Source organism: Balaenoptera physalus (assembly GCF_965194825.1).
Source record: "Balaenoptera physalus genome assembly, chromosome: 19".
Classification (NCBI taxonomy): Eukaryota; Metazoa; Chordata; class Mammalia; order Artiodactyla; family Balaenopteridae; genus Balaenoptera; species Balaenoptera physalus.
This window is the reverse complement of record NC_138900.1, coordinates 2,008,399-2,080,487: the sequence shown is the minus strand read 5'-3', so window position 1 is coordinate 2,080,487 and position 72,089 is coordinate 2,008,399. Positions and strand designations below refer to the sequence as shown.

Below are 72,089 nucleotides of genomic sequence, written 5' to 3'. Positions count from 1 at the left end.
CGTTCCTCAAGGGGCCCCACCGCGCGCACCGTCGGGTCTCAGGGGCTCCTAGGCAGCAGCTCCTGCGCCCCATTGCCGCGAACGCACCCGCACATCCCCGAGGAGACTCTGCAGCGCGATCCCGCGCCGCCCTGGCCCCAAACTGTCCCCGCCCTGATGACAGGGACCCTTCAGAGCTGTGGCCTTGGGACTGACCTCCCGACCTCGGTTCTGGCTGGGCCGCTGGGCAGGAGCGGGCGGGCTTGCTCAGTGCTTGTCCTTGGCGCCCGAGCAGCGCTGGTTCCAGAGATGCCCGAGGAGGCGGTGGATAAACTTGCGCGAATGAATGGGAATGAGTTGCTCAGCGACACACATAAACCCCCAACCCCCGCCCCCGAACACAAGTCAGGTGGTTAAAACACTCTCCGACACCAGCACAGGCGTCAGAGTGTTGGCTGCAATTGTATTTTTAGGGGGGAGGGTCAGGGGGCCTCTTCCTCCACGAAGGCCCCCCAGCCTGCCAGCATCACTATCCTTGTTACTGAGGGGTTCCTACTGGGCCTCAGAATCCGTCCCCTCCCCCAGCGCTCCTCCTCCACTGCCCAGGCCAGGCCTTCTTAGGAAAGGCACAGAGGCTCATGCTTCAGAGGCACTGGGGCCTGGGGACCCCTTGGGGGTGATTGGGGGCAGGGTGGGTCCTGCAGGATCATCAGGTACACAATGAATCCCTCCCACGAGGTGACCTCCTGCCCAGGACTCACACCCCTACTTACTCACAGTGGGATACTTTCAGAATCTCAGAGACACCACTTTGGCCTCAGTGTCCTACTTGTACAATTTAAGACCCACTTGTAGATCCTCAAATACACACAAATGGGCAGTAACACATCCTGAGGTTCAGTAACACTCAGGCATGTGCATTCACACACACACACACACACACACACACACACACAAATGTGCAGATACACACAGCTTCAAATACTGGGCACACCAGGCACATACACACGGCAGGACACACACATCTGCACACTTAAAGCTCAAAGGGCACCCTATGGGATACTCAGACCACCTCTGCCTGACACCCCAGGGTCCACCCTCAGTCTCACCTGGGGACCCATCCCTCCAGAGGCCTCCCCCTCTCAGATGCCCCCTATCACTCTGCTCTCACCTGGGGACCCATCCCCCCAGAGGTCTCCCCCTCTCAGATGCCGCCTATCACTCTGCTTTGGACACCCCCCAGCTCCTACTCATAATGGCTCACATTAAACCTCAGAATCACTCCTTCAGCCTTGTAAGCTTGAAAACATTGAGACCTACTAGCTGATCAGACAGACAAATATGCAGAAATCCATCCACAGAAATACAGGCATGCAGACACACAGACACACACACACACACACACCTGGAAAATCGGAGTCACCCCCTCAGCCTTGCAAGCCTTTTAAAAACAATAAAACCCACTTGCTCCCCACTTACAAATGTGCAGATTCAGATCCACACAACTTCAAACCACAGGTGACCCACGCAGACACACCCACACAGACACACACACAGTTTTCAAATAAACACATTGGACACTGGGGCATAAAGACACAAACACACCTGCGGCCACATCTCGAAACTCAAAATCACCCTCCAGACACATGATTCCCTCTGGCTGCCACCCAGGACAGACTCAGGTCCCGTTGCCCAGAAGCTGCCCCCTTTCACACGTGCGGGCCAGTCATGCTCCCAGCGCCCCCCGACAGCCGGGCACTTACGCGCATAACCACTGTTGGCTCAAAAGCCGTTTTCCAAAAGCCCTTCTCATTCCCAAAACTTCATTCGCGTCCTCCGAGAACCCTCTTTCCGCAGCTCCAACGCCCCCCAAACGGCTTCAGGTATTCCCTCCAAATCATTCATCCATGCCCCCAGACGGCCAAGTTCGCAACTGGCTCCCTTAACTCCCAACTGACCCCTCCAGGGTCCTGGAGGCCCCTGAATAACCGCCTGCCACCGCCATCAGATTAGCATGCCCCTCACATAGTGAAGACATGAGCTCCCCAAATTCAGATACACAATCAGACTCTGCTGCAATCACACACCCACACAGAGACACACACACACCTAAGTACCCATCGACTCCACCTGTCAGACAAAAATGCACACCCTTGGGCACAACTCCGCAGAGTCAGACGCAGACTCACACAGACGCCTCACAAAGTCAGAATTCGTGCTGTGTGGAATCCCATTAAAATCTCCCGCCCTGGGACGGACAGACAAGGCCACACACTCCCCGGACCCCCGCAGAGCCACACTCCCACCCTGACACAGTCACCTGCTGGCGAGCCAGTCACTCACTCACACCCACGCCCAGACCCTTCACCCTCGGAGACACAACAGGTCAGGAAGGGGCGGCCGAGGACCCGCCCGCTGTCACCCCCATTAGCGCGCAGGCGAGCCACCCCCGCTTCCTCCACTGGCAGATACAGAGCCCTCCCCCCAACACACACACACACACACACACACACACACACACACACACACACACACACACACACACACACTGTCCCTCTCCCAAGCCACCTCCCATCCTCTCCTGCCGAAAACTCACCGCTCGGCTCACTCTCTGCCTTTCCTCCGAGCCGAATGCGGGTGGGCGGAATTCAAACCTGGACCAAAGCGCTCCGAGAGCCGCCCACCGAACTACCTGTCCCAGAAGGCATCGCGCCTCGCCGCGCTAGCCGCTCCGTGTCGACTAAGGAGCTCGAGCCAGGGTGGCGTTCGAGGACCTCTGGGAAATGTAGTCCCGAGACCGAAGGGGGCGGTCCAGGGACGCCAGAGTGGCGGAGGTGGGAGCAAGAGGTGGTATGCCTCACTCCTTTCATCCCAGCCCTGGGTTCCTGCAGATGGAGGGAGCATGGGGGGTAGGGGGGCTTCACGCTCTGCACCTCATCCCCTTACCAGGAGGCAAAGTATTAAATAGCATAGAGGTCCCTGGAGACCCTGCCTCAAAACTTCCAGCACCCCTCGGCAGCCTTGTGCAGCCAAGAGCTATGTGCATCCAATGAAAAGCAAAAAACAAAAAAACTGCATTCAACAAGATCACAAGTTTATGCTCCTTTTATATGAGTAATTTAAAAATAGATTTAAAATAGTACTTTTAAAATAGATTGTCGTTTCTGATGGAGAAATTTGAACATGGGGTATTTGGAGATATTAAGAAATTATTTTAAGGGTAATAGTGGTATTGGGACTAGTTTTTTTAAAGAGTCATTATCTTTGGTGGATATGTACTGGGATTCAAGGATGGTTTAACATATGCAAATCAATAAATGATACGACACTAATAGACAAGATAAAAACCACATTATCATCTCAATAGATGCAGAAAAACCATTGGACAAAGTTCGACATCCTTTCATGATGGATAAATAAAAATTCCCAACAAATTGGCTATAGAAGGAATGTACCTCAACTTAATACAGGCCATATATGATAAGCCCACAGCTAACATCATATCAATGGTGAAAGGTTGGAAGCTTTTCCTCTAAGATCAGGAACAAGACATGGATGCTCACTCTCATCAGTCCTATTCTACAAAGTACTAGAAGCACTAGCCAGAGCAATTAGACTAGAAAAAGAAATAAAAGGCATTCAAATCAGAAAGGAAGAAGTAAAATTGTCTCTGTTTGTAGATGATATTCAAACAAAAATCCTAAAGACTCCACCCCCACCAAAAGACTCCACCAAAAAACAGTTAGAACTAATACACAAATTCAACAAAGTTGCAGGATACAAAATCAACACTCAAAAATCAATAGCATTTTCATATACTAACAGCAAACTATCTGAAAAACAAATTATGAAACAATTCTTTTTCTAATACCATCAAAAAGAATAAAATACTAATAAATAAATTTAACCAAAGAGGTGAAAGATCTGTACACTGAAAAATATAAAACATTCATGAAAGGAATCAAAGACACAAATAAATGAGAAGATATACAATGTTCATGGATTGGAAGAATTAATATTGTTTACATTTCTATTCTACCCAAAGCAATCTTCAGATTCAATGCAATCCCTATCAAAATTCCATGGCATTTTAAAAGAAATAGAAAAAAATAATCCTAAAATTCAGATGGAACTACAAAAGACCTGACTAGCCCGTACAATCTTGAGCAAGAAAAACAATGCTGGAAGCATCACATTTCTTGATTTAAAAAATACATTACAAATCTACAGCAATAAAACCAGTATGGTACTGGAATAAGAACAGACATAGAGCAATGGAACAGGATACAGAGCCAGAAATAAATGCATGCATCTTCAGTCAACTGATTTTCAACCAAGGTGCTAAGAACACACAATGGGGCATAGATACTCTCTTCAATTAATTGTGCTGGAATACTCAGTTTTGGATATAATTGCATACCCAAATGCAAAAGAATGAAATTGAACCTTTATTTCACACCATATACAAAAACCAATTCAAAATGGATTAAACACTTAAACATTAGACCTGAAACCATGAAATTACTAGAGGAAAACATATCAGGAAAGCTCCTTGACATTGGTCTTGGCAATTGTTTTATTGGATATGACACCAAAAGCACAGGCAACAAAAGCAAAAGTAGACAAATGGGATTGCATCAAACTAAAAAGCTGTATAGCAAAGGAAACAATCAGGAGAGTGAAGAGAACTCACTCTTGGAATGAGTGGAATGGGAGAAAATATTTGCAAACTATACATCTGATAAGGGGTTAATATCAAAAGTGTATAAGGAACTCATACAGCTCAATGGCAAAAAATAAACAACCGAATTAAAAAATGAGCAGAGGATCTGAATATACATTCTGCAAAGAAGACATACAAATAGCCAACAGATATATCAAACAGTGCTCAACATCATTAAATATCAGGTAAATGCAAATCAAAACAAAAATAAGACAGCACTGCATACCTGTTAGGATGGCTATTATCAAAAAGACAAAAGATAACTAGTGCTGGTGAGGATGTGAGAAAAAGGAACTCTTATTCTGTTGGTGGGAATGCAAATTGATACAGCTACTATGGAAAATATTATGGGGATAAATACTACATGATCTCACTTATATGTGGAATCTAAGAAAGTCAAACTCTTAGAAACAGAGAGTAGAATAGTGGTTGCAGTGTCTGGGAGGTGTGGAAAATGAAGGGATGTTGGCCAAACGGTATAAAGTTTTAGTTATGCAGGATGAATAAGTTCTGGAGTGCTAATGTACAGCTTGGTGACTTTAGTTAATAACACTGTATTATATACTTGAAATTTGCTAAGAGAGTAGATCTCTTACCAAGAAAAAGGGGGGATAACCATGTGTGGTGAAGGATATATTATTTATCTTGATTGTGATAATCATTTCACAATGTATATGGCTATCAAAACATCATATTGTAAACCTTAAATATATACAATGTTTATTTGTCAATTGTCTCTATTAAGCTGGAAAAAATAAAAACAAACAAACAAAAGAAACTAATTCAGTGGGTATCTGGGGATGTAGCTGTGGTAATAATAGCAAAAATAACTGTCATTTATAGAAGAGTAACCAGGGTAATGCATTTCTCATTTGAATCATGAAAACAACCTCATTTTACAAATGAGAAAACTGAGGTCAGGATGTATAAAATATGTGCCCAAGGCAACATTTGGCCAGTGGGCAAAGCTGGGATCTGATCCCAGGAAATCTAGAGCCAGAGCCTAAGTAGCTGACTGCTCATTTAACTGACATTTATTGAGTACATACTATGCTAGGCACCAGTCTAGGCGCTGAGGAAACAGCGAATCAAATAGACATAAATCTCTGACCTTGTGGCATTTCCTTCCTAATGGAAAAGAGAGACAATGAAAAATAAGTAGGGTAGGTGGTGAATCAGATAGTGGAAAATAGTGCTATGGAGAAAAATCAAACAGGGGGTGTGTTTGAGAAGTGCTGAAATTTCAGGATGGCCAAGGAAGGTATCCCCCAAAGATGACATTTGAGCAAAACTCTGAAGGACCCCAAGAAACAAGACTTATTGATATCTGGAGGAGACGTGTTCCAGGCAGAGGGAACAGTCAGTGCAAAGAGATGAGATGACGACATGAGTAATGTGTCTAAGAATAGCAAGGAGGACAGTGGCTGGAACCCAGGGCAGAAAACATTTGACCCTAGGAAGTCTTTTGGGGGTTTGGTCTGAGAGGGCTCCTCCACCACTTCTCCAGATCTGGCAGGCTCAGTGGAGGTGGGCAACCCTTCAGGTCCAGGCTACAGTCACTCAGACCCAGAGAGGTCTGTGCCACTCACCCAGGAGGACTCTGCCCAGAGTAGGGGTGGGGAGCGATTCCTGTTTCCTCTCTCAGGGGTCGATTGGATGGTAGTCGCAGGCCACTGGGACTCCTTGACCCTGTTTGTTTGAGAGGGTGAACAGAAAGGAAAACCTGGGCTCACTGTGTCACCAGCCCTAACCCCCACCATGCCCAGAAAACCCCCTTTCTGGGTGTGGGGGATGGGATTGGAGATGTGTCCCCAGGTAGGTTTAATGCTCTGCTGTGTATGTCTGAAATTCTTCATAATTTCTGAACATGAGATTCCATGTTTTAATTTGGTAGTGGGTCCCCCAAATTATGCAGCTGGTCCAGGATAGATATTATTATTATTTCTGTTTTGCTGGAAATGAAAGTACAGAGCTGGTAAGGAGCAGCTAGAAAATAAGAAGCTGGGATATGAACCCAGACTCAGCTTGGCTCAAGTGTGGGTGCTCTTCACCCCTGGTCTAGGTGATATTTGCCCTTAGGAGACCCATCCAGAAGGAGACCTCCACCCCTTTTCACTCCAGAAAACAAAGCAGGCAACATCCTGTCCCTTACCTCTTTCCAAATTAAGGAAAGGGAGTGGTTAGGTAGAATAATAGCTCCCCAAAGAGGTCCATATCCTAATCCCCAGAATTTGTGAATATGTTACCTTCCATGGCAAAAAGGACTTTTACTTCTTTCCAATTTGGATTCCTTTATTTCTTTTTCTTGCCTGATTGCTCTATCTAGGACTTCCAGTAGGATGTTGAATAGAGTGGTGAAAGTGGGAATCCTTGTCTTGTTCCTGATTTTAAAGCAAAAGCTTTCAGCTTTTCACTGTTGAGTATGGTGTTAATTGTTGACTTGTCATATTCGGCCTTTATTATGTTGAGATTGAACTATCCTTGCAACCTAGGAATAAATCCCACCTGATCACGGTGAATGATCCTTTTTTTTTTTGGCTGTGCCACGTGGTTTGCAGGATTTCAGCTCCCAGACCAGGGACTGAACCTGGGCCCCAGCAGTGAAAATGCCAAGTCTCAACCACTGGATGGTCAGGGAATTCCCTGTATGATCCTTTTAATGTGCTATTGAATTCAGTGTGCTAGTGTTTTGTTGAGAATTTTTGTATCTATATTCATCAGGGGTATTGGCATGTAGTTTTCTTATAGTGTCCTTGTCTGACTTTGGTATTAGGTTAATGCTGACCTTATAAAATGAGTTTGGAAGTGTTCTTTCCAGTTATAATTTTTGGGAGAGTTTGAAGATTGATGTTAATTCCTTGCTAAATGTTTCATAGAATTCACCAGTGAAGCCATCTGATCCTGGGCTTTTCTTTGTTGGAAGGTTTTTTATTATTGATTTGATCTCCTTATTCATTATTGGCCATTTCAGGTTTTCTGTTTCATTGTAATTCAGTCTTGGAAGGTTGTATGTTCCCCTGAAGGTATTTGTTTTTTCTAGGTTGTCCAATTTGCTAGCATATAATTGTTCCATGGTGGGTTTTATGATACATATGTTTTTTGCATTTCTGTGGTATCAGTTGTAATGTCACCTATTTTATTTATAATTTTATTTATTTGAGTTTTCTCTTTATTCTTAGTCTAGCTAAAGGTTTGTCAGCTTTTAAAAATCTTAAAAAAAAAAGCTCTTAGTTTCATTGATCTTTTCTATTGTTGTGTATTGTGTTTGGAAAAGATACTTGATATGGTTTCCATCTTCCTAAATTTGTTAAGCCTGTTTTGTGGCCTAACATATGATCTATCCTGGAGAATGTTTTGTGTGTGCTTGAGAAGAAGGTGTATTTTGCCACTGCTGGATGGGATGTTCTGTATGTCTCTAGGCCTATTTGGATAGTGTTGATCCAATCTGCTGTTTATTTTCTATCTGGATGATCTCTCCATTATTGAAAATGGGGTATTGAAGTCCCCTACTATTATTGTATTGCTACCCATTTCTCCCTTCAGCTCTGTTAATATTTGTTTTGTGTATTTAGGGACTCTGATGTTGGGTACATATATAATTATTATATCCTCTGTACGATTTGACCCCTTTATCATTATATAATGACTTTCTTGTGACAGTTTTTGACTTAAAGTCTACTTTGTCTGATATAGGAATAGCCACCGCTGTTCTCTTTTGGTTACCATTTCATTTACATGAAATATCATTTTCCAATCCTTCACTCTCAGCATATATGTGTCCTTAAAGCTAAAATGAGTCTCCTGTAGGCAATATGTATTTGGATCATGTTTTGTTTTGTTTTCTACCCATTCAGTCACTCTATGTCTTTTGAATGAGGAATTTAATCCATTTACATTTAAAGTAATTATTGATAAATTAGGACATATTATTGCCATTTTGGTAAATGTTTTTTCAGTAGTTTCTTTGTTTTTCTCTTGCTGTCTTCCTTTGTGATTTGATGATTTTTTGGAATGGTCTGTTTTGATTTCCTTTTTCTTTGTATTTTGTGTATCTACTAATTTTATTTGTGTTTATCCTGAGGCTCACATAGAAATCCTATAGCTTTGACAATCTATTTTAAATGGATAACTTCAATTGAACACAAAAACTTTATACTTACACTTCCTCCACCACCCCCACACACTTTGTTATTGATATACCATTTACATCTTTTTATATTGTGTATCCATTAATAATTTATTGTAGTTATAGTTATTTTTAATGCTTTGTCTTTAAACTTTTATACAAGAATTGAAAGTTATTTGTGCACTATCATAACAGTATTAGAGTATTCTGTATTTAACTATATACTCACCTTTACCAGTGAGTTTTATTTTCATATGCTTTCATGCTGCTAATTAGTGTCTTTTCATTTCAGCGTGAAGAGCTCTTTTTGGCATTTTTTGTAAGGTAGGTCTAGTGGTGATGAACTCTCAGCTCTTGTTTGTCTGGGAAAGCCTTTATCCTCCTTCATTTCTGAAGGAAAACTTTGCCAGGTATAGTATTCTTGGTTGGCAGTTTTCCTCTTTCAGCACTTTTGAATATATCATCCCATTATCTCCTGGCCTGCAAAGTTTCTGCAAAGAAAGCTGCTGACAGTCTTACCAGGGCTATCTTGTTTGTGGTCAGTCTTGCTGCTTTCAAAATTCTCTTTGTCTTTGACTTTTGAGAATTTGATTATTTTGTGTCTTGATGTAGAACTTTAAAAAATCAACCTATTTGGGATTCTTTGACTCCATGAATCTGGATGTTCATTTGTTTTGCCAGAATTGGGAAATTTTCAGCCATTATTTCTTTAAATAGGCTTTCTTCTCTCTCTCTCTCTCTCTCTCTCTCTTCTCCTTCTGAGACTCCCATAATGTGTATATTTCTTTGCTTTATGAAGTCCTATAAGTCCTTTACGATTTCTTCATTCTTTTTCATTCTTTCTGCTTCTCTGACTGGATAATTTTTAAAAACTGAAGTATAGTTGATTTACAGTATTATATTAGCTTCAGGTGTACAACATAGTTATTCAATGTTTTTATAGATTATACTCCACTTAAAGACATTAGAAAATAATGGCTGGGACTTCCCTAGTGGTGCAGTGGTTAAGAATCCGCCTGCTAACGCAGGGGACACTGGCTCCAATGCTGGTCCCAGAAGATCCCACATGCTGTGGAGCAACTAAGCCCATGAGCCACAACTAATAAGCTCGTGTGCCACAACTACTGAAGCCCACACAATACCTACCAATAGCCTAGGGCCCGTACTCCACAACTAGAGAAGCCACCACAATGAGAAGTCCGTGCACCACAATGAAGAGTAGCCCCGGCTTGCCACAATTAGAGAAAGTCCAAACTCAGTAACGAAGACCCAACACAGCCAAAAATAAATAAATAAATAAATAAATAAATTTATATATAAAAAAAGAAAATAATGGCTATATTTCCCCATGCTGTACAATATATCCTTATTGCTTAGTTTATACATAGTAGTTTTTATCTCTTAATCCCATACCCACATCTCACCCCCTCCCCCATCCCGCTCCCCACTGGTAACCACTAGTTTGTTCTCTATATCTGTGAATCTGTTTCTTTTGTTATATATGTTCATTTGTTTTATTTTTAAGATTCCACATGTAAGTGATAACATAGAGTATCTGTCTTTTTCTGTCTGACTTATTTCACTAAACATAATACTCTCTAGGTTCATCCACATTGTTGCAAATGGCAGAATTTCATTCTTTTTTTATGGTTAAGTGGTATTCCACTGTATATATATATATCACATCTTCTTTGTCCATTCATCCGTTGATGGGTACTCAGGTCACTTCCATATCTTGGTTATTGTAAATAATGCTACTATGAACATTGGGGTGCATGTATCTTTTTGAATTAGAGTCTTCGTGTTTTTCCAGATGTATACCCAGGAGTGGAATTTCTGGATCAAATGGTTGTTCTATTTTTGATTTTTTGAGGAGTCTCCATACTGTTTTCCATAGTGGCTGCACCAATTTACAATCCCACCAACAGTGTACTAGGGTTTCCTTTTCTTCACATCCTCACCAACATTTGTGATGATAGCCATTTTGACAATTGTGAGGTGATATCTCTTTGTGGCTTTGATTTGCATTTCTTTGATGATTAGTGACGTTGAGGATTTTTTCATGTGCCTGTTGGCCATCTGTATGTATGTCTTCTTTGGAAAAATGTCTATTCAGGTATTTTGCCCATTCTTAAATTGGGTTCTTTGTTTTTTGTTTTTGTTTTTGTTTGATGTTGAGTTGTATGAGCTGTTTATATACATTGGATATTAACCTCTTATCAGTCATATTGTTTGCAAATATTTTCTCCCATTCAGTAGGTTGTCTTTTCATTTTGTCAATGGTTTTCTTTGCTGTGCAAAGTATTTGAAGTTTAATTAGGTCTCATTTGTTTATTTTTGCTTTTGTTTACTTTGCTTTAGGAGACAGATCCAAAAAAATATTGCCATGATTTATGTCAAAGAGTGTTCTTCTTATGTTTTCTTCTAGGAGTTTTATGGTTTCCAGTTTTACATTTAGGTCTTTAATCCACTTTGAGTTGATTTTTGTATATGGTGTTAGAGAATGTTCTAATTTCATTCTTTTACATGTAGCTGTCCCGTTTTCCCAGCAGCATTTATTGATGCTCCATTGTATATTCTTGCCTCCTTTATCATTGTTTAATTGACCATAGTGTGTGGGTTTATTTCTGGATTCTCTGTTCTGTTCCATTGATCTCTTTGTCTGTTTCTGTGCCAGTACCATGCTGTTTTGATTACTGTAGCTTTGTTTAATGAAAATTTTGAATCACTTGCCCCTAAGTATGCTAATTCTTTCTTCTCCTTGATTAAGTCTGCTTTTGAACCCCACTAATTAATTTTTCAGTTCAGTTATTGTATTCTTCAGCTCCAGTGTTTCTACTTGGTTCTTTTGCTCGTTTGTTTCTCTTTGTTGATATTCTCATTATGTTCACGTATAATTTCCTTGGTTTCATTTGGTTGTCTACCCACGTTCTCTGGTAACTCACTGAGCTTTTTAAAGATGATTATTTTTAATTCTTTGTAAGACAGTTCACAGATTTCCATTTCTACCATGTTGGCTACTGGAGATTTGTTTTCTTACTTTGATTGTGCTGTGTTTCCTTGATTATTCATGTTCCTTGTAGGTTTGCTTTGTTCTGTACATTTGAACAAGCAGCTACCTCTCTCAGTCTTTATGGGCTGGATTTGACTTAGAGAGATCTTCACCAGCTAGCAATTCTCAACTTGAGGCAAGAGAGAAGCCAACCCTTCAGGGAGCCCTAGTTGAGTCTCCAGATATATGACTATAATGCATGAGTGACCGTAGACAAGACAGCAGAAGATCCTAGCTGGGTCCAATCCAGTCTGCAGAACTGTGAGCAAATGTATGATTGTTGGTTGTTATTTTAAGTCACTAAGTTTTGGAATTGTTACATGACAAGAGATAATCAATATAAGCAGTGACTGACCATATTTCTACTTGTTAATTAGGGCCAACCTCAGTTATCATCATAATCTTCTTTTTGCCTATTTGTCTAGTGGTCAGAGAGGGAACCCCAGAAGGCTAGGGGACAGTCTAGCTCCAGTTATATGGAACTACTGTGTCTCCAGCTGTACAAGTTCCCTTGGGTAGTAAGAGTTCTAAATCAACAGACTCCCTGAAACAAGAATTTGGAGAGTGGGTAATGAGATTCAATGGAAGGAAGTACACCTCTGTTTTCAATTCTTTGTTCCTGGACTTTTGTCTTCCAACTACAGACAGTAGGTTTGGGGCATATATCACATTTGGCAAAACAGCTTTCCAAAGTCAGATGGTGGTTTCTCTCATCGAAGACCATGGCTTAGTTTTCCTTAGGATATACCTAGGATGTTTTTTAGGGATTATACAGGTGTGTGGGATATAAATCATGGGAAGAGAATTCCTTGGTTAACAGCAAGGTATTGAGGTTCCATTAATGTCTCCGATTCTTCACTCCTGTCATGTGGCTTTAATTCCTTTCCTAAAGGTGGAGTATATTCCCCACCCCAAGTGACTTGCTTTGGCCAACAGAATGAGGTGAAAGTGACAGTATACTAGTTCCAAGTCTAGGCTTCAAGAGGCCTTGGGTATTTTCACCTGTTCTCTTGCATTTTGCCACCACCATAACGAGGTGGTCCACTAGTCTCAGGAGGATGGGAGTTGTTTGAGCCTCCCAACCCCAGCTATAACTAGCCGACGTCAGCTGACAGCCAGCCGATCCCCAGGCACGTGAACAAGCCCAGCCAAGGTAAGCAGAGCCATCTCACCGACCCTGAGCTGATCCTAGATGTGTGAGAAATAAACATTTATTGTGTGTCATCGAGGTTTTGTGGTTGCTTGTTCTGAGCATCATTCTGATGGATGACTGCTACATATGGTACCTAAGCGGTGTAATAAACACACAGTAAGCCCACAAATGTTGAGAAGAGGCTGGTGGGGACGTAAAGGAAAATCTAAATCCAGAACACATCACTGTTCCAATGAGGATAAAACATTGCCCTCTCTGCAATGAAAGGGGCTTGATGTGGTCAACCTACCCCCCAGATGTCTGGCTGCTTGGAGGGTGGACATAGTACCATTCCTGGCTTCATCCTCACTCATGCCTTCCCAGGAGAGGAGTGAGTTAAACCAAGTGAAGAATTAGGAAGGTACAACTAGGAGATGCAGAGCCCAGTTCTCAGGAGCTGGCTTGCCTGCAGACAGCACGTCACATCTTAATTGCTGTTCACCTTGCAATGCTCCCAACCCCAAGGATGAGTGTTTGTTTAGATGCAACATCCACTGGTCCTTGGAAGGTTTGTTTATCAACGAATGGATTATCTCCGTAAGGCACAGGTGTTATGTTTAACAGAGTCCTTCCTCAAGGGTCCCTGGACTCTAGTGACAGTGTCTGTCTATAAACAGACTCAAGGACGTTGTAACTCCAGTATGGTGGCCCTAGTCAGCCTCTTTTGGACTTAGACTTTGGCTTATTTTGTTATATAAATCCTTTGCAGGGGCATCACATCCATGAATCTGTGTCAGGACTCCCATCCCCCCCAAGATCTGATTACACCAGCCATGCTTCCCCTGAGAAGTGGCCCCCTTTTCAATACTCAGGTTCTTCCCATTGCCAAGAACATCAGAGAGCATTTCAACGGCTGCCCCTCCCTCGGGCAGCCCCCTCGACTTCCTCTGTGTGGGATAGAAGTGGTGAATGAGGAGTGTTTTCAAGGGTTTGGAGCTTCAGGGTGGTCTCACTGTTTCCGAGTCTCCTAGACCCACCATTCCGATTGCCAGGATCGTGTTTCCCTAGGGCTGCCCCACCTTTTCACATTGGGGATAGGGCAAGGCTATGGGTTTAACTGACCAAAGTCAGAGCCCTGCAGGTTAAAAGTGTTTGTAGAAACCCACCTGTACCTCTGATCTCGACACTCTTCATAGTCTTCTTTTTTTTTAATTGGAGTAAAATTGCTTTACAGTATTGTTAGTTTCTGCTGTAGAACAAAGTGAATCAGCTATATGTATACATATATCCTCTCTGTCTTGAGCCTCCCACCACCCTAACCACCCCCCAATCCCACCTCTCTAGGTCACCACAGAGCACAGAGCTGAGCTCCCTGACGACATCCTTCATAGTCTTTGGATTTGTCTGTGACAGCTGCTATCAAGCCCTTCACCCCAGGAAGCAGATGACTCCAGATGACCGACCATGGGCAGTACTTAAATATTTTACTGCCACATGCCTTGGTCTTTGAGTTTCCCATTCCAAGGCCCAATACTGAATGTTTCCAAGTATCCCAATTTCCCTCAGGGTTTATTATCTCCAACCCATTCTCTGTATCCATTTCTGTATCAGTTAGGACTCTTTTGGGTTATAAATAACTAACTATGGCCAAGTAAAGCAAGTAAGGAATAGCCTGGAAGGATAATGGGTACTCAGAGAATCAAGGGAAGAACTAAACAATCAGGCCTCAGGAAGGACAGTTACCAGGACAGCTCTTGGCTATCTCTGTAGGAGGAACTCATGCATGGTCAGGGCTGCCATTGGGATGACTTGTGTGTGCACTTCTGCTCAGAGAGCCTGATTGGCACAGGGCTCAGCCTTTGAACAGGGAAGGGGCAGGGCACTGTGGCATTCCCACAACACTCGGTGGTTCCCAGAAAGGGGAAAGGATTTGGGGCTGCTGAAAACAGCAGAACACTACACCAATAACAAAGCCAGCTCAAGCGCAAGGAGGATTATTGTAATGAGGCAGGAGTTCTTAGGGAACCCAAAGGTAGGCAGTTCAGCCAGGATCCCCAAGGCACTGGGGTGGGTGAAGCACCAGGAACCAAGCTTCCCTCTGGCACGTGGCCTTGTTCACCAGCACACCCAGCCCCAGCCTGTGTGACCACCCAGGTGGCCCTCAGTCCAAGTCTGACTGGATACGGGGAACCCATGGGCACCAATCAGCTGAGGCCAGGGAAGGGTCAAACCTCAGGGAATAAACATGGCAGGGGCATAGTTACCCCTGCAAAGTGAGGTGCGGGTGGAGAAAAGAATTCCCTAAGTGCCCGTCAAGCAACCCCAACGACCCTCACTTCCTTCCCTTCCTAGACTTCCTTTAGTAGTCTTAAAAGAGAATTGACCCTCGCACCCTGACCGACGCTGGTGCCCCTTACCGTAGAAGGATCACCGACACTGACCACCCTTGAGTCAGTCAGGCACCACCAGGGGTAACCATCTAACCTCACGGAAGAGTGAGGGACGGACACTTTAAAGAGACTCCAAACCGTAACAGCAACATGTTTTCTATGTTACGGGATCATTCTTGTTTGTGTTTGAGAGAATATTATATTTAAATGAGATTAACATTTTAAATGCAGACTCAAGTAACTGAAACATACTTGTTGCGGTTATTATCAAGTTTAAAACACTATTGGAATATACGTTTTAATTTTATTCGTGCAGTTAAAAATGTGGGATCGTGTAGTACTAAAAGATCCCTTAGAAGTAACTCTTGAAATATGCAATAATTAAAACTGGAATAAGATTTGTAAACTAACCCTAAAGGCCTAAGGAGAAGCTAAGTTTTTGGATTTTTAACCACCCCAAACACTCAAAATGGACAAAAGAAGAGACTGAGAAGTATCTTATTTTTAACTTTTATTTTTATTGTTGACACTATTACAGATAGATAGAACGACCACAACCATATTAACAAACCAAAAACCTGTGCACAGAAACAAGATGAAGAAAATATATGAAGATGTTAACCACAGTCTTTGGATGATGATAATATGGGCGAGTTTCTCTTCTACACTTCTGTAACTTCCAAGTCTCTGTAATGAACACACACCGTGTTTATAATGGACATACACGTAATAAAGGTAGGTTCCCAAAACACTGTGAGAAAGCCTGTCCCAGGAAACCGAGACAAAATACTTAACTGTAATCCCACAATGACCACACACCATTTCCTCACTGCTTTGTGTGTCTCTTCCCATCTTTGACCCTCTGCATACTCATCACAAACACCGCAGTCATCAGACTGTGCACAGGTCAAGGTGTCAACAGCAATGGTTGTTGGGTGTCGGGAATATGGGTGAATTTCTTTTCTTTTGCTTTGCTGAATCTCCCCGAAGTCTGCCATGAGTATGTACTATATATGTAATGGAAAAATACATACGTAAGATTTAGTACCAAAACACCAAAGATCATTCAAGGAATTTGAGACAAAATGTTTAACCATAATCCCACAACGACAACACTCTTAATTATTTTCCATATTTTTTTCATTTTAGACTTTATGCACACATACTCAACACTGTCATGATCACAAGCTTGTGCACTGACATGAGATGGAGAAAATAGATATGGGGATATGGGCGACTTTTCTAATTTATTTTGTATTTTCCAATTATTCCTCTGGGTACGTATTATGCTTGTAATGGAAACAAACATAATAAACTTTGTTATCAGGACACTACTATAGGGAACATCTGAAAACATTAAGATGAAAGTGTTTAACCATAATTCCACAAAGGTAACAGTTATTCTGAGTACACATTTTGACACAGTTATAATCATAAACCTGTGCACAGAAACAAGGATAAACAATATAGTGAGGAGTATATCTGTCTTTGGATGGGGGGTATATGGATTTTTTTTTTTCCTCCACTTTTCTGTATTTTCCAAGTGCCTGATAATGAGTTCAAATTATGTTCACAATGGAAACGTGATTATAAACTTTTTAGTAACACTACGATGAAGAACATTCAAGGAATTTAAGAAAATAATGCTCGACTATAAGCTTACACCACCACCACCACGACAGCTTTTGACTATAAGCATACATTTTTAAACAGTTATAACTGTAGTATAAATATAATTCTGTGTCCTGTTTTTTCCACTTAGTATCCCGTAAATATATTTCCATGTTGCTACATAACTCTCCATGATTATCATCTTTAAACAGCTGCATTAGGAGTCCACCGACAAGTTCCCTTAATTGTCCTCCTATTTTTGGCATTAAGTTGTTCCTAATGTTTTACTAACCAAAGGCCAGCACGGACACCCTGACATTTGGCAAGTCGCTTTCTGAAGGGTTCTACCAGTTAATACTGCCAACAGTGATGAACGCGGGTTCACCCCACCCACGCTGATGCCGGCCCCCACCTCAGGGGTCCTCCTCTGAGGCCGTGCCCCACTGTCCCTCAGCTCTCCCAGGTGTCCAACCTCGGGCCTTCTTATGCAGCTGGCCCTCGCCTACACCATGCCGTCGAAACGGCCCCTTCTTCTCAGAGGCCCAGGATATCCTGCTCATTCGTTCTGCCCATCCTGGCCTTCCCATCCCTGCTCCTGATGTTGCTTCCGTCTGCTTCCTCACCCTCCTAGGTCTGGTGACGGTATCAGGACTCCCTTCTTTGGCTTACTCCTTTCTGCTTCCTGCTCTCACCCTACCAACCTCCTTCGACTTTGGAATTCCTTCCAGCTGCGATACGCTCTCCCCGAGCCCTAACCGTGCGGACCTAGGAGAGGGAGATTTAGACACATTTCCCCAGCAGGTACTTTAACTTTGCTCGCCCAAATAATCTAGCTCTTATCTTCTGCTCCCTTAATCTACCAGATCCTCTTTTAAACATTTTTTTTAAATTTTAAATTTTTTTTTTTTTCCAGCCAACTCAAAGCCAGAAAGATTTCTTAATAGTCATTATGCGAGGGGCAGGGAAGCAAAGGGAGCACAGGTGGTCCACAGAACAGGACACAGGAAACCTCGAGCTGTGAGGTCGACTTGTGATCACACGGGAAACCGAGGCGACTAGACAGACATGACACTCTGAAGGATAGGTGACAACTGCTTATTTAGGGGGCCACTCTTTAAGAGGAAGGGACAGATGGCAACGAAACAAATTAAGGCTGCTGGGGAACCTGAGTCCATGTTAAGCTTGAGTTGACTGTAAAGAAAGCTTTTTTTTTAAAATGCAAGTTAGACACGGGGTTGAGGGTCAGACAGGTAAAGACGAGAATTAAGTTTCACGCTAGAAAGCTCTAAGGATACTCGCCCCTGGGCGCCCAGGGTGCAAAAACTGAGTTGTAGCGGCACACACGGACGAAGCCCCGTTGCTACTTGTCGCTTAAGGCAGGGAGCGCGCAAAGGGAGTGATGAGGCGGCAGCCCTGTCCTAACTTACATGAGAGCCCCCGCGGTTCTCAACCTCATCAGGCACGCGCGCGATCTAGGCATGGCTGCAACCACTCTTGAAAGGCAAAGATGCAAGATGCACAGGGAGAAGCCTCAGCTTTTGTGAATTCGCTATCCAACAGACATCAAGTTGGTTTACGAACAAATAACAAAACTTGTAACTATTTTTTGCATGAGAACCACTGCAAAGTACAAGGTGGCAACCAATCAATTTGGGGTTACAAAAGGCCAATCCACGTATCGTAAAGGCTTACACAGCATTAGGTTCCAAAGTGTTAGTGTAGACGAAATGGCTGAAAAGGAAGCTCCAAGTACTTCCCCTTTCAAACAGCAAAGCAGAAAAGACATTTTATCTTTCATGCCTACACCTTTACAGGAATATTTAAGAGTAAGGAACAACACAGTCAATTACTCAAAAAAATATGGATGGGATTCAAATAACGCACAATAAATCTTTCTAAGGATCTAAGATGCTTACAAATATATTCTAATTTTGTTGCTCTCTTCCTCCTCCAAAAAAAAAAAAAAAAAAAAAAATCAAAGAGTACCAGGTCAGGAAGGTACCGCTGCAAGTGTACTGTAACTGGATACCGTATTAAGTCCAAATATGAACACTGTTTGCTATGATTCGCTATTTTACATACATCTCAGGAAACACTCATTATATATAGGTTCCAGGAGTGTCATTTACAGATGGAGGCGACTTCTGTAGCCTTGAAAGCCCCTCCAGTTTTCCGTCAACGCAATTACTCGGGTGGAAGGTAAGATGTGCGCTATGGCTTTCCCACATGCATACGCTGATGTCTGATGGGGAAGAGCTACGTCCGAAGGAGTCTCCACCTTCAGTTTCTTTCCAGGCTGAGCTGTCTGATGTTCAAAGTCAGGTGTGTACACGCCAAGGGAAGCCTCCTTCCGACATCATCGTGGGTTGGTTCCAATTCTCTGTGGTTTAGTAAGGGTCCAGTCCTAGTGAAGGTTTTCCAACCTTGACACCCGAGTCCTCAGCCGGTGTGGGTGTTCTGGTGCCTGGCCAGGGACAGGCGGTCGGTGAAGACCTGCCCACAGACGTCACACTTGAAGTACTTGTCATCAGCCCTGCCGCTGTCACTGCTGCTGGTGCTGGCGTGCTCGGTGTAGCGGGAGCTCTCCCCGTAGACGCTTCCGGCCTCGAATATTATCACCCTGGCGTGCGTTTTCAGGTGCTCACCGTAGGCCGAGTTGGAGGTGAAGGTCTCTCCGCACTCCCTGCAGTCGTAGTAGGGCTCTTCCACTTGGATCTCCTGGTCGTCACCTTCCTCTTCTGGGTCCTCGACCCCCGCCCCGTCCGGCTCATCCGCGTCTCCCTCTGGCTCTTCGGCTCTTTCCTCTGGGTCTTCGATCCCCGCCCCATCCGGTTCATCAGCCTCCCCGCTGGGCTGCTCGGCTTCCCCACTGGGCTCGGCCGCCTCCCCCTCCGGCCCCTCGGCCTCCCCGCTGGGCTCGGCGGCCTCCACGTTGGGCTCGGCGGCCTCCACGTTGGGCTCGGCGGCCTCCACCTCTGGCTCTGCGGCCTCCACGTTTGATCCCTGGATCCGCAGAACTTCCCGCGGAACGAGGACGTTGGCTTCAACTTCCTGGGCGGCTGCTGCTGCTTCCTCTTCCTCGAGGTGCAGCTTCTGATGCTCCGTGAGGACTGTGTTGTGGATGAAGGACCCCCCACAGTCCTTGCACTCATAGAAGGGTGAACCCCTCTTGGGGGGCTCGGTGAGGAACGAGGTGTGCACGAAGGTGGCCCCATAGTCATAGGGCTCACCCTTCTCGTGAATTCTCGCGTGCTCCCGGAGGTCTGCCTGGCTGAGGAAGGATTCTCCACAGGTCTGACACTCGTAGTGCTTGTCCTTGGCCTGGTCTCTCTGAAGGTCTGTGGGGGCCGAGCCTGGGCCGACCGCATCTGTGCTTCCCTGGCCCTGCTCTAGCAGGTCGTCTCCAGCGTGGACTCTCATGTGTTCGTTAAGGACAGAGCCGTGGATGAAGTCTCGTCCGCACACTTGGCATTGCAGGGCCGTCCCAGCAGGAGGACTCTTCTGTGGGGCCCGAGGCCGCTGTGGGCTAATGACCAAGGGCTGCATAAAGGGCTCATCATACCTCCTGTGGCCGTAAAACTGGTCTTGCTCATGGATTTTCTGATGCTCGAAAAGGAACGAGCTATGAACGAAAGATTCCCCACATGCCGGGCACTCATAAAGCTGCTCTCCAATGTAATCTTTCTGATACTCACTGACAGAATGGGTGTGCATCACAGAATGCGCGTACTCGCGGCTGTCGATGAGGTACTCTCTGCCGTGAACCTTCTGGTGGTCCTTGAGGTCTGCGCGATCCACGAAGCCCAGCCCGCAGTCCTTACACCCATAGATGGCGTCTTCAGGCTCATCCGGCTCGTCTAGCCCTTCCTGCCGAGGCTCTTCCTGTCGAGGTCCATCAAGGCCCACACCCTGAATCACAGAGTCTCCAAACAGCTCCCCACCATGGAATTTCTGTCGGGCATAGATTTTCTGATGTATGCCAAGGCCTTCAACAGTGGCAAAACACTCCCCACACTCCTTACATTCACTGCGGATTGGCTGCTCAGTGTAACTGGTCTGAGCTGGTGTTTCAGCGTAACTGGTCTGAGCTGGTGCTTCAGGGTAACTGGTCTGAGCTGGTGCTTCAGCGTAACTGGTCTGAGCTGGTGGTTCAGCGTAACTGGTCTGAGCTGGTGGTTCAGCGTAACTGGTCTGAGCTGGTGCTTCAGGGTAACTGGTCTGAGCTGGTGGTTCAGCGTAACTGGTCTGAGCTGGTGCTTCAGCGTAACTGGTCTGAGCTGGTGCTTCAGGGTAACTGGTCTGAGCTGGTGGTTCAGCGTAACTGGTCTGAGCTGGTGCTTCAGCGTAACTGGTCTGAGCTGGTGCTTCAGGGCAACTGGTCTGAGCTGGTGCTTCAGCGTAACTGGTCTGAGCTGGTGGTTCAGGGTTACTGGTCTGAGCTGGTGGTTCAGCGTAACTGGTCTGAGCTGGTGGTTCAGGGTAACTGGTCTCAGCTGGTGGTCCTGCATAAACTGTCTGCACTGACTGGTCCGTGTAACTGCTCTGAGCTGGCTCTTCAGCGCGACTCATCTGTGCGGACTGGCCCGCGTAACTGGTCTGAGGATCCGTGGAGGCTAAGCTGCGAATGACAGATCGCATGTAGCTTTCACTTCCAGAGGGCGTCTTTCTATCATGAATCTTCTGATGCTCAGTGAGGTCGGAGCTATGAACAAAGGACTCTCCACACTCCGGACACTTGTAAAACTTCTCTCTCGGGCGAAACGTTTGAGGTTCCCCAAAACGCAGGGCGTGGATCACAGAGGTCTCGTAAACCCCGTGCTCGATGTTCTTCTTCTTAGCACGGGCCTTCTGATGCTCGCGCACATCGGACTTGGGCACACACGGTTCACCACCCTTCTTCCATCCACTGGGGCCCTCCCCAGCGAGACTGTCCTGAGGCACGGTGGGGGGCGCGCTGTGGACAACAGAGCCCTTGAAGGCGTTGTTCTTGCCCCCTGTGCAGGGGCTCTCTCGGGCGGGGGTCTTCTGCGGCTGGCCACGAGGGTCTGAGCGGTAAGCGGAGCACTCCCGCTGCTCGTCACAGCCAAGGAGCTCACTTCCACCGCGACCACGGGGAGGCTTGAAAGCGGCTAGGCTGTGGATGACGGACCTCTCATACCCCTTTCTTTCAGAGCTACTCTCCCCAGCGTGGACTTTCCGATGTTCGGTGGCACCCGAGCTCTGTACGGTCGCCTCTGCGATCACTCTCGGTTTGCTGTGACTTTTCTGAGCCCCAGGGAAGGCTGAGCTGTGAATGAAAGGCCTCTCATAGGGGTTCCTCTCACAGGACAGGGCTTCCCGGCTGTCATCAGGATTGGAGCTGACAGTGAATGCCTTCTCGTCCTCCTCGTCCTCCGGTGGCCTTGTTATAGTGTGACTCTTCTGAGATTCGGGGAAGGACACACTGTGAATGACAGACTTCTCGTACCCCCGGCCTTCAAAGAGGTTCTTCCGAGAATGAATTTTCTGATGCTCGATGAGGTCTGAATTTTGCCTAAAGGCATCCCCACCATCTTTGAAGTCGTAGGGCTTCTCTGCTGGGTAGGTTTTCTGGCGTCTTTTAAGGGACTGACCAGGAATGAAGGTTTCCTCACACACTTTGCCCTTGTTTTCAAATGGGTTTCCTCGGGTGTGGACTTTGTGGTGCTCTTTCAGGGATGCGCTGTGATGGAAGGTCTCCCCGCACACCTTGCACTCGTACATTTTCTCTCTCCCATACATCTTCTGAAAGTCATTAAGCGTTGGGCTGGGTCTGAAGGCTTCCCCACGCTCGTTATCTTTGTCATCTCGGCCATGGGTTTTCTGGTGCTCAATCAGAGCGGAACTATGAAGGAAGGTCTCCTTGCACACCTTGCACTCGTAGAATTTATCTTTTCCGTATATCTTCTGGAGCTCACTGAAGGTTGGGCTGGGCATGAAGGGCTCCTCGCACTCCTCGTCCTTACACCTCGCAAGGCAATCTCTAGCGTGAGCTTTCCGATGCTCGGCCAGGGCGGCGCTCTTACTGAAGGGTTCCCCACACTCCTTACATTCAAAGCGTTTCCCTCCGGTCTGCCTTTTCTGAACCTCACTGACGGCCACACTATGAAGAAAGGACTCGCCGTACTCGTACAGGTTCTCCCTGGTGTGCGTGATCTGATGCTCCACAAACCCTGAAATCACGCTGAAGGACCTCCCGCACTCATCACACACATAGGGCGTCGCCCCGAAGTCGAAGGGCTGCGACTGGGGGACGGGCGGCACGCTAAGGCTGCTCCCACTCGCGGCCTTCCTCACCTCACTGCGCTCAAAGGGCCGCTTCCTTGCACCACCTCTCCGACCGTGCGCGGAGCCCTTCCCGTCTGTGTCAAAATGATAGCGCCTTTTTCTCTCAAGAACTCTCTTTCTGGAAACAAGGTTTGAGTTCAGATTAAAGCCTCCTCCCCCAAAGGCATTCCCTTCGTGGCCCCTCTCCTGAATCACCGACTCCCTCTTGTTGAATGGAACTTCCTTCCAGGCACTGTCTGGCCTCCTGGGGAACCTCTGCAGCCGATCGCTAGGTTCCCTTGCCCTTCCCGATTTGGAGTTGCGCGAAACGTCCTTGATGAACTTTTCCATTATCACCCCGTGGGAAGATTCATCTTCACAGATCCCCCGCCGATGGGCTGACTTTTTGGTTTCAGGCATAGTTTTCAGACCTGAAAAGAAATCCCAAATGTAAGTGCTCCCTCGTCCCTGTACTTGTGCAAAGTAACACTGGGACCTCCGTGATGGTGGTGTGAAGATAAACTGTAAAATGCTTGTATTTCTGTGCATCAATTGTGTATCATCATGTAACAGTGTGTACGGACGGCTCCCATCTCACTGGTGCAAGCGCCACTCCGCAGGGCCTCGCGCGCTCACCTCGACTGGTGCTCGGGTAGGCACTTCTCTTGGACCTTGACGAGTGGCCCTGGGTCATGTGCGAGTGGCCGTCGTCCTCGGCAAGCTGAACCCCTGTCCAGACGAAGAACACAACATCTCACACTCGAGTTGGGGACCAAGACTCATCACTATCAATGATGTCTGTCTTTCTCTCAGCCACGAAGTGTGAAGGGGCCCATATCCAAGCCCTATCATGTCTTCTACTTGCAGTCTCATTTCCTTAGTATTCATTCCTTAGCCTCTGCTGGTCTGAATTTTAGTTAATTCTCCTGACTCCACCTAGAAGTTTGTACAAAGACCTCCGAGTGCCTTCTAAATTCAGTGCGTTCTTTTCAGTCTTCCCCTTCTCGTAACCACCTCCTCAGTCCTGACATCCTTTCACTGGGCTTCCTGGCTCTCCTCCTACTCGTGCCTGTTTTCCCCACCTGTTCTCCAAACACGGGAGCTCCTCAAGGCTCCACTGCCCACACAACACTCCTGCAGAGCCAACCGCCTACTAGGACCTGAGCCAGATGTCTTCCAGGGGAATCCAAACTGGAACTTGGGACCCCATTCGAAATATTTAAGTTTCCAGGGTCAGCACCCTTGGGGGCAAGAGTCGTCTCCTGGGCTCCCTGACCCCACACCATACACTCTTCCCCCAAAGCCAGAGGATTGGTAAAACACAGCCTCATGGTTTACGCCTCTGCTGGGAGCCGCTCAAGGGCCTCCGACCCCCCGAGTCCACACACGCTGCGGACCCCGACTCCCTGCGGCAGCCTGCGGGGCCGGGCCGGGGGCGCAGCGCTCACCCAGCGAGAGCAGCTTCCGGTAGTTCTCCATGTTGTCCTGAACTGGGTTCTGGGGCTTCCGGTCCTCAGTGAGGGCCACCACATCCTGGTACGACACTGCATCCTGCAACAGCAAATGCACACCTCTCCTCAGGGGAGCTCACCCCCGTGGGCGACAAGGACAGGACGATGCTGGCGGCATGGCAGCCACACACGCACGCGCACACGGTGTGCAGCAAGTGCCCACACCACTCGGGGTTCCGAATGACCCAAGTCAGGTTCTACCAGGGACCTACTTGGCACCTACCTTGGTGCTACACTCTGAGGAAGCTCCCAAAGACGGAGGACACATATTCCTTGCCCTCGTGCAGCTTATCATTTGTTTGGAGAGAAACAATCAGAGAACAGTAAACAATAAAGTGGGGTGCAGAGAGTCAGTGCTAAGCGGCTTTAGCAGGGGGACAGCTCAGGGTGGGCTGGGACGGTGAGCAAAGACCGCAGAGGCCGTGGGTGGGGTGCTAAGTGGTGGTGGGACTCCAGCACGGATGGGGGTGGGGGGGTGGGGGAAGCTTCAACAGGCTCAGTGTCAACCGCACACAGCGTTTCCAGACACCTGGTCAGCAGAGTGACCAGCCTCCATCCCCAGGCCCGCTGTGTCCTGTGTCCACCTCCGCCGTACACTGTGGCTACTCCGTGGGCCCTTCTAGGTATGGACAAGTTCCGAAGAACCCGGGGGTGACCTTAAGCACGGAGCACCTTCCTCTCCCAGCTGCCTCCTCTGCTTCGATGCACACTCCCCTGCAAAGCATCTTAGGAGTCCCCACATCACGCGGGAGAGCCTCCCGCACAGGACCTCACAGGACCTCTTCTCACTGCCGCACTAGAACGTCACTAGTTTTGGGGAGTCGTGGTCCCAGGGAGCCTGGAGACAGACTCAAGGAGCAAGGTGGAGCCGTGGGAAGCCCTCAGGCTGTGGGGCCAGAGAAGATTCCAGGGTCAAAGGAGCTTATGCACCGTTTACGACCGAGCAACCCTGGGAGCAGACGTCTTTCCAAACCTCAGGTCCTTCATCTATGAAACGGAGAGAAGGGCATCAGCCTGCCCTGTAGCACTGTGGGAGTGGATGTCCTGCGATGTGATTTGTTGTTTAAGCATGGAGAAAAATGGTGTAAAGGAAATGTAAATTGTTGTCACTACTGAACTATTATGTAAAGATACTTTGATATTAAATTTGCTACAGTTCTGGGAAGTGGCACAGATATCACAGCCATGCGCAAATGCAGCAAAAAAGAAAAAAAAAAAAGACAATCAGGTGCATCGCCTACTGAAAAAGATAAACAGGCACAGGCACTGGGGTTTAAGAGGAAAGCCTCATTTGTAATACAACTGCCAATGTGCAGTGATTAGAAAGCAAAAAACCACCACCAAAACTAAGCAGAACTTCAAAAATGAAAACTCTTACAAGGCCAGGGCTGAGGATTTTTAGGACAACACACTACAAAAGATCAGGAAGCACTCACTGCAAAACCGCCTGGTCCCACCACCGGCCAGAAAGCTAGACTGCACCCTTTCTGGTGGGAGCCCATCTCCTCCCGTCAGTCTCCTCCCGTCAGAGGGCGGCTCCCCAGAGCGGGCACCCCGCTGTGCTCGGGGGCGACAGTGCCTCCATCCTAAGGCCTCAGCCCTGGATTATTGCAACGCAGGAAAAGCCCGCTGGGAGCACAGATGTATTTGCGGTGGGAGAGGGAGGGAACCAGAACTCCTAACTTGGGGGCTGCCAGAGAGCAGATGAGGTCAAGAACCTGGGGGACTGTGGGTGCCAGAAGGACACCATCCCTGGTGCTAACAGACCCCAAAGGGCAATGGCAAAAGGGAAGGGGCATTTTTCATATCTTTCTCTCCGTGTGCCTAATCTGAGTAACATAAATGTAATGTATGTTAAATTTTGGACTACGTTGTCGCTAGGAAAGAAAAATGCTGCTTTGACTTAAATTAAGTTGACCTATTCAAGTGGGTACCCCTAAGCAGTTGTTTTCTTTGCATCTGTGATCAACCACGGATCTAAGGTGGCACAAGCCGCCGCCACGCTCCCCGTGACAGATGCTGTCCGGAGAACAGCACCCACACTGCCGCATCCTCACATGACCTACACACACGAACAATGCATGCTGAAGGAAGATGAGAACGTTGTTTGTTATTTCTATGACACCAAGGTAGGAGGAACCAGTGGCTCCCAGACCTCTGGACCACACACAGGGGACCAACGCTTTCCAGTAGCGAGGACGGGCATTTGAAAAGCAAAATAAGACAATCCCACTGCCAATAATCTGCTATCACCTTCATTTCATAAGAGTAATTTAACACCCCCAAATAAGGACACCCGCAGTTCCTGTTTTCCCTGAAGATGAGTGAACGCTTGGTCCCAGGCTCACAGAGCAGTTAACTGGAAACCACTGACGTTCATCACTTCGTGGGGGCAAATGCACACTAAAAAGTTTTCTTCTTCAAAGTTTCTACAATTTAATGTTTTTATCTGGATTCCTAAAATTCGGTCAATTTGGTTTCTCCAAGTAAGAAACCAAAATTAGTGACAAACTAAGTGTGTCCCACACACAGGGGCCTCTCCCTGGGACAAGGTCATAAGGCACATCTGTAGCACCGGGTCACCTCCGACCCTGCCCACCCTCCACATCCCCTCCCCCGTCGGCACTGCTGCCACAGAAGCTCTGCTTTCAGTAACGGGATGCCATCCCTCTCCTTCTCGCACACCTGCGCATTCTGGCTTGCCTCCAGGACACAGGACAAATGACAAGGGTTTTCGGGGTAGAATTCAGAGCCCTCTGTCACCTGACCCCACCTTTCAAACCCCACCACAGGGAGCACCGTTACCGCATCTTGGGGCACTGGGGAGAGACTGCACCTCTGCCCTTGCATTCCACACACTCTGGCTTTCATCTGGTGCCGCTTCGGGGCTTGCGCCGGGCTCTCCTGAACACCTGGGATCCCCCGCCCCAGGCGGCACCTGGCCAGCTGCTCCTGTCCCTGTGACAGTCCGCTACCCTGGCTCCTCCTTAAGAGCGAGCTGGATGCCAGCGTCAGGCACAGCACCTCTCTCTACAGAGACTCCCCGCATGCTTGCTGAACACCCTCCTGTTACGAGACAGGAGGCTCCCAGGACGGGCCCCGCCTGGTCACCACCGCGCGCCCAGGGCCGCGGGCCCCGCACCCTCCTCCACGCTGCCATGTCACACGTGACCCTCTCTCTCAAGGCCTGTCTTCCCTGCACCCACAGCCATTGATGCCCACAGCGCCTCCCTCGTGCCAGGCATCGCACTGCGCACTCTGTACCTACATGTGACTCTCACCCATTCCTCGCAACAGCCCGCCCACTTCACAGACGAGGAAACCAAGGCTTGGCTTCGCTAATGGTCTGAGGCTGCACAGCTAGCAGGTGACAGAGCCGGGCTCCAGACCCAGCTCTTCCCGGCCCCGGGGCCCTCTGCTCTCCCCCCTAGTCTGCTCCGTGGAGGTGCAACCTTCCTGGCTCCCTACTGAGGACCAGAAACCCCTGCCGGGTCGATGGGCTTCCCTGGCCCAGGAGGAGCAGCCGCTGCGGCCGGCCCACCACATGGCACCAACGCTGCGCGGAGAAGCGCTCCTCTGACCCCGTGGATGAACGAGAAAACAGGCAGCAGTTCCCCAGCCACCAGTCACCCCTGGGAACAGGCCAGGCTCCTGGGGAGTCGCTGGGGCTCTCCCCAACCCAGGCAGGATTCTAGTGGGCAGATAACTCAGCCTCTCGGGAAAGAAAGGCCTCTCTGCCATGAAATGAAGACAGCCTTCCCAGAATGAGAGGAGACCTCAGCCTACCTGCGATCTCGTCTCGTAATCCATCACAGAGCCCCGACGTTTGTGCTCTCTTTCCTTTGCAAAAGCCACTTTCTCCATCAGAGGAAGGGAAAGATCCCGCTGCTGAAACCCTGCAAGACAAGAGGCGTCATGCCGGAACAAGGCACCGTCAACCCGCCACGCGCACGGGGGAGCAGTCGGAGGAGGACCTACTGCTCCTGGGGCTCCGGGCGTACGGCCAGCGGGCGCGGGACTCCAGGTCCCTGCTTCTGCCCCTGCGCTGCTCCCGCTCCCGGGCTCGCTCCCAGTCTCCGTCCCAGTCCTGGGCCCAGTCCCGGCCACCTGAGGAAGCAGACATTTCAGGAGCTGACCACGCGCCCGGACACGTGTGCGCTCGCACGCCTTTGGAAGGGATGCTAGGAGACGGATCCCAAACTGGGGTCCCAAGTGCAACCCGACACCCGGGCCCCGGACCACTGTGTCTGGGGGCCTCGCCTAGGTGGGCCTGGTCTCAGTCAGGGCCAACGCTGAGCTGAGGGGCTGGCTCCCCCTTCAGGCTCTCCTGGTCTCCCAGCTCCCACGTGGTCAGGTCCACGTTCGGGAGAACGGACTGCAGGCCCTCCACCGCCTCGCTTACCCCGGTCAGTCTTAACGTGCACGTAACTTTACCCCAAAGAAATGAAACGCCCACCTGCCCCAAAAGCAACGCTCCTTCAAAAAGTTCACCGGAGAACCTTTAACAAATAAAACAGCTTTGGAGGCAAAGGGGTGATGAACTCTGCCCCTCCTGGGAGGCTGTGGACACAACCTGAAACAGCCTACTGCAAATTTCACACAGCTTTAAACGTTTTCTCTCATCATTAAGAGAAACAGTTGTATTTCACTCCACACACGTGTCTGCTTTGACGTAAGAACGACTCCTTCCATCCTCACTTGAGTTCCTTCCCCCTCTGACCTCTGAGCAGCAGCCCTGCCCCAGGGCAGTCCTGCGCGGCCTGGACGGCGCGGCGACCGGGCTACTCACCGCAGCAGGCGGCGTGGGGCGGCGGGGACTCTGCTGCCTTCCGGCTCATGCTGCCTTCGCTGTGGGCGTCACTGCTGCTGTCGTCTGAGAGGGCACCACACGTGACTTAAGGTCTCAGCCGTGCTCGCCGGTCCCCTCTAAGTAGCCCCCCCAGGTGGCCCCCGCCCCTTGCTGCAGCGGTCAGACCCTCTCGCCCCTCCCTTCCGCCCCTGCTGGGCAGGAACGAGGCTGTGACCCTCCCGATGGCAGCGCCAAGTACAACCTGCTGGGGTGCCCCCTGCCCCCGCCCCGGTTCCACAGAGGGGAGCCTGGGCCGGGTCGCGGTGTGTGCAGGCTCCCTTCCTATCGGAGGCCCACGGTCTCCTTCCCTCTTGCATCCTAACCAGGAGGGAGTCTGCTCCCCGGGGACACGGGGCACCGGCCCTCATTAGGCTGTCACAGCTGGGGAGGGAGGTCCAACTGGCACGTCGTGGGCAGCAAGGCCGGGAGGCCACCTACGTCCTATGGCAGGGCAGTCCCCCACCCCCCGCGAAGAGGACGATCGGCCTGGAACATCAGGGGCGCTGTGCGGGGCACCCCAGGGAGCTCCGCCTTCCTCTTCCGCTCACCTTCCGGTTCGTACATCTCCTTGTAATCTTCCAGCAGAGTAACGAGCTTCTCGCAGTTCTCCGGCTTTTTTGCACGCACCCAAGGCTTGATCTTTTCTGGAAGGATGGTCAGGTACTGCTCGAGGACCAAGAGCTCGATAATCTCCTCCTTGGTGCGAGTCTCCGGCTGCAACCAATCGAGGCAGAGGTTTCGGAGTTTGAGCAGGGTCTTCCGAGGCCCGACAAATTCCACATAGAGGAAGTTCCGAAACCTCTGATGAAAGAATTCAGAGTCAGTGGCGGCTTCTCCTATGGCGGCATCCGGCTCCTGAGACAAGTCACTGTCTAGCTCACACAGATTTGGGGCCCAAGACCTCTTGGGTTTGGTGGCAGACAAGTACTTTGGAGGCAGCATCTCTCTAAGGAAAATTTTCACTGGAGGAACCCAACATGAGTCAACAGGAAAGACGCGGCAGCCTGGGACAGTCAGTACTCAGGGACCTGCGGATCGTAAGGAGACATACACATGTCCCAGAAGTCGAGGACCAGGCAGCAGTGTGGGGCTGCCCGACAAGGGCACCAACAATGCTTTGTGAACAGGCCAAGGGCAGAAGAGAGGCGCCAAACCCCAACACACAGACACATGCACAGGCAGGCGTTCCAAGCACCACGCACACCCGTGTGAGGCGTGAGCTCTGCTACTAACTGGCTCTGACCCCAGGCCACTCGGTCCCTGTCCTGCAGTCTGTCCCCTTATCTCCAAAATGGGACCAACAGACCTACACCCCCCTTCTACAACTGTGAGGCTTTAAGAAGCCAATACCCCTAAAAGGCCTAAGCACCCAGCACACGGCACGTGGGGATGCCCAAGGTGCTGGCCATTACTAAAAAGGGAGGTCGATATTTTTTCTTAGCAAAAACGGAAAGGGGGTCGTGAGGGGCTCAATCCTGCCATTTCTGAGCATTTCTTCCCCTAACATGGCTGTTAAAACAGCATACAACACGTGAAAGGTAGAAGACCACATAAAAATGTTAAAAGTGCTCAGCTCTGGGTAATGCGAATGCAAGTGCTCTTAATAATTTCTCCGGGGCTTCCCTGGTGGCGCAGTGGTTGAGAATCTGCCTGCCAATGCAGGGCACACGGGTTCGAGCCCTGGTCTGGGAGGATCCCGCGTGCCGCGGAGCGGCTGGGCCCGTGAGCCACAATTGCTGAGCCTGCGCGTCTGGAGCCTGTGCTCCGCAACGGGAGGGGCCGCGAGAGTGGGAGGCCCGCGCACCGTGGTGAGGAGTGGCCCCCACTTGCCACAACTGGAAGAGGGCCCTCGCACAGAAACGAAGACCCAACACAGCCATAAATAAATAAATAAATTAAAAAAAAAAAAAAAAGATCTTAAAAAAAAAAAAAAAAAAAAATAATTTCTCCGAACCCGCGCTGCTGTTAAGTTAAAATTCAATGAAATTAAAAGTTCAGCTCCTCTGTCACACCAGCTACATTCCAAGCGCCAGTGGCTACCCTACGGCACAACACGGAACATCTCCCTCGTGGGGGAAAGTTCTATTGGCCAGAGTGGCTGGACAGCGTCTGAGTTTGCAGGAAAGCTCAGGACTCCTGCGGCAGCAGTGCCCACCCTTCTGAGGAGTGTCTGCCCCACAGCCCAGCCCTGGGCTCGTGCTAACACCACTGCCTCTGGGAGCCTTCCCGAGACTCACTTCCTCTACTAGTGTTCCAAGCACTTGCTGCATTTAGTCTTAAATATTTGAGCTCACTTGCCTATGCCCCCACTGTAAACTCTGGTAAAGGGGTGAGAGACGAACTTTTCCATCACTGGAAAAGTCAGGTATCGACACTGATAGAGCAGGTTGAAGATAATGTACGCAAACCCATTTTAAAATTGGTTTTAGCCACAGGCATGCATTCTTATTACAGGCCTGCAGACGCACAGTGCAGTTTCTGGGTTAAGCTCTGCGGCACTGTTTCCAAAAGAACACCCTGGCATGTCACTTACCCTCACCTGCCCACTCTTCTACCAGCCCCTTCCCGGTATTCCCGACAAACAGGCATGGGGAGCGCTGGGAGGTATCTGCGGAGCTCTCTTACAGGGCTGCCTAGCACAGAGGGGGATGGTTAAATGAAGTACCCGTGAGTCCACAGAAACCCTACACAGGTGATGAACACCTAGGATTCACACCAATGGCGAGAATGTGATCAAGCGACCATCAGGCTTCTTCACACCCCTGCACACCCTCCTGCTTTGATCAATCTTGTCAAGTATCTAGCTTGCCTCCACAGAACCAGCTTTCTACTCTGATAATCCTCTGTATCATTTATTTCCTTACTTGTCTGTATTTTAGAATCCGCCCCCTCCCTTCTTAAGAAAACTTTTTAGGCCAAGTATAAAAGCTGATTTTCCATCTTCCTTTTGTTCTCACGTGACCAACTAAGGCTATACATTTCCCTTCACCTGAACCGTTTTAGCTGCATGTGGTTCCTATTAGGTAGCCTTGTTATTAGTGGTCAGCCACAACTGGAGCAAGAAAGTAGGCAATACAGGAAGGAAATTTAGGTTTGGGTGAATTAACTTACCTGACAGTTTTGTACTTCTGGCTTTACTTCCAGAGAAGAACAAAACCACATGCAGCAAAAATTCTTTTTTGTTTTAAAAGGAAAAACCAATAAGTTAAAAAAAATTTTTTTTTTTAATGTCTAAAGAGAAAACAAAAGTTGTTTCAATTATTCAGTCTCAAAGTAGCCTTCATCATTTGGGCATGATTCAATGCAGGGGACTCTCTCCAGGCAATGGTGGGCTCCGCTCCGCCCCGTGGAAACTGCCCTCCCACTCTCTCTGCAGCGTCCTCTGGAGCTTCAGAACCAACCACACAGATGCACCTCCATTCGGAGACCCTGGAGACCCTGCCACTCCCGCCCTGCCTGCCCTGCCCTCCTCGATGACAGACAGGACACTAGATAACACCCTGCTGGGCAGGGGAAAGAAAGGGCAAGCGTCCGGGCTCTGGAGAGCTGGTGTGACAGCTGGGACGAGAGAACACAGTCGAGTTCACCCAGCAACTGGCGAAGAGGGACTGCCGTGACAAGAGCAGGGCCCTCAAAAGCCAGCAGGCCTGTGCGGGACAGAGGGGCGGGCAGGGAGCCCAAGCCTGCTCTGTGGCATCCACTTCCAGAGAGAACTCCGGTCCCCTAGGTGACAGCAGCCCCACCTCTCAGAGGCCACACGACACCCTTGGGTATGTAAATCACCTGTTTGGGAATAGGATCCTTTCTGGAACTTCAGAACAAGTGTTCTTATCCACAGGAACAGAGTCAAAATGCCAGGGACCTGCAGACATTTTAAAGAAATACATGGACAAATAAACGTGGAAGAAATGTAAAGAGTGTCAGAGAATTCACTCTCCAAACGGCTGTGGACTGAGAGAGCATTGGGGGTGAGGCCTTATATACCATATTCAAGAAAAGGCCCATTCCCATGTCATATAAACCAACCAGAGACAGGAAGCAGAAAGCTTTCAAATTTTCTTTATGAAACCAGAATAATTAAAACATCTAAGACACAGAGAGCACTAGCAAACTGCAGACCAAACTCACTTACAAAAGCAGACATTAACAGTCTCAACACTATGACTAACGAACATCATTCTACAGAGTTTCAGCCAATTACAAGAAAATCTGAGGCATGAACAAAGATATAAAATTATCACTCTGTTATGTAAGACCATCCAACTCAAATACTGCAAATCAGTGGAAACAGACCTTATAATAGGAATAATAATTTAGTAAGAAACCCATTTATACCAGACTCCCTAAATATGTACCGACAATAACCAACTTGAGAAAATGGGAAGAACTCCATTGTAAAAATACAAAAGATTTAATAGAAGAAGACAGCACCCATAGGAACAAACTTATACATGATATAGCAACAGAAAAGGCAATAACCAGAGAGACACAGGATAATCATGGGAGATACATGGATCTAGCATATGAAAGCTCTAAATACCCCCCCAAATTAACCTATACTACCTAGTGGAATTTCAAAGAATATAAATGTTGGGGAACTTGACAATGGTTCTAAAGTTGACCTGGAAGAATTTCACTTGGATCGATATTTTGAAAGTTCATACATCAAAAGGCCAACAAACCACACACAAAAAAGAAGTATCTTAATATAATCTCAGGGTTAAGAAAGTTCTTTTCTAGTATGATGACTAAAGGCAGAAAGATGACATAAAAGTAACAAATGATGTTCCTGTCTATACCACCAAAGCCAAAGCAATAATTTAACCACCTAATAAAACACCAAAAAAGACAAAAAGACGGATTCACTTAAGAATTGTAATATAAGTTTACTGTATGTACACAACTGAGTATGTAGAACTCTATGAAAGTGGCACTAAAAAATAGTAAGGAATGTATATAGATTACTTCAATAAATAATAACGGTAATAGGAGATCTAGCCAATCATTCACTTGCGGAAAAAGGTCATAACATATATGAAAATGCTAAAACTAAAATCAAAATAAAATAAATAAAAGATTAATTTTTATAATTCTGTAGCAGGGACGGGATCTTCTAACCTGACAATAAAATTGGAAAACAGGGACAACTTTGACTTTGTATACATACTTCTCTAATCACATTAATTTTTCTTCCCACTAGGCATGTGTTTGAAGCATAAAGCACCAGTAGGTAAAAACTATACTTAAGAACTCTAGGCTTAAAAAGTTTGATAAGGAAGCAACAATTTTGCTAAGAAAATATAAATATTTGGCAAACCTGACTCAGGAAGCAGAGGAAAATCTAGGGAAGAAATTTAAAAAGATGAAATGATCAGAGGAGCAACTTCCCATAAAATTCCCATGAGCGAAGTATTTACCATGTTATAAAAACCCTTTCAGGGCTTCCCTGGTGGCGCAGTGGTTGAGAAATCTGCCTGCTAATGCAGGGGACACGGGTTCGTGCCCTGGTCTGGGAAGATCCCACATGCCGCGGAGCAACTGGGCCCGTGAGCCACAACTACTGAGCCTGTGCGTCTGGAGCCTGTGCTGCGCAACAAGAGAGGCCGCGACGGTGAGAGGCCCGCGCACCGCGATGAAGAGTGGCCCCCACTTGCCGCAACTAGAGAAAGCCCTAGCACAGAAACGAAGACCCAACATAGCAATCAATCAATCAATAAATCTTTAAAAAAAAAAAAAAATTGCTATACAGAACATCTTTAAAAAAAAAAAAAAAAAAAACCCTTTCAGAGCACAGAAAAGAGATGGAGGACTTCCTGCTCATTGATAATACGACCATGTGAACACCCATAAATATCCTGTCACAAGGCAGATGCCAACTTCTATGCCGAAAATTCACCTATTCCTTTTCTCAAGAAATTCAGGACTAGAGTCAACAAATGTGATCTTTGTTAAACGTGCTCAAGATTTTCTGACCAGGCCAACGAAACAGCCCTTGGTCATCAAGGGCGTTGAAAAAGAAAAGATTTTTAATAGAAAAACCTGAAAAACAGTTGGACCTTACCTACTCCTTCCCACAATGGCAGAGGAAATTCATTTGAGAGTAAGAAAGGGCCTTGGGAACAGAATAATCATAAAGATAGATAACATATATGTCGTGTGAAGAAAAAACTGGCATATACATATCCTGCAAATTTTATAAACGGCAAATCGGTTACTTATCAAAATTAAAAAATGTAATATCCTGTCCTATTAATTCTACTTCTATGAATCTATCCCAGAGATATGTAATGACATATGTGCAAGAATATATTCATTGAAGTACTGTTATGACAATGGACAAAATATGGTATGTTTATATTATGAAACCTTTTAAAATAATGAGGCAATTGTAAATAAATGGGTATGAGACGACCTCTAAGGTAGTTAAGTGCAAAATGGGACACACCAATGTGCATAGCATTCTAAGGAACTATAAAAACAGATGTCATTTAGTTAGACGATTTCTGGAAGGACACAGAAGAGACTATTAATAGTGATTAATAGTGATTGCCCCTGGGGAAGGGAACTGGGGGCCAGGGAAGGAAGGGCGACTTAACTTTTTCATTGTATATTCCTCTTTTGTTTTTTGTTTTTATTTATTTATTTTTATCATGACATGTATTACCTAGTCAAAAAAATAAATTCACAGTTAAAACAAAACAATAAACAAAAGCACTAGTGGAGGCCTTTCGAGACTGTGCTGCCCACTGAGTGGGTGCTGGCAGCACGACCACCTTAACGCTGAGGGGTCTCCCTCGCTCCCTGCCCACCACCCCGCCCCACCCCACCCCCACCCTGGTCTGAGTCCAAGGTCACACCCTAAACTGGCCGTTTGCAGACGATGTGATAGCCAATTTAGAAAACCCTAAAGAATCAACTTTGAAACTCCTCAGACCCAAGAAGTACTTAGGGAAACTGCAGCTCCAAGCTGAAATAGCCCTCACAACTCTAGCAACTATTAGTACATAAATGCAATGCCATTCCCTATCCTGGCGATTCCACTTCTGAACTGGAACTGACAGACCTATGTGCCCATGAGCAGAGAGACACAGTTCACAAGGGTGTTCAGAGAAGCACTGCTTACAACAGTAAAGAACAGGGACAGGCAGAATGCTCGAGCAGATTCAATGGCAGAGCCCACTGACTGCTACGCAACAGAGGCGAAAATAAAACCGGTACACATTTCCCACACTATAAAAACCAATCAAAATAAAAGCAAACCAGAAAAGGAGGGGGAAAAATATTTTGCAACATAGATGACAGTTAATAGGTCTTAGAAAGCAGTGAGAAAAAAGTAAGTGGCTCAACATGAAAATAAAGAACATTAATACACAGTTCATAAAATTAGTGATAAAAGCCAATATCTACATCAGAAATCAAAGAAATGTAAAATATCATAGTGAACACTTTTTACGCTTACCAAATGGGAAACTATTTCAAAATAAAGATCAGTGTTGGTGGGAAGCCGGCTGGTACAAGTGTGAATCCTATTTCTGGATATCATTTTGGCATATATCTAAAAAACATTAACAATGCCTATTCCTTTTGAAACAGCAAGTCTCCACTTAAGGACAAAGACAGTCAAGTAGATAAAAATATAAGTTAAAAAAAAAAAAAGCTACAAAGTCAACTGCCCACCACCACTAAGTCCTTGTACGTACATCTACTCTCAAATATGTTGCAAGAGTGATGGCAGGTGACATCACGTCACCCAAGGAGCACATCTGGGAACGTGCTATTATGCAATGGCGGTCCTAACACAGGGCAGATCCCTGCACAGCAACCAGAGGCAAAGCAGGGAAAGGAAACACTGGTCAACATTCTCCTAAAGGGTTACCTGACTGCAGGTGGCCCCTCAGGAGGAGCCGAGTGACCCAGCCCTCAGCCCCGACTCACCCTGTCCTCCGCTGGCAGCCCAAAGGGCACCCAGGAGTGAAGCCAGGTGCTGAGTTAGCACCTGCCAGGGCCCCATACTCACCTCACCCTTGGGAAGACCCAGGGGAACTCCTGTGACAGCGACTCTGGCCAATCGAAAGCATAACTGCTCTGCCCACTTCGCCCCCACTTCCCCAGTCCAGCTTCTGCCTCCATGGCAACAGCCATGCCTACCACTGAAGAGGACAGAAGATATGTGTCGGGGGTGGCCGAGAGGAAGAAAGCATCAGGGAAGAGTCATCCACGGGCTTGCCTGGCACGACCAAAGGCAGTGTTGAGGCTGAGGGGGGACGCCTGTCCAAGGACGGCCCAGAAAGGCCATCACAGAATCAAGATGTGCTGGGGGACGCACAGCCCAACAGAGAAAGGGAGCACCTGTACTTACGCCAGGCCGCAAAGTCCCTGAGGCAAGGACTACGCCGCCTTTCTCATCACTGTATTGTTACCTTCACAGGACTGGCACGTAGAGGGTGTTCCAATAAACTGTGTGTTTGGGTTTTTTTCTACTTAGATGCAAAAACATTTAAATCCAATCTAGAAAAGTCTAAATAGTAGCCCTTGACCATGAAAGGCTATTCCAGGAATACAAGGATGATATCCCAATAGGGTAGGCTGTTATATAAGGGATTAGAGGGGGAGGGGATTCCTCGAGCACTGTTGCACGTTACAAAGCATCTGCAAACCTCAACCTTTCCTTGTATGTCCCTCGCAAAGAGTAAGACTAGGAGACCATCCAAACACAATAAAGACTTATCTCAAGTGCAAGCAAGCATTAAACACCAAAGGTAGGGAAGCCCTCCACCATACCCACCATTCAGTACTATTTTGGAAGTCCTAGCTAATGCAACTGATTAAAAAAGAAGTGAAAGGTACAGATGTGGAAAAACCATTATTTTGAATTCAAAACCTTGTCAGTTAATACAGCAAGAAAAAAAATTCCAGGAATAAATAAACCAATTCTCATTAATAAATTCAGTGAAGTATTTGCAACTCCAAATAAAATTTTTTTAATGTACAGAAGGACACAGAGCAGGTCCTAAATAAATGAAGACATATGTTTTTGCACAGGATCATGAAAATTGTTGTCAATTCTCCCTTGAGTATAAGTTAAAATCCAACAAAATGTGGGAGCTTTGACAAACTGAGAATCCAGTTTCGCCAGAAGACTAAATGTACAGAAATATCAAGACAATTCTGAACAAGAAGGTATGTGTGCAGCAAGGGTGGGGGATTGTCTGTAAAGTGACCCAAACATATGAGAACATAAAGTATTCTTTCCAACACAAGGATGGGGGTGCAATGACAAATACACTGATGGAACATAATACACTCCAGAATCTGACTTGTGTGAAAGTATATACACATGTGGGAATTTAGTTTATAGTAAAGGAAGACTTTTAAATCAAGAAAAGTTATTAACTGTTTAAATACTAACTAGGAACTTCCTTAGGAGTAAATGATAAAGGGTCATTTTAAGGAAAGTGGCAAGAAGAGACAGCCAACACTTCCATTTCTGACCAGCTATTTGAGTACGGATTTCTAAGAAGGTTGGAGCAGGCCTCTGTCTGACATTAGGAAAGACCAATAACATCAGTGCCGGTGTCTGGCCTCTCCTCCAAGAAATTCGGTATTTCATCTCTAGAAGGCAAAGGCCACTAAGGCCAATGACAAACATACTTTGTTCTCAGAAAAATAAATCATTGCCCTCAAAAGACAGCATTCCTCCAAAATTTCATCATGCAAGAAGAAATGAAAACAGATAAAATCTTTAAGAAAATGTCATGTAACATTAAGTCATGTTGCCAAGAAACTTTGTAGCTTTATTTTCTGATTACAAACATACAAGACAGTACAACATTCAAACATTACAGATTATCCAACGTAGAAACTGCAAGCCACATCCATTGATCACATTTGTTCCTATACTAAACCTTTTAAAGTCTGTACATATAACATCTTTTTACCAAAATGAGATCATACCAGGAGTTCTGTGTGTATTTTTAAACCCAGTAATTTTTGATAGACATCTTTCCAACCAGTACATATAGATTTATATCATTCTTTCTAAAGGCCACAGTCTTCCATTCTACGGATATACCAGTTTATTTACACTTGATGGAAATGACCAATGTAAAAAATGTTTAAAGCATTAAATGAAAATACAAGGGCATAAAATTATACAGCATATGTGGCATTCTTACTGCAAATATACTCATTTATATGTACACAGAAAACAATGAGGAAGTCCACACAACGGAATAAAATGAAGTTTTAGAAAGCAAAGCTGCAGATGGAGATGTATTTATACAGAAGTTATTGTAGATGTTGTTAAATAGCTGCACAGTATTACGTTCACACACACAGAAACACGCATATAATGGAGACTGTAAACGTGATGGGCACGTGATATGAGCTCGCCAGATGGCACACCACGCACTCCCCCACAACCAAATATTACTGCCTAACACCCCACATACTTCACTCTGGTAGCCTGAGTTTGAAGTATTAGTGAATTGGGCATGATCTCATTTACGTAAAAAAAAACACACAAAAAACAAAAAACTACATAGGTACTTAAACGAATGGAAGTACATACAAAACCAAACTGGAAGAAAACTTCCATAAAAACTTGTATGAAGACCATGCGTAAAGCGGGGAAAACCGAAAAAATAAATGATTAATAAAAGATACTTCATTTTGCATTTCAACTTAGAATGTCATTTTAAGTTCACCATCAGAAAAAAAAAAAACTGAATATAAATTTGGAAGTTCAGCTGCTGTCTGTCCGTCCTCTTCTCTGCGCCAGTCACTGCGCATCTGCACCCCCGCCCCTGCGTGGCTCCCCCTCTCCGACCACTCACAGTGCTCCCGTGGAGTCCTCCACTCCCCACACACCCTTTGGGCCAGAGCACCACTGCAGGGGCGCCACACCTAGACCCCGACCTCACTGCCAGCTGTCCTCTCGGTCTCACTGTTCACGCGCAATTCTGGCCACGTGGCAAACCCATCAGCTTTGTGTCTGGGCCTGGCGGTGGGCTCTCACACACCCTAGTTACTGAAGCTCCCACATCTCCCTCCACACTGTCTCTGCAGCACGAGTCCCAGCGTGAGTCAAGTAGTAGCCAAGGGCAGGATTTTAAAAGCCAAAGGTCTGACCACATTCAGAGGATGGGGACGCACAGGGACCCAGCCTGACTCTGGTCATAGGGGCCAAGGGAGGCCACCAACTCCAAGGAGAGGGAAGGAGAGGAGACAAACAAGGACAGCTGGTCAGAAAAAGGTCTCACCCTCCACACCCAGCAGAGGGGCTTACGGGGTTCCAGCTGTTCTTCAACCTCCAAAGACCTGTTCTTAAACACACGGGACGTCTAAGCATGAAACGTGTGCGTCGTAAGCACTGCGTGCAGCTAGTTTCGGGCAAGAGCTGGCCTCCAACCACAGGGCAGTGGTCCCGCCTGCTGGACGAGTGCTGCCACTGTGGTCCGTGTGGAGGTGTTCGTGCCATTCTGAGTATTTTACAGCCCTTTACTTCTATTTCATAAAAACGCATAGAAAACAAAAGCACGGTCTCACAATTAATTCATCTGAAACAAAGATGGAAGTCATCAGGCACCCCTGCCACAAGTTGGGGGGGGGTCTTTGGCCTCAATCGAAGGATCAGTGGGTCAAGTGTTCAACTGAACTGGGAGGAACTCAACTAGTGGTGGCTGGAAATGTGGCTGGATGTGTGAGGAGAGGTAAAGAAACTCTGTGGCCCCCTGTGTGACCTCAGGTTCCCCAGATCCCACCAGGAGTGAGAGAAGCTCACGGTCTCTTCTCCAAGCCCGTTTCTACTTACTTAATTTGGTGCCTCATCACGGTGCACCTAGATTCAGCCCCTCTCTCATTCTACCTACCTCATTAAAGGGGGCTGGAATTGAGAACTTTAAAGTCACGAACCGAGGAAGTTACTTTCTTCGCTTCTCAGGGACAGCAGGGTGTGCGGTCTCTTCTCTGCTCTTGTTTGCTCCTTTCTCCTGCCTCTTTCTGCAGACCGACATTCTCTCCTTCAGCACCATGTGGAGGAAAGTGCTGTCCCAGCCTGGGCCCGCCTCACCTCCCGGCTCAGGTACCCAACACTGGCAGCTGGGCCAGCCCGTGCCTCTGCTCACCCCCCACGCCGACATTACGAGTGCACACTACAGCTCGATGCCTTCTAGGGTGTGGTTCTCAAGCCTGGGGTGCCTGGGAGAAATGCACCAGCCTTTCCGGGGTGGGTATTTAGGAGGTCTGTGGCTCCCCAGGAAACAGCCATCCAGGAAGCACGCCAGGAGCCGTACTTTGAGAACCACTGCTCTAGGCTGATGCGTCCAGTCTGGTCCAGTCAACCATGAACAGGTACATGTGGACAACAGAGGCTGTTTGGGTAACAATTTCACAGGGGGAGGTGAGCATGAAGTAAACCACCACTACCCCTACCATACCAGCCGTGACTCCACCCTCGGGACTCCCAGGTGGCTCCTCGCAGACAATCGCCACGCCGCCCTGGGCTTGCCTCCATTATATAAACTGAGCACTTACCACTCTGCAGCAAAAGTTCCTTATTGCTGTCCATTCTGGAGGAATTTCCCCAAAAATTTCAAAGAAGAGGAAACAGTAACTAAGAGTTTAGTTTTATGGTCAGCCCCCAAATGATTCAAGAAAAAGAGTTACTTTAAAGAGATAAAACCTCTTCTGTGCCAGTAGGACATATCCGACCAATATTTACATCAGTAACTGGCTGATCAGATTTTTTTTTTAAAGGGGTGAGGGCATGAAAAGGCAGACCACAAAGCATGGTTCATTTAACCATCTATAGGAGAGCGCATGCTACTCTGGTCAGACCTAATGTGAATGGAGACTGGGGAGGGCGGGGGCTGCAGAAAAGGGGCTTCTGGTGTCCTGGTGACCCTAGCAAGAGCTTCACTGCAACCAGATGGTATCCCCAGGCGACCTCACAGGCCAGGGCTCCCAGAGCTTTTCCACATCCTCTCATTCTGATTCTATACTCACCAAGTGAGCTCTCACTATGGCTTCCTTTCCCATGTAGGTCTGCCTACAGGGAGAGAATGTGCTGGTCATGCGTACTTTTGAATATCTGGGTTCCGGAGGCAGTGCTCTCCCACCATAAATCTATTACCAAAATTGAGAACACAGGAACGTCGTATTTGGTCACACTATTTTCCGACATAAACCAATAATTCATTATGGCTTAAGCTTCGTTAACGCTGATCTACTGATGTAAGGTGAGTCCTCAGATGAAGTAGGGCCTCTGAGTCTCCAAAGGCTTGAGCGCCAGACACTGGACCGCTGTCTGGAGCATTCACCAAGGCCAGAAAAAACCAACCCACCCCCGGGGGCTCATTGGGACAGCATGTTAGTCTTTCCCTGGGTGGTAATATGCCATCAGCATGGCCACCAATCTTGGTAAGCATGTTTTCCTACTCTCCACTTAATTGGAGTTCTCATTCAATAGACACTGAGACCAGGGATTATGTCACTCACTTTCGGAGACCCGAAGTCCAGCATGATCATGTCCCAGATTAGGCACAGTATCAATGCTTGCTGACGGAATGAGCAATATTTGGCTATTTTGCTCACTTCCCCCCATGATATGATTCACTGAGTATGGTCTGAATCAGTCGGCAAACCGTGAACAAAGAGTACAAGCCCTACTGAGTCCCTTTCTTCAGTACCTCTCTCAGATCCATCCAATTCATTTATCCCTCTTCTGTGACCCTAACCCAAGCCACCATCTCTCACCCAGATCCGAGGTGGTCTTCCTGGACCCACTGTTTCTACCCTCCCCTTCTGAACCCTGCAACCAGATGATATTTTTAAAACACAAATCTGATTATCATGGTGCTGCCATGGTTAGGTACCTCCGTGGCTTCCCATGGTGCTTCAGATCAAGCCCAGTTACCTACCATGGATTGCAAAGCCTTTCACAGTGCAGCCCCACTTTACCTTTTTCTCACCTCAAACACCACTCTTTTCTTTCCTTTGTTCTAGGCTTCTAGCCTAGACTAGATCCTGGACTCCTAGCTCCCTTAAGACTGCTCTTCTCACGACATACTACCATCCACCACGCTTCAGGGCTCAGCCTTAATGTCCCTCGCTTTCTCAGGGAGACCCTACATGGCCTCTCCCAGATTTAGTTAACTGCCTGAAGTGAACGTTCTCTTTCAAAGGCATGAATCACACAATTATTTTTTCAATGTCTTTCATTACCCAAAAGACTATGAGCTCCAGGAAAACACTTCCTTTTCCACTTGGGGCCATGTTTGACAGACGAATCAATGAATTTCTCATGTTTCTTTATTCACCCAATAAGAAAGAAAGGGCACGCCTGAAGGAGTAGCTGAATGTTGCGAAGACCAAGGAGAAAGTGGTGAACACACGACCTACCAGAAGAGCCTGTGCATTCTCAGGGCACAGGGTGCTCGTGTGGCCATACGGAACACGTGGACAGTAGGAAAGCGTCAGGTTGAGGAAGGATGTGCTCACTCCAAGGACGGGTGTGGCACTGTGAGGAGGGGATTCAGCTCACCTGGACACCGCCACCTAGCCTTTGGATCTAGTCCCTCTTCCTCTTGCAAGTCGTCTCAGAGGAGGGTAAAGCTGGGGAAGGAAAAGAAAATGTGAGACACTGAACTTACTTCCCAATTACTGAATTTCCCAGGCTGGAAATGACCCCACACAGCTGCATCTTCACCTCCTACAGTGGTAGAGGTAAAATGAGACCAAGAAGAACAGCTTTTCCTCCCAGGGTGGAAGGACCATTGGCATTGCTCACTGGGGTGTATGTTGTACCCTGGCTATAATCATAGCTGTTTTCCAGTGAGGTTATGTCAGTCGTGTGCAAGCCAATCTCTGAGTGTCTTAGAAACTTCTCTAATAAGCAGAGCAAAACAGTAAAGACTTGGGATTGAGAAATCCTATTTAAGACCCCAATCTCCCACTTATTAGCTATGCTGCACTGGCCATCCCTCTAAAGGCAAGGGACACACACTGCAAGTACAAATTGGAGGGAAAAAATGGCTAAGAAGGTAGTATTATTTACTGCTAATTACGTGCCTCATACAGTGCTTATTAGCACCTTACTTTTAGCATCTCTGTTAATTCCCACCACAACATTATTTTCTACTTATTTCACACACAAAAAAGCAGAGGCTCAGAGAACTCAACCTCAGAACTCATGGCAATTACAGATCAACTAACGTCATTTTGGAAAACAGTACATCTACAGACATTTTTCATGGAAACCTTGTGGAATAATGATATAGGCACCCCTTAGAAAGGTGAGTAAAACTCCAGTTCTGCCATGCGATAGCCAGTGATGAAATGCCAGAAATTTTACTGTGCTGTACCCCTAAGTAGCATGAAAAACTAGCTTATATTACAATCTCAATGCTATTATCATCAACATTACCAGTAGATAATGGTATCATTATTTAACCTTACACAATAGTTGAGGTTGTCAACATGATCCCCGTGGACGACACTACATGTTTCAAGTCCCACTGTGCCTCAAAGCATACGTTCAATCAATCAGAGGCCCCTAGGGGACGCACCTTCAAGACTATGGCTCTGGTTTATCTTAACGCTATCAGTCATGAGCGGATATATAACTAGGTCCCGCCCACAAACAAGGAATCCAGGGCTGCTCCCTCTCGCCCCGCCCCTCCCCGTTGGGGCCACCCCTCCCAGCCCCGTCACACCTGCCAGACCCTCCTCCGTCCCATCATTTCTCACGCCACGCCTCCCTCATAACCATCTGCGCTCCGCATTCTCCAGGCTGTCTACGGGCTTGGGGCCTTTTCCTTCACGTCACCTCCCACCGCCCTCACAGCCTGCCACCCTCTCCTCCACCTTCTCACTTAGATTCCCCCCCTTCCCCAAATCTATTAAAATTCCCACTTTCCTATGTGACCCCCCGGCCATGCGCAGTTAAAACCCATCCCACAGTTCCAGGGACAAGGCTCTGCACGCCCTCCAAGGAACACGGTGCCGTCGCGCGGCCACCAAGATGTGCCGCAGCGGCAAGCAGCGGTCCACCTGGAGCCTGTGCAGCAGAGACGGCGGGGTGGGTTCCGTCTCCCAGGACGCCATACGCAGCCTGCCCCGCAGTCCTACTGGCACTCAATAGGGTGCATGCGCAGCAAGCAAAGGACGCAGGGCTCCGCAGCCCCGGCCTCAGGCCCGCCCCCTGTAGCCGGCCCAGTGTCAGTCAAGATGGCGCCTGCGCAGTAGGCCTCGGCCACCACCTGTCGGCAGGCAGAGCACTAGGTGGGCAAGGGTCTGCAGCCCCTCCCTCGGGCTGCCCCTGTAGTACCACCGTCATTCAAGATGGCGCCTGCACAGTAAGCTTCAGCTACCACCCCTAGGCCAAAGTACACAGCGCTACATGGGAAATGGTCTGCAGTCCCCCGTTAGTCACACAAAGCATAAAAGGCCCTCCCTTGGGCCCACCCCAGCAAACAGCCCCGCTGTCATTCAAGACGGCGCCTCCACAGTAAGCCTCGCTCGCCACCTGTCAGTCAACAAACAGCACTAGAGCGGACAGGGCTCTGCAGCCCACCCTCGGCCCGCCCCCTGCAGCCCCACAGTCGTTCAAGATGGCGCCTGCGCAGTAAACCTTGGTGCCACCTGACGGCCAACAAACAGCGCTAGAGTGGGCAGGGCTCTGCAGCCCCTCCCCCGGCCCGCCCCCTGCAGCTCCGCCCTCATTCATTACAGCGCCTGCACAATAAGCCTCGGCGCCACCTGTCGGCCAACAAGCACAGGATCAGAGTGGGCAGGGCTCTGCAGCGCTGTCAGTCCCCAAAGACGGCCCGCGGCCCCACCCCCTCAGCCCAGTTGACAGGGCACCTGCGAAACACGGCTGCGCGGCACCCCCCGCTCCAGCCCACCCCCCCAGCCAAAAGATGCAGCCCGAAACATCCCAAGGTGAAAGCACTCCAGGAAGGCAATGACAGGGGAAGGGGTGATGCTCTGCAACCCCCAAACCAACCAAAGAGAAACAGCGGGCACAATGACAGCCCGTAGCCCTGTCCCTCAGGACAGACAGCTCTCCAGCAACAACAGTGTCGGCAAACTCTGGGCCACATGGACCCAGCCGATGAAACAGCCCCCCAGTCACCAGCCGTCGCCCAATCTCGTCAGACCTCAAAACCTACGCTAGTCAGGGTGGCACGTCGCGGCAAGCGTCCGCGGCAAGCGTCCGCGGCAAGCGTCGGCAGCCAGGCCCGTGACCAGCAAAGAAAGTGTGAGGTAGCTTGACCCCCACAGCCTTCAATCACGGCAAAGAACAGAGGCACCGCTGCCCTCAGCCCCGCCCCTGCGGCCAGCCAGCCGAGACCAGGCCGCGCATGCGCAGCGAGCCTCAGCCGCCCCCATCAAAGATGGCGCCGAGGTAGGCGGGGCTCGACCAGTCGATCTCTTCTGAGACCTGCAGTCAAGACAGCCCTTGGCCCCACCCCAGCCCACACCAACCAATCAGGACAACGCCTGCGCAGCCACTCTTATCCGACAATCAAAAGTGACGCCAGGGTGGGCGGGCCCGCAGTCTGTCACCGCCCAGAGAAAAACATCCCGCAGGCACGACGGCCCTCGGCCCCGCCCCTCAGCTCCTCCCACCGCCACTGCGGCAAGCAAGCCCCGCCCCCAAAGACCGGCAAGGATGCAGGGGCGGCCGGAGGGGACCTGGCCAATCTGGGACCCCGTACGATGGGGTGTCCTCTGCAGCCCCCCGACCAAGCCGAGGAAACGGGAGGGCGGGGCGCGGGGGGCGCGGCGCGCTGAGCCTTCCCTCGCTCGTTAGGGATGGCTTGCCACTTCTCCGGCACCCACCCCAGCGGACTGCGCTGACAGGAGCCCGCGGCCTTCCCGCCCCCTGCCCAGGACGGCCAGCCATCCCTGTCCCCCACTACGCCCAGGAAAGGTGGCACGGGAGCCCCCACCGCAGACTCCGGCCGACAGCGCAAAATGGCGCTGCTGCGGCAAGCGCGGCAGCCCCCGCCCGCTGATCAGGGTCCCGAACCTGCGGCGTCCCATCCCCGCGCACCGTCCAGATGCGGAGGTGCGGGCTGAGGCGGCCGGACTCACCTCGCCACACCGCACCTCAAGGCACCGCCCCGCCCCAGGCCAACAGGTCGGCCACGGCGCAGCCCGCGCACAGTCTAGTGCCCCCACACGGCCCCGGGCACCCGGCGGCGCCACCAGCCCACGGTGGACATGTCCACTCTTCCGCTCCAGCCTCGTCCTCCCGTGGCTCCCGGCGTCTGCACCGAGCCCCGGCCCGCGACTCCTTGTCAGGCTCTCCGCAGAGGCGGGGCCCCGGCGCGGGCAAATCAGCGGCAGCGCTACGCGCCCTGGGCCCCCCTCGCCACGCCCCCAAGCCCTGCCAATCAGGCCGCGGTTGCCGTGGCGACGGCTTGGCGCGAAGGCAGGAGGCTGACGTCAACGGAGCCAACGCTAGGGGCCCTGAGGAAGGGTCTGGAAAAGGGGGAGGGGGAGTGGGTGTGCGACCCCCAAACAAAGAAGGGGGGTGACGCGGAGAAAGGCCCGCTAACGACTCCCAAACGCAGAACCTCTGAAGAAAAAGAAAAAAAAAAAACCCATACATTTGTCTAAGAAAATGAAAATCCGGCGGACAAAAATATGTATGTTGAAGTTAAAGACAAACGAGAAAGTGGGAGACGAGACTTTTCCGCCTGGGACACATGAAAGACACGGGGCTAACTCCCTAATAAACGAAGACCTCTTGGAAGCCAATACGGTAAAGACCAAACCAAGCCAGAAAAATGGGCAAAAAGGGAGGAAACTGGCAATTCACAAGAAAATACAAATGGCTGACAGACCTACGGGACAAAACTCACGACCTGACTCCCAAAGAAACGTAAAAGCGAGAGCCCGGACCAGCACGGTTTAGCGGACGCTCTCCTGAGGCGGCCTCGCGCGCCGCCGCCTGGGACAGGCTGGGTCAGTTCCCCCCGTGGTCCACCCAGACCGTCGGCCGTGCGGGGCACACAGACGCGTGAGGAAACCCGTGTGCGGCGGGAAACGACGAGGTAGCGCCGCTCGGGACGAACGAGGGCCGAGGACTCAACAGAGTTAGTCAAGCACTCAAGTGGCCGAAGTTTGTAGACACGACCCGGTAAGTGTTTTCATTTGTTCGTTAAGGATGAACACACACGCAGGTAAAACCTCTGGGAAAGCGTACAAGACACTGTTAGCCGGTTACCTCTAGGGAAAAGGGATGAGGGGAAGGAAGATGGAGGAGGGATTTTTCCCGTCTCCAGTCCATGCTGTTGGAATCTCCCGGCCAGAAATATGCATTTCTTTCCCAGTAGTAGAATCAATGAATTACAGAAAGCTCACTGATGCACCCTTTGATCCAACCATTCCACTCTCCAGGAGCTAAGGGAAACGAACTAAGCTAAGAGGTACGAAAGATTATATGCAGGCATATTCACGTAGCATCATTTTTTATTAGAAAAATGTACTCTGTGGAAGAATTAAATTGTATTCTGGCAAAGCCATACACTGCAATTTTATGTGGCCAATTAAAATGTAAGATTTTAATTTTAAAGGAAAAGATTCATAAGATACAGTTATTTACAAAAAGCAGGTTACCTAAGCACAAAGAACATGATACCCAAATTAAAATTTTATACTTAATAAGTATAAATATTTATAAATCAGTGGTTGCTGGGTACATTAAGAACTACTGGCTTTTGGGGTGGGGGATGTTTGAAACTCCCCAAGTCTTCAGCAGCCTCTTCTCACCCAGCAGTGCCACATAAACATAAAATCTGAATGAAAACATTGTGTTTGCTCTGTACCTTTGAAAAGTATTCCCCAGGAGCTTCTATAGAAATTCTAGAGGCACCACTAGAAGTGAATGTGGTACTACCCTTAGGTCAGAGGTTTTCAAATCTGGCCACACATTAGGATCCCCTGGGGGAGCTGTCAAACATTGCAGGTGCCCAGGGTCCCAGAAAGGTGTTTGTTTTGGAGCTCCTCAGGGGATCCTAAAGTCTGGTTATGGTTTAGGAGGTGATTTGAATGCAATCTAGGGACCCCATCCCCTCTCTCCTTCTCAAAGACCTCTATCTGCAACACAGATTTTTCTCTGGATCCCAGGTCGTTCATTCCCATCAGATACCACATGCTCTCAGAGCTTCTCCAGCTACTACCCCTTTTCTCAGCACTCCCTCCCTCTGCCCACCAAAAAAGCCCTCTTGACAGAGTGGTCTTCTGTCACCGACTCAACAGCCTTACCGCACATTCTCTCCCCCTGGCATGCCACACGGGCTTCCATCCTTTCCACACCCCCGAAACTGCTTGGCAATTTCAGCAGTTCTCCATGTGGCTAGGAAACTTGTTCTTAATCTCACTTGATCTTTCAGTAACACTCAACATCCTCATTAAAACAAACAATGATAACAAAAACTATCTTATTTTCAGAGACACTATACTGCCCTGGTTTTCCCCCCATGTCCTCTTAGCTGGCTTCTGCTTTGTTCAACCTCCCAAGGCTCAGAACTCAGTCACTAGCCTTCTCCATCAACGTCTACTCCCTAGGTAGCAGTCTCACCTAGCTAGCTGTATGGTTTAAATAGCACCTGCATGCCAACAGCTCCCTCTGCCCCGGAACTCTCCACAGAAGCCCAGTCTCATATATCCAACTATCTGCTTAACAGCCGACTGTTCTACCAGGATGCCTAATAGGCAACTCAAAACATTGAAAACAAATAGTAATTTCCCTTTTCCCCGTTTCCATAAACAGCACCAGTTGCAGTAGCCAAAAATCTCGCAATTGTTCTCGATTCCCCTTTCCCTTACCATCAACATCCAATTCGTCAGCAAGTCCTGCTGACTCTACATCCAAGATACATCCCAAATTTGTCCCGTTTTTCCTCTGCATCATAGTCCTAATTACCATGATTTCCCTTAGATATTAGCCCACTCATTTGACTACCTGCTTCCATTCCAAACCCTTCCCTCCAACATTCTCTAGACAGCATCCAGGGTAATCTTCTTTAACTGAGAATAAGACATCGAGCTGCAGCTTGAATTACCTCCTGTTCCCTACCCCAGTCACACTTCAATATAAGTCTAAAATCCATATAAGGTTAAAAGGCGTCAATATCTTTTGTCATGGAGGAATGTTAAATATTTGTGCTGTAAAATTTAATAATCTTTTCCTTCAGATTTCTGCTTTTTATACCTTAAGAAATCCCTCTCCACATTGAAGTCATAAAGATATTATAATAGCCTTAAGTTTTAGTTTTTAGGTTTAGTTTTATGTATGTTCTGTGGTATGGATCTAATTTTTCTCCTGACATAATGTCATGTTTCTGTATAAGTGGACCTGTTCCTAAACTCTCCAGTCTGTCCCACTGGCCCATCTGTTTATCTGTATGCATTTACACATCATATTAATTATTGAAGCTTTACAGTATCTTAATATCTGGAAGGACAATTGCCCTAGCTTGTTTTTCAAAAGTGTCTTTGGCTATTCTTAGCCCTCGACTGACATTTTACTAAATCCATAGAGAAATTTAAAGAGAACCGAAAACGTTTTATCAAGACCTCCCATCTTTGCCTATGGTCTGTGCTACCCATTTATTCATGTCATCTAGAGCCATCAACAGTACATTGTAATTTTTTTCCCTTTAAGATCTTATTTGACTTTAGGAGGTCTTTCTTCCTATTACTTACCTAACTGGTTATTTTGGGGTTACAACAGTAGTATAGCTTTTTAAAAATAACTTACTTACAGAAAAGGTGCAAAGATAGTGTAAACATTCCTTACCCAGTTTCTCCTGATGTTAACATCTTACCTAACTTTGGTACGTTGTCAAAATGAAGAAATTACCATTAGTACAAAGCTAGTAACTAAACTACAAACTTTCCATAAATGTCTTCCTTCTGTCCCAGGATCCCATCTAGAACGCCACATTACATTTAGTTGTTATGTCTCCTTAGACAACTCCAGGCTGTGACAGCTCCTCAGTATTTCCTTGTTTTTCATAACTTTAGCAGTTTTGAGGAGTACTAGTCAGGTTTTTGTACGAAATCTCTCAATTTGAGTTTGTCTAATATTTTCTCATGATTTGTCTTGGGTTATGAGTTTCTGAGAAGAATTATCTGCTCTTGCCTTTTATATGCTGATTTTTTTAATCCAGTGAATTTGCTGACCTCTCCTTGTTAGTTCTAATAGTTTCTCTCAGATTTTCCTGGATTTTTTTTAAATGTTAAACTATTTATTAATGACAATTTTTAATTTTTATTTACAATTATATCTCATTTCTATCATAATGCGTTCTGGGGTGATATGGAATAAGTCTTGTTCTAGACTTGAAAGGGGATACTTTTCTTTCAGTATCAAGTAAAAATGTTCACAATAAGCTTTTTTGTAGAGCCTCTTTGTTGGGGGTTAAGGAAATTCCCTTTAGTTCTAGTTTTCTAAAAATTTTATCATGAATAAGTTTAATTTTTATAGAATGACTTTATTATCTATTGGGAAGATTATACTTTATTTTATATAATCTGTTAATGTGGAGAATTAAGGTAAATTTTCTGATGTTGAAACATGTTGCGTTCCTAATCCCTACTTAATCATGATTATGAGGGTCTGATTTATATACACATACAGGAGGATACTACTGGGTTATATTTTACTTTTGTTTTTGCACCTAAGTTCTTACTTTATTATACTTGTTTCGTTTTGGTATCAAGGTTACACTAGCCTTATAAAATTATTTGGATTATTACCTTGCTGCTTATATTCTCTACAACAGTTCATAAAAAATAGAGATTCTCTGATTTTTGAAAGTTTAATATAACTCACTATAAAGTTGTCTAAATCTGATGTCTTTTTGCATGGAATGTTTTTGACTTAGTTTCCTTAGCTTTGTACTTATATTTCTGCTTTGTCTTGAGTCAATTTTAGTCATTTATATTTTCCAAGAAAATTGTCCACCTCACTTAAACTTACTAGCACATAATTATTCACAGTATTCTTTTGATTTTTAATCTAGTCCTCATTGGTAATTAATAATTTGTCCTCTTTTCTGTTACTAATATCATTTAATCTATTCTTGTTTTTATCATCAAGTTTCACTAAGGATTTGACAATTTTATGTCTTTCAAAGTGCTTTTGGTCTTTTGACCATATTCTTTCTTCTTTTCCATTTAATTAATTTCTGTTATTTTATTATTTCCTTCCACCTATTTGAGTTTCTTTTCCTAGCAACTTAAGTTGCATATTTAACTCATTTACCTTTAACCTTTCTTAATTTTTAACAGGTACATTTAAGGCTGTAACATTCCCTTCAAGTACCACTTGAACTGCATTCCATGTATTTCATTGTTGTTTGGTACTATATTCCATTGTTTCAATTAGATCTCCTCTTAGTCACATTAAGGAATATGTTTAGGTTTTCAAGTTCTTTAAAAATCTTTTGATTATAGATTTCTAACTTAACTGCATTATAGCCAAATGAAATGGCCTATATGTTATTACTGGATATTTGTTAAAATTTCCTTTGTGATCTTAGGATGTAATCAATTTTTAATTATTCAGTGTATTAGAAAAGAATAAGCATTCTCTAACTATCAGGTACCAATTTCTATTTATGTTCATAGGAGCAAGCTTTCTTTGTGTTTACATTTTCAGTATTCTTATTAATCTTCTGTCTACTTGATGTATCAGTTCTAAATAATTATAATAAAATCTCCCTTTATGCCTATGGTTTCATCCATTGCTCCTGGTAATTCTTTTAGCTTTTGCTTTATATATTTCAAGGCCATGTTTTTAGGTAGGAACAAGTCCATGATTTCCTCTAAATCAGATATCAAAGAAATTAATCTAGAAGTCTGCCTTTAATAGGGGAGTTAATCGATCACATTTAAAATTTCTGATATATTTGCTTGTTAAATGTGCCTTTTCCTTTGCTTCTTATTTTCTCCTTTCCTGCCTTCTACTAAATTGATCAAGTTTTCTTTACTTCTCTTTTTTCCCTTTGCTAATTTGCAAGCTTTGAATTATATTTCAGTTGTTTTATTGTCTATCTTTAAATTCCTAATGTATATACAAGTACATATTTTTTAACAGAGTATAAAATAATAAAGGATCCTGGCATATCTTAGCAATTCATTGAATTTCCTATTCCCACTTTCCTGGTTATTGTCTAGAATTTTAGCTATACATTTTTAAAACAACTAAAAGCACAATTTTTACAGTCAATGATTAATTATATTTATTGATATTTTGATAATTTATTCTTGTTTCTTGAATTTTACTCCTTCCCTCTAAGTTCTTTTTTTTCTCATTGTAATAAATCCTTAAATAAGCCTTTCAGGCAGTCTATTTGTATTTCTAACGATGGCTTTAAAAGATATTTTTTGAATGACGGTTTACCTAGGTATGGAATTCTAAAGTGACCCTTATCTTCTCTCCTTATTTTGAAGATATTATTCTATTGTCTTCAACATTTAACATTGCTGATGAGGTGTGCTATAATCTAAATGTTCCTAACATTGGTTATTCCCTCTGTAGCTTTTCAAAAGGTGTTACATATGGATTTATTTTTGTTTATCCTGCTCAGGAGTTGTGTGACCAATGAAGGTCTTTCTTCCATTCTGGAGAATTCTTGGCCAATATATTCTGTCATTCCAACTCCATTCTATTCTTCTCAACCTATTAGAGTATATTGGCCCTTCTTAATCTATCCTCCATTTATCTTCTCTATTTTTCATATTCTTTTCTGGGTTGTTTTCTGAGTAACTCCTCTTTCTAACTGCATCCAATGTACTGTTTCCCTTGATGTGTTTTACAATGGCTATTTTTTTTTCATGTCTAAGATTTTTAATCAGTACTTTTTTATATCCACCTTTCTCAAATGGATGAACATTTTATGAATACTGTTCTTTATCTTTCAAGAATCTTAAAGTCAAACTAAAACTGTTAGAATGGCATTTTGTCAGGAATGAATTTGACTGACTGACTTTGTTGTCTTATTTATTATAAGTTTTCCTATGTTTAACTGAGTGCTTTGCAATTTTAATTTCTAAGTGTTTCTCCTATGGGATATCTCCCCCCCACCCCACCCATCTCTTCCCTCCATATCTAGCCTTTTTTTTTTTTTTTTGGTAGTGTCTGCTTTGCCCCTGAGAAACTTAGTCGTGAGACAAGTCTTATATCATCAACTGGGGGCTCTGTGCCATGTGATAAAGGGGTAATATTAGTCACTGAGCAAAATTTAAGCTTAGACTGGGTCCACTCTGCATGGCCATGTTTTTATCTCCTGCCACTGCTCATAATATAAGCTGGAGCCCTGAGTAACTATTACTGGCTTTTTGCAGTCTCATTTCATGTCAGGAGAATATCACCCCAGCCCGTTTGACACAATGAGCCTGGGACCTCAATATGCACAGGGTGCTTCTGGACCTCATTAATCCACAGCAGTCAAACTGTTAACTACCTCTGCCTATTTAAAGATCAGAAGTCCAGCAGGTTCATGTCTTTAACCCCACAAATCCTTGTTTTTCTGTTCAGTTTTTGATCCATACAGATGTTGGATATATCTAGATCATTACAAGTTTATATTTAAAAGAGGGTGGTTTGAAGTGTGAATGCAGAACTCACAGCACCATCTCAATCAAAAATATTATCTTCTAAATTGTCTATAGCAGTAGTTCTCACTTCTTTCCCAAGTGTACAATGGAGTTTTCCTGGGGCTATATGACATGTGGTATCATGACAGAGTGAATGCTGAAGCAGTTGAGAATCTAGCTGTTTTCATTTAAGCCAGATGTTAAAGAGATTTGCAAAGATGTAAAACTATGCCACTCTTCTCAGTAATCTTTTGTTTGGGGAATTATGTCTTTTTTTAATTTAAAAAATGTTGCTTCTATTAACATGTAATGGACTACCTACTTTTAAATTAATTAATATACATTTTAAATTCTGTTTTAATTTCTAAAACTATGTATATTGATAGGTATAATCCACATAAACAAAAGTTCTTTGGAGTCCTCAATCATTTTCAAGAGTATAAATGGGTCTTGAGACAAAAAAGTTTGAGAACCTCTGGTCTACAATAAATCTGTAATAGATTGGGCTACTATCTGGGTGGTATGATCCCATGGATTAGCACAGAGCTTAATACATGTAAGTCTCTCAGTGAATGCTTATTCATCCATTCTTTCAACAAATATTTGACTACCTACTACATATAAGGACCAGTGCTAGGCCAGGTTCTTGGCTCATTGCAAATAAAATTGAAATAGCCCTTGCCCTAATTCATTTATTTGATATATATGTCTTTGAGCTTCAGTCTAGCTGGGAAGATACATACATTAAGTTGACAAAATACACCTTTAAAAATTGCGGTGTGGACTTTGAAGAAAAAACCAGGATGCTGAAATGAGGTGGGGAGGGGGAGGGTGATATATGGTGGTTAGATAGAGCAGTCAGGGAAGGCTTCTCTGAGGACAAGAAGCTAAAACTAAATTGTGAGAAAGAGCCAGCCCTGGGAAGAGCAAGGGGAAGAACATTCTAGACAGATAAAATAGCAATATACAAAGACCATAAAGGAAAAAAATGGAAAAGACACCAGAATGGCTGGAGGATAGCAAGAATGGGGTAGAAGGGCATAAAATGAGGTTTTACAGGTATGCAAAAACCAGTTCTTTAGGAACTGTAGGCCAAGATAAAGATCTTGAATTTAATCCTAAATGGGATAAGGAGCCATTAAAGACTTTTAAATAAGGTCTGACATAATCCACTGAGAGATGATTCACTTAGCTGTGTGGAAAACTAGAGGACTAGAGATAGGAAAGAGAGGAAGCAGGAGGACCAGTCAGGAGGCAGCTGTCCAGGCAGGATGGCAGTGCTCTGAGCTAGCACGGTGGCAGTGGAGACAAGGAGAAGTGAACAAATACAAGACACAAGAGAGACAAAAACTGCTGATAACTTGTGTATGTGTGGCAAAGGAAAAAAGTATCGCAAATGATTCCTACATTTCTGGTTGAGTGACTGGGTAGATGCAAGTGTTATTTAGTGAGTCTCTGAGTCTCAGGTTTGGGCAGGGGAAGAGCAGAAAACCCAGAGCTCTCTTTTGGATATGTTATATTTGAAATGCTTATGTTCAAGCAAGTGAAGATGTTGAGTGGGTATTCGGGAGAGGTCTGCTAGAGCTCTAACTCTGGAAGTTTTCCGCACAGAGCTGCTTTGTTGCATGAATAGTCAGGTTAAGATAAACACTACTTTACAAAATAAATTAAAAAATCAGTTCTTCAGTATTTAGTACTCTCGCGTACACATTCAGTGCTGGATAGGTAATTATCTTAGTATACAAATTTGTACAGTTCCTCAGTAATGCAAATCTAACCAATTTTTTTAAGAGTAAACTTACTTTTATTTGTTAACCCTCTCAAGGAATTTCAAGATAACAGAAAACCAAACATTCACATTAAAGGCAACCAACTATTTCACAAAAACTGCTTCTAAATTCAAATATTAAACAAACAGTTAATTACACATAAGACTAAAGATAGGCAAAGGAGAACCCTGTCACAAGTCTGATGTTAGAAAAGAAAAATGCTATGTCAAGTCTGGCAGATGGGGTTAAGGTGCAGAACTACAAGAGTTCCTGTATGCCAGGAAGGCTCATCTACACAAAATTCTGCTCACATGTCCCTGTCCAAGAGGACACTAGGCACCTTCTCTCATAGGAAGCAAAATCACTCAGAAGTCAAGTTATCACATGCTAATCAAAATACTTATTTAAAAAATACAGGGTTATTCACACACTTTTTTCTCACGTTGGTTTGCCAACCAGAAAGCTCTAATCCTGAGCTGGCAAAATGGCAGACACTCATTTATTCAACCATTCAATAAACAGGTATTATCAAATACATCCAGACACTAGGGATAAAATGATAAAGGAGATGCAGTCGCTGCTTTCATGGGGTATATGGTTCATGGATGACACCAAACAATTATAAATAGCCACACAAATGAGTGACAAGCAGTAAATGTGATGAAGATACACTGTGCTATAAGCATGTATAATGAGGGAATCTGATCTGGACCAGGTGCTGAAGAAGGACATTCCACGCCTAATTAACAGTACGTACAAAGGTTAGGAGGCAGAGAGGAGTATGGAGAACCATGCAGCTAGAATACAGACTGGCTTAAGACAAAGGATGGAGCAAGAAGTCAGACCTTGCAAAGCCCTGTAGGCCATTTAAGGACTGGAGATCCCTGACAATCACAACCTTTGGCATGCCACAGGAATTCCCCGCAGGGGTGACCAGCCAGCACTCAAATCTCACACATGTCTCCTGAAAAGTGGCATGATTTCCACACATACTCACATGTCAACACCTCAGAACGTGATTAGAATGTTATGGAGAGGTGATCTGGCTTCCACAATGCAGATCATCAGGCCAGGAGAGAACATGAACTCTTATCTGGTTCGTTTTGCCAAAGGCCCCTCAAATATAAATCTAAAGAGAACAGGAAAAAAGACAATCATTGAGATTAAAGTAAAACATGAATCAGAAAGCAGAAAAAGAGCTGGAGATAAGAGATACATATTTTATAAATTATACATATATATACATATATGTAGAATACATATATATTCAATAGCCATAAAAAAGAATGAGAAATATCTTATGGAATGATTTCCAAGATACATTGTTAAGTGAAAGCCAAGGTGCTGAACCTTGAACACAGTATGCTTCATTTGTTAAACAAAAAGGCAAACGCAATATATACATATTTGCTTCCATATGCGTGAAATACCTTTGGAAAGATAATTCACAAAATTAGTGATGCTGGTTATCTGCAGGGAGGGAAACTGGTGGCTGAGAGAAGGGATATGGGAAGCAAATTTTCAGTGTATACCCTTTTCTCCTTTTTGAATTTTGAGCCACACAAATAAATTACCTATTAAAAGTTAAAGCAAACACATTAATATTAACTTGATTAATATTAGTCAAGGTTCTAGACTAACGCATATGAAGATTTTAATGAAAATGAACACTGTCAAGGAAAATAAAAATTACCAAAACCGACTAGCAAAGGAATAGGAAAAAAAAAAAGTAGGAAAAACCTTACAAAGAATTCCTATGTACTAAGACTCTCTAGAACATTTTAATAGCCTAGCACAGGGATTTTCAACCCCACAGGCTCTATGAGAGTAAAAACTAATATTTACTGAGCACTTCCTGTATGCAAGATACAGCATCAAGCATTATATGTATTTGCAGCTCCTCATAAAATACCTCTGAGATACGTGACCTCATGACCTGTTTTACATGTAAGGAAACTGAAGGTCCTGGAGTCTCACTCAAACCTGCATACCTAGCAAACGACTCCAGAGTCAGGCTCTTCAACCACTGTGCTAACATAATTTTATGCCAACAAATTGGAAAAACCTTAAAGAAACGTATCACTTTCTAGGGAAGCAGAAATTACTTGAAATCTCAGTTTGACTGGAAATGTCCTTCAGATGCCCAAGGAGCAAATTATTCTTAGTCTGTACAGATTGTTCCAGAGCATTTAAAAAGACAGAAGGCTTGCCAGTTTATTCAACTAAATTAGGAGTGGCCTTCAAGAACAAAGTTCTTACAGTGAAATAGCTCTCTTGTATGAGGCATTTGCTCTATGTCAGGCTTTGGGTTAAGTTCTTTAAAAATGATCCGGGTGCTGCCTGGAAAACAGTCTGGCGGTTCCTTAAAAGGTTAAACAGTTACCACAAGACCCAGAAATTCCTTTTCTGGGTGAAATGAAAACGTATGTCCACATAACAACTTGTACGTGAATGTTCACAGCAGCATTATCATAAGAGCCAAAAAGTGGAAACAACTCAAATGCCCATCATTTGATGGACCCATTGTTTGATAAATGGATAAATAAAATGTAGTATATCCATACAACAGATAATTTGGCAATAAAAAAGAATGAAGTACTGATACATGCTACAGCACTGATGAACTTTGAAAACATTACGCTAAGTGAAAGGAGCCAGTAATAAAAGCCCACAATATTGTGTGATTCCATTTATGTGAAATGTCCAGAATAGGCAATGACAAAGTAGATTAATAGTTGCCTAGGACTGGGGCAGAAGGGAATGGAGAGTGAGGGTTTCTTTTTAGAGTAATGAAAATGTTTAAAAATTGATTGTGGTTATGGTTGCACAACTCTGTGAATATATTAAACACCACTGAATTATACACTTCAAAAGGGTGAATTGTATGGTATGTGAATTAATTACACCTAGATAAAATTGTTATTTAAAATTATGCATCTGGGTAAATTCTCCCAATAATCTTAATGAAACTAGAACTAATATACTTGTTTTATGGATGAGAAATCTGCATCTCGGAGAGGATGTCATTTACTCAAGGTCGTAATCTAACTGGTTGAGAAAGCCAAGATTCACACCTAGGTCTTTCTGTCTACAATGCCTACTATTCCCAACACAATCCTAATGCAAATACAGTGAAAATCTTCAAAAAATGGCCCCCTTTTTTGTGAAGACATAAACTGATGGCTAACAGGTTCACAAGGGCAATCTCCTAAGAACAAAAAAAATTCCTATATTATTAAGCATTCCAAACCTACAGTGAGAGAAGGCTGCCCATTTAAAAACCTGGCAAATGGTTTTCCATCTCAAATGGATTTTACTTTAAGAGTGCCCTGGAGGACAGTAAAAGTAATAGCTATCATTTATTAAACTTTTACAATGGGCAAGGCCTGGCACCAGGCACTTTATGTGCGTTAGTATGTTTAATCTTTGTAACAACTCTATGAGGTAGATACTATTATTATCCAAGTCTCATAGATCAGAAGTGAGCATTGGGAGGTTAGTATCTTGTCCCAGGTTACATGCTAGTAGTTGGTAGAGTCAGGAATCAAACCCAAATCTGTTAGACGCCTGAGCTCTCACTACCACTGGATACATTTCTAGGCTATTAAATTTGAAAGCCATAATGAAATGGATCATTCTTGAGAGAAAGGCAGATAATAAAAACTTGGCAAATATCAAGGGAGTGCTTTCTTTAAAAAGTGCTCTAAGCCCTTGCCATTTACCGGCAACTTTCTTTTCATTTCCAAGAAACAAATCCTATGTTTTATAAATTGTACCACTCCAGGGAAGAGAGACAAAAGTCTTTCATTTTAACAACATAGCACAGGAGTTTTAACCCCAAATATGTCTTATTGTGAAATAGTGACAGCTAATATTAATTGAAAATTTATATGTGCCAGAAATTTTTCTAAGCAGTTTATGAAGTGTTAGCTTACTTAATCTTCAAGACAATTGTGTGAAGTAGGTACTATTATAATCCCTATTTTAGGGATGAGTTAAGGGAGGCATAGAGGTTGGGTGACCAGCCCAAAGTCACATGGCTAATAAATGGCCAGGATTTAAACCCAAGTCATCTAGCTCCACCCTCTAGCACTTATTCTATTTGACTGATTCTCAAAAACGAATGTGAGATAGCTAATATTTGATTCACTAGACACCCAACATTACGCAAGGCCTTTCACATGTATTGTATCAACTTAACAACCTGAGGAGGTAGGTATGTTAGCATAATACCTGTCTGCAAGATGAGGAACACGAGGCTTAGAATGCCGGTTAACTTGCCCAAACACAACCAATTAATACATATCAGAACCAAGTCTTTCTCACTCCGTATCATACCACTAGTCACTGTGTCATGAAATTCTGTGGGGCCAGGAGACTACAGCCTTCAGGCCAGATCTGGCCCCGCTGTTTCTGTACAGTCCACACACAAAATAGTTGAATTAAAAAGTGGTTAAGTGATGGGAAAAAAATCAAAATAATACTTTGTGACACATGAAAATTATATGAAATCCAAATTTCAACGTCCATAAATACAGTTTTATTGGACACAGCCACATCCGTGTTTACATACTGTCTACGGCTGCTTTCACGCTACAGTGGCTCCGCTAAGTAATTCTGAAAAATACCACATATCTCACAAAGCCTAAGTATTTACTGTTTGGCCCTTTACAGAAAAGGTTTACGGACACCCATTCTTTAGTATTAAATTTAAAACTCTTAGTGAAATGGAGGGGGAGTATGTAAAAAGTACTCCCCAAAAGGAAGAAAAAGCATGGCTTTAAAGGGTGACTGGAGTAGGATTGGAAACTTCCAACTTTCAAGGAACAAATTTCTCTGTTCCATAACGTGTTCCAAGGCCTAAAAAACAGTGGAGGGCTTCCCAGTTCCTTTGAATTAACTGGTTCACAGAGGTTTACAATCCCTAAGCTGTTTTAATTGGAAAGAACTTTGCATAATGAAAATAACAACAGCTGATAGTTATAGAACTATCCCTACGATTCCAGGTGCTGTACTAAATAAAAGATTTCCATTTAATCCTCCAACAACCAGGGAAGGTAGGGTGCCATTGTTATCCAATTCTGTGGATGAACTGGAGCCTCAGGAGGTTAAGCACATTGCCCAAGGAACTAAAGCTGATAAGAGCTCAGGCCTCTAACCCTGGCTTCTGCCTTCAGAGACTACACTCTTAACAAGACACCACTTAATTTTAACCTAATAAATCTGCAAATATTGAGGAAATGCACAATTTCCTGAGAAAATATAAAGTACCAAAACTATCAAAATACCATTGGGGGGGGTATATATAAACTTCCTACCAACTCCCAGGGAGCAAATAATTATGTGCCACAAATTGATCTGAGGGTGTGGAGAGAAGGGAGCCCTCTTACACTGTTGGTGGGAATGTAAATTGGTACAGCCGCTGTGGAGAACGTATGGAGGTTCCTTAAAAAACTAAAAATAGAGCTACCGTATGATCCTACAACCCCACTTCTGGGCATATATCAGGAGAAAAACATGGCCCGAAAGTATACATGCTCCCCAATGTTCACTGCGGCACTACTTACAATAGCCAGGACATGGAAGCAACCTGAGTGTCCATCAACAGAGGAATGGATAAAGAAGATGTGGTACATATACACAATAGAATATTACTCAGCCATTAAAAAATAAAATGCCATTTGCAGCAACATGGATGGACCTAGAGATTGTCATACTGAGTGAAGTAAGTCAGAGAAAGACAAATATGTATAATGGAATCTTAAAAAAAAAAAAAAAGATACAAACTTATCTACAAAACAGAAACAGACTCACCAACTTAGAGAACGAATTTACGGTGGGGAGGGAAGAATTGTTACGGAGTTTGGGATTAACATATACACACTACTGTATTTAAAATGGATAACCAACAAGGACCTACTGTATACCACAGGAAACTATGCTCAATATTATGTAACAACCGATTCTTATCGAAGGCCATTTCCTAGACTCAGTGCTACGCGTCTCACAAGCTTCCTCTTATTCAAGTCAATGGTAACCACTGGAAATCCCAAATTCAGAGAAAATACTGCGGTGTAACAGACTTAGGGAGGCGGGCCCCGGACTTCAGCAGCTGCTCGTGGACGGTTTCTCGCTGTTTAAAAGACCCGGGGGCGAGGCTGGAGGTCTTCGTTGGGCCCAGCCGAGAAGCAGCCCCGCAGAACGGAGAGGGTGACGGAACCGAGGTCGTGCGGTCACCGGGGAGCGCATTTCTGACGGCCTGAGTCCAGCTCGAGGCCTGACGGGGACGCCAGGAAAGTTGCCGCAAAAGAGGGGAAGCCCACGTCCCGAGAGGCCCCACGACGCGAGCTCACCGACTTCGCAGGCCCGAACGCCCAGGACGGGGCCCTATCACTTCCCACGGCGGCTCGAGATGGTGCCGAGGGCCCGAGGCCCTCTGCGCCTGCGCCCTGGGCCGGCCTTTCTGTTGGGCCCACGCCAGAGCGTCGGAGTTTCCGGGGTTCTCCTATGGCTGTGGACTAGTTGCCCAGTCCCTCGCTAGAGAACGGTCGGTAGAACTAGGACCGCCAGCCACTACTGTCTTAGAGTCGCAGGTCTCTAAGTCGAGCCCTGCTCACGGATGAGGACCGGGCTAGGACCCAGGAACGGGCGTTTTCTTGGTCAATGAGTACGAACTTTGTGCGCAGACGCGCCGTTCGGGCCCCCTACGCAAGGGCGCCTGGGAAACCGTCAGTAAAACGAGACGAGTCTTGCCCTCAAGGAGCTCACGGAGGAAGCGGAAGCAGATAAAAAGCAACGGGCGAATGTAGGGTATCCGTTAGCTATACTCAAGCGTCTGTTATAGAGCTCGGTGAGATGTGTCTTCAGACACATTACTTTCATATCTTGATCTAGGCAGTGGATTAATCTTTTAAAAATAAATTTCAATTTTAGAATTCCATGAGATCATATTTTGAATAGTTTCATTATGTTCTGGGGAAAAGAGAAATTGCATGATAGAATGAAAACTGAGAGGGCAGGCACTTGTCAGTACGAGTATCCACTGCACCTAAACGGTGCCTGGGACAGAATGGATGCTCAGTGAATAGTTCTCAGATCACACAAGTCTTTAAAAGGGCGTGCTGCACCGAAAGTTAAGAGTTCCGGGTAAGTGAGCCATCCGCTAGATCGGCTGATAAAACCACGTTTTCATTCGTCACAAAGCAGCCTAGTGTGAGAAGTAGGGTTGCTTGATTTAGCAAATAAAAGTACAGGTTAACCCAGTTAAATTTGAATTTCAGATAAGCAACATATAATTTTTTAGCCTTAGTATGTCCCATACTGGATTTCCTATATTTTATCTGGCACCCTAGCGAGAAGGCAACGTGTTAAGGTGGGGAGAGAAGATGATTTCATTCCTCTTAGAGAACTGGAGAAGGGGGAAAAAAGCGCATCTGGAATTTATAAACAAATGCCTACAATTATGAAGCACGACTGAAGACCGTGCTTGAGAAACTTTGATATAAAAGTGCCTAGCCCTGTGCTAAAGATTATATTTACATTATCTTAATTGAAATGTCCCATGCAGTAGGATAATTATTATTTTTATTTTACAAATGAAGAAAGAGATTGCTTGTCCAAGTTCCCACATTTTCATTCAGTCACCCCAAAAATAGTTATTGAGAATATTTTTGTGTGCTGGTCTGGTATTTTTATTCCACACACAGTCTTTGAAAATTTCGGTCTCTGCTCGCTCCTTAGGCTCCCCCGCTTCCCCACTCCAGCTGCAGTTTCCATGGTAACAGACTGAACCTGCCTCTATAGCTAACTGGAGATGAGAGCTCTTGAAGGGGAACAAGCCGGAACCACTGACGTCAACCTAACCTGGCTGGGGGTTGCGGAGGACTTCCTGAAGCCCTAAAGCCGCCTCCTTCAGTGGTTTATGAAATATGTATGTATGTGTTAAAATCTGTCCTTGGATGGGGTCTCTGCAGAAAAACAAAAAGTTGGCTATGCGAACCTCTGCAGACTCCACAGAGTCATAGGTTTTCAGTTCAGAAGCTGCTGCAAGCAACAGGGAGATTAACATTTAGCATGTTTAACACTTATTAGTTCATTTAGTCTATTGGTTGATCATTTAGTCTGATCAACCAATAATGATCAGAAGGGACTTGGTTTTCTATGTGTCAAACAGTGCTAGATCCTGAAGATACAATTGCTATCAAAACACTTACGGGCTTCCCTGGTGGCGCAGTGGTTGAGAATCTGTCTGCCAATGCAGGGGACACGGGTTCGAGCCCTGGCCCGGGAAGATCCCACATGCCGCAGAGCAACTAAGCCTGTGTGCCACGACTACTGAGCCCACACGCCACAGCTACTGAAACCCACGTGTCTAGAGCCCGAGCTCCACAACAAGAGAAGCCACCGCAATGAGAAGCCCTCACAATGCAACTAGAGAAAGCCCGCGCGCAGCAACGAAGACACAATGCAGCCAAAAAAAATAAAATTAAAAAAAAAAAAAAGAATAAGGCCACATAGTAATTTTGGCCCTTGTGATAAAAAAAAAAAATTGAAGTATAGTTGATGTACAATATTATATGTTACAAGTGTACAATATAGTTATTCACAATTTTAAAAGGTTATACTCCATTTATAGTTATTATAAAGCATTGGCTATATTCCCTGTGTTGTACAGTATATCCTGGTAGCTTAGTTTATGTGTAATAGTCTGTACCTCTTAATCCTCTACCCCTATATTTGCCCCTTCCCCCTTCCCTGTCCCCTCTGGTAACCACTAGTTTGTTGTCTATGAGTCTGCTTCTTATTTGCTCTATTCACTAGTTTGTTATATTTTTTAGATACCACATATAAGTGATATTATACAGTATTTGTCTTTCTCTGTCTGATTTATTTCACTTAGCATAATACCCTGCAATTCCATCCATGTTGTTGCAAATGGCAAAATTTCATTCTTTTTTATGGCTGAGAGTATCCTATTGTATGTATGTACCACATCTTCTTTATCCATTCATTTGTTGATGGACACTTAGGTTGTTTCCATATCTTGGTTATTCTAAATAGTGCTGCTGTGGACATTGGGATACATGTATCTTTTCAAATTAGTGTTTTCATTTTTTTCAGATATGTACACCTGAGGAGTGGAATTCCTGGGTCAAATGGTAGTTCTACTTTTAGTTTTTTGAGAAAACTCTGTACTGTTTTCCACAGTAGCTGTACCAATTTACATTTCCACCAACAGTATACAGGGTTCCCTTTTTCCCATATCCTTGCCAACCTTTGTTATTTGTGTTCTTTTGTTATTTATTTGTTTCTTTTGTTATTTTATTATTTGTTCATTCATCACTATATTCTGAGAGCCCATTATGGGTGAGACATATTAGAGTCTGGGGGATACAGAGTGAATTTAAAAAGCAAAACAAGATGCTGTGCTGCATGGAAACAAACCTGTTAGGATTGAGGTCAGGTATTAAACAGATAATCACAAACATGGCAAATATTTACTAAGTACCTACTATGGTGCCAGGCACTGTTTTAGGCAAAGTGACTATAGCAATGAACAAAATAGACTTGGTATCTGTTCTCATGGAGTTTACATTATGGTAGGAAGAGGGAAATGTATGTAAATGAATCAAGTGGTGTTCTTTTTCTTTCAGTTACAACATACAGGATATTCAACTCAAATTGACTTAAATAAAAAGGAGAATTTATTGGCCTAATTAAATGACAATGCCAGAGGTATAGGTGGTGTCATCTATTTAGGAACATAATTTATATCATTGCAGATTCTATGCTTCTTTTGCCCAATACTCCCTCCCCCAGCTTCTTGCCACAGAAGCCCTCTGTTTCTACGGAGAACTGGTTATTGTTTGACCCAGGCCTGGTCACTCTATTCTATTGCTGTGACCACTGTGATTGGCTCAGGGATGAGCACATGACTCCAGGTGAACCATTCAGAGACTCACCTGGAACTTTTCCCTGAGGGCTATAATGAATGACATTCTCTTTGCTGCGGTGCTAAACTGGTCTTGTCTGCCTATTAGGGAAAAAAGCAAGAGAGTTAGGGTTCCCCCCCCCCAACTCTCTCTTCTGATGCTTAGAGGAGATAATGTCTGTAATGGACTTAGTGCAAAGTAAGCTCTCAATAAATGTCAGCCAGTGTTGTGAGTGAGTTACAAAGGGAGCATGAGAAGAAATTCTCTGTAGGGACTGGAAGATTGTGGGTTTGTTGACCACCTCGAAATAAAGTAAATCAGGAGGTTTCTTGGAGAGCGTAGAATGAAACAAATGTAGAGGTACTGTACAGAGGAATATTTCCTCCAGGCCATGACGAGGTTTTATGAGCCGTCCAGGATTCACTGCAGAGCACAGGTGCCTGGAAGCGAAATGCTTGGACCAACCCATTCAAACTTTGACTGATACTGTCTTAGTCCATCAAGGCTGCTATAACAAAAATACCGCAAACTGGATGGCTTATAAACAACAAACACTTATTTCTCACAGTTCTGGAGGCTGGGAAGTCTAAGATCACGGTGCAAGCAGATTTGGTGTCTACTGAGGGCCCATCTTTTAGCTGTTTCCTCACATGGCCAAAGGGTTAAGGGATCTCTGTGGGGCCTCTTTTGTAAGGGCACTAATCCCATTTATGAGGGCTCTGACTCTCATGACCTATCACCTCCAAAAGGTCCCTTCTAATACCATCACCTTGGGGGTTAGGGTTTCAACATACGAATTTTGTGGGAGACAAACATTCAATCCATAGCAGACGTCTTCCCTGGATAAGATTCTACAGAAGAAAAGATACATAAGACTTGATCCCAGCCATTAAAGATTTTACACTGAATAGGGTAGCAGAGAAGGCAAGAACCAGTAACAATGCAGGTCCTCTGAGCTTCTACAACAGCCTCCATTTATAAGGCTGGAGGAAGATGGGGCAAGCCCCATCTGCACATTTATTTACATAAGAAATATTTTTTACCGTATGTAATATGCCGGGCATTGTGCTAGGTGCTGGAGATTTTGTTTTGAACTAACTTGATGTCTTTTTCTTATTGGAACCTATAATCTAGTGGTCAGCAAACTTTCAGCGAAAAAAAATACAAATACAAAAAACCCAGATAAATATTTTAGGCTTTGTGGACCATACAGTCTCTGTTTTAACTATACAACTCTGACATTTTGTGCAAAATCTACCACAGACAATGTGTATGTAAATGAATGTGACTGCTTTCCATTTTATTAGGGACACTGAAATTTCAATTCCACATGATTTTCCCATGTCACAAAATATTCTTCTTTTGATTTGTTCTCAACCATTTAAAAATATTAAAACCATTCGCCACTCATGGGCCATACAAAAACAGGCAGTGGGCTGGATTTGACCCATAGGCCATTAGTTTGCTACCTGCTGGCCTCATGGGAAACACAGTTAACAGACAAATAAATCATCAATTAATTACGTTGTTGCAAATTTCTCTTGCCTTTCTGGGTTCACCACTCCCTTCATGAAGTATCTGGTATTTCCTGTATGGAGGGATAAATGGACGGATGGACAGACATTGTGTATAAACTGAGTATTATAAATACTCAGTTTTGAGCACACACAGTCTTATGTCTTACTGGGTTGGTTTCTGCCTTCTGGATGTGCCCCCTTGCTGAATGTCTGCATCACCAGCCTGAGAAATTCATGACCTGAAGAATGTACTATTAGGGAATTCTCTGGCGGTCCAGTGGTTATGACTCTGTGCTCCCACTGCAGGGGGCACGGGTTAGATCCCTGGTCGGGGAACTAAGATCCCGCATGCCATGTGGTGCAGAATAAAAAAAAAAAAAGGTACTATTACTGGGCAAGAGTGAAGGAGAAAACAATGAAATAATGAATGACTCAAGAAGGACCTTTGTCTCAGGATGTTAGATAACTTCTGTGGTTTCTATAATGTTTTGTTCATTGAGATTCCTCCTCCCAACTAGATGGTAAAAACCTTAATGTTGAGTTCATCACAGCTCCATCCTGGACCGGCTCTTCTCCATCCACACTAGTTCCCTGGGAAATCTTACGTACCCATAGGGCTTCAAGGGCCACCTGCCTTTCACATCTCTATCCTCACCCACAGACTCTCTTCTGGGCTCCTAAACTGTATATCCGCTTATGACCTGGGCATTCTTCCCAGGTGGATCTGATATCTCAGACTCAAGAAAAATTCAAAATTGATCTCATCAAGCCCATCCCGCCTACTGCACCCCTCCCCAAATCCACTTTTTCCAATTTTCTCAAGCTCACAAAATGGTGCCACCAGCTGTAAAGATCAGGAATCTGGATGGTGTCCTTGACTCTCCTCTCTCCCTCAACTCCAGCATCAAATCCATCCGTCCTGTCTCCAACATGCACCTTCAGCTTCCCCTCCTCCTTCCTAAATCACCCTTGATTCCTGCCACTTCTGTTTCATCCACTCCCACCTCCCTGGTCGATTCCTCATTTCTCTTGTGTAGGCACGTGTCTTAGTTCTCCAGGGCTGCCATTAAAAAATGTGTCCTAAACTGAGTGGCTTAAACAAAAGAAATTTATTCTCTCTCCGTTCTGGAGGCCAGGAGTCTGAGACCAGGATGTTGGCATTTGGTTTCCTCTGAGGGCTGTGAAGGAGACTGTTCGTGCCAGTCTCCTAACTTCTGGTCCTTTGCTGGAAATTCTTGGCATCCCCTGTAGAACACCAATGCGTGCTTGTACGTGTGTCACCCAGATCTCTGTCTTCATGTTCACAAGGCATTCTCTCTGTGTGCGGGTGTCTCTGTGTCCAAATTTCTCCTTTTTATAAGGACATCAGTCATATTGGATTAGGGGCCCGCTCTCCTCCAGTGTGACTCATCTTAACTTATTACATCTGCAACAACCCTATTTTCAATAAGGTCCTATTTTGAGGTGCTGGGGGTTAGGACTTCAACATAGGAATTGGCAGTGGGGGGCACATAATTCAACCCATAACAGCCAATGTACCAGCCCCTCTGCTGGTCTCCCTTCCTTCCATTCATTCCCCAACCTGGGCAAGAATGAACTTTATAAAATGCAGCAACTTTATAAAAAGGAGCCTGCTGGAGTCTTATTCTTACGTGTCTCCTTTCTCCTCCCCTCCCTCTTCCTTCTCAAGGACCCAGTTCTCCTTTGAGAGGGGGGCGCAGGGGAAGGGGGGAGGATATGGCCCCCACGTACCCCCAACACTTTCTCTCTCAGGCATGGCCAGTGTAGAGAGTCCAGTGGTTACCCCCCAAAGATACATCCTCGTCCAAATCCCCGGAACTTGTGAATGTTAACCTTCTGTGGAAAAAGGGTCATTGCTGATGTAATTAAGTTAAAGATGTTGACACGAGGTCATTCTGGATTGCCTGAGTGGACCCTAAATCCAAAGGCAAAGGTCCTTATGAGAGTGAGACAGAGAGAGATGAGATAGACAGAAGGGGAAGCGATGGGGAGGAGGAGGAAGGGTACCCTCAGTGGGCAATCAGATGGGGGCAAGACTCTTACCCTCCCCTGATTCAGACCTTTGGAAATGGTCCATCCATCCAGTTATGGATGAGAAGGGGAAATACTTGGTTGGCTTCCCTGCCCTGACCAGGGCGCGATGCTTCACTCTGGCTCAGATGGGAAGAGGAACGTAGTAGCTGGTGGGCTCTGCACACATATCTGAATCACGGAGAGGGCTCCCAGCTGCCTGGGAGGGTCTGCACTCACCCCACAACTATCCCTGTACCCAAGGGGGCAGGGCATCAATTAGCAAAGGGAAAATAGCAGAACGGGTCATGAGCGAGATCATGAAAGGAAGGAAGGAAACATTATATTTTAATACCCTCAATGCATATTTTTTCATGCTTTTTGGACAATTTTCATTTTACACTGGGTCCCACGAACTGTGTAGCCAGCCCTGCTTTCAGGAGGTAACCTCTTTCCTCCCAGAGGGTGGACACAATTGGCTCTACCTCCTTCTAGAATTTCTCTGCCCAGAAAGGCACATTTAGACACGATCTTGGTCCTACAGGGGACCCGCCCTCCACAGACACTGTACGGCAGTTCTCCTCAGGGGCCAAGCCAGGAATGTGGGTGATGTCCTTGTCAGTCTCCCCTCCACACCTGGCATATACCATCACCCGACAGCCCCGCCAGTTCTGCCTCCTGAAATAGCTCTTTCCTCAGACCTGATCTCATTGTTTCCAATACAGTAAAGGCCACCACTGCATTAGCTTGGGTCCCTGAAATCACATCCTATCTCCCTGGCATTTTACCCCCTAGAATCCATTCTCCATAGCCTTTTTAAACAAATCGAAGTATAGTTGATTTATAATATTCTGTTAGTTTCAGGTATACAGCAAAGTGATTCAGTTATATTTTTTTCAGGTCCTTTTCCATTATAGGTTATTACAAGATATTGAATATAGTTCCCTGTGCTATATAGTAGGTCCTTGTTGCTTATCTATTTTATACTAATATATAGTAGTTTGTGTCTGTTAATCCCATACTCCTCATTTACCCCTCCCCTTTCCCTTTTGGTAACCATATGTTTGTTTTCTATGTCTGTGAGACTGTTTCTGTTTTGTAAATAAATTCATTTGTATTGTTGTTTAGATTCCACATATAAGTTATATAATATTTGTCTTTTCTGACTTACTTCACTCAGTATAGTAATCTCTAGGTTCACCCATGTTGCTGCAAATGGCATTATTTTGTTCTTTTTTATGGTTGAGTAGTATTCCATTGTATATATGTACCACATCTTCTTTATCCACTCCTCTGTCGATGGGCATTTAGGTTGCTTCCATGTCTTGGAAACAGTGCTGCAGTGAACATTGGGGTGCATGTATCTTTTTGAATTAGAGTTTTGTCCAGATATATGCCCAGAAGTGGGATTGCAGGATCATATGGTAACTCTATTTTTAGTTTTTTAAGGAACCTCCATACTGTTCTCCATAGTGGCTACACCGATTTACATTCCCACCATCAGTGTAGGAGAGGGCCCTTTTCTCCACATCCTCGCCAGCATTTATTATTTGTAGACTTTT

The 72,089-nt window shown here is 45.4% G+C and overlaps 2 protein-coding genes across 15 annotated transcripts in view; both read right to left on the bottom strand.

The window, feature by feature from the left end:
* Positions 1-334, bottom strand: part of LOC309648307 (uncharacterized protein) — a 6,129-nt gene extending 5,795 nt beyond the window's left edge. The window contains exon 1 of the mRNA XM_082436812.1: positions 196-334. The gene's annotated coding sequence lies outside the window, so the exon portion shown is untranslated. The remainder of the gene's footprint in view (positions 1-195) is intronic.
* A 15,932-nt stretch (positions 335-16,266) lies between these two features.
* PEG3 (paternally expressed 3) lies at positions 16,267-47,950 on the bottom strand. Of its 14 annotated transcripts, none has more exons than XM_082436206.1 (11): positions 47,758-47,948; positions 44,201-44,271; positions 33,442-33,520; positions 32,770-32,889; positions 30,207-30,686; positions 29,599-29,682; positions 28,788-28,916; positions 28,596-28,705; positions 24,747-24,849; positions 23,935-24,027; positions 16,267-23,729 (listed from the first exon to the last, which is right to left on the bottom strand). In XM_082436206.1, the coding sequence occupies exons 5-11, from the start codon at positions 30,598-30,600 to the stop codon at positions 19,453-19,455; spliced, it is 5,190 nt and encodes a 1,729-aa protein (XP_082292332.1). In that variant the 5' UTR covers positions 30,601-30,686; positions 32,770-32,889; positions 33,442-33,520; positions 44,201-44,271; positions 47,758-47,948; the 3' UTR covers positions 16,267-19,452. The 14 variants fall into 14 exon arrangements, with proteins under 14 accessions (XP_082292332.1, XP_082292325.1, XP_082292333.1 ...); XM_082436199.1 differs by having other exon boundaries at positions 32,770-32,832; XM_082436207.1 differs by lacking the exon at positions 32,770-32,889 and adding an exon at positions 32,192-32,291.
* Positions 47,951-72,089: the final 24,139 nt, after the last annotated feature.

Coding starts and splice junctions, on each gene's coding strand:
- PEG3 (XM_082436206.1), bottom strand. CDS start 30,600: ATGCTGCCTCCAAAGTACTTGTCTGCCACCAAACCCAAGAGGTCTTGG. Junction 29,683..30,206: donor GGAGATGTACGAACCGGAAG/GTGAGCGGAAGA, acceptor GTGCCCTCTCAG/ACGACAGCAGCAGTGACGCC. Junction 28,917..29,598: donor GCCCCACGCCGCCTGCTGCG/GTGAGTAGCCCG, acceptor CTGCTTCCTCAG/GTGGCCGGGACTGGGCCCAG.